This window comes from Oreochromis niloticus, linkage group LG6 (genome assembly GCF_001858045.2).
Source record: "Oreochromis niloticus isolate F11D_XX linkage group LG6, O_niloticus_UMD_NMBU, whole genome shotgun sequence".
Classification (NCBI taxonomy): Eukaryota; Metazoa; Chordata; class Actinopteri; order Cichliformes; family Cichlidae; genus Oreochromis; species Oreochromis niloticus.
The window spans coordinates 33,059,177-33,131,265 of NC_031971.2; the positions used below are offsets into that span (position 1 = coordinate 33,059,177).

At 39.8% G+C, this 72,089-nt stretch overlaps 3 protein-coding genes and 1 long non-coding RNA gene across 6 annotated transcripts in view; 3 read left to right on the forward strand and 1 right to left on the reverse strand.

The window, feature by feature from the left end:
- Positions 1-26,823: 26,823 nt before the first annotated feature.
- Positions 26,824-43,115, forward strand: slc2a15b (solute carrier family 2 member 15b). Of its 2 annotated transcripts, XR_266968.4 has the most exons (13): positions 26,824-27,007; positions 28,451-28,549; positions 31,685-31,845; positions 31,957-32,081; positions 32,329-32,474; positions 32,823-32,955; positions 33,281-33,468; positions 35,718-35,828; positions 36,606-36,707; positions 37,350-37,425; positions 38,636-38,763; positions 39,924-40,295; positions 41,458-43,115. XR_266968.4 is itself a non-coding variant. In XM_005458530.4 (12 exons), the coding sequence occupies exons 1-12, from the start codon at positions 26,963-26,965 to the stop codon at positions 40,149-40,151; spliced, it is 1,542 nt and encodes a 513-aa protein (XP_005458587.1). In that variant the 5' UTR covers positions 26,824-26,962; the 3' UTR covers positions 40,152-43,115. The 2 variants fall into 2 exon arrangements, 1 of the variants encoding a protein (XP_005458587.1); XM_005458530.4 differs by having other exon boundaries at positions 39,924-43,115.
- A 938-nt stretch (positions 43,116-44,053) lies between these two features.
- On the forward strand, positions 44,054-48,041 carry LOC109202583 (uncharacterized). Its single transcript, XR_002062521.2, has 3 exons — positions 44,054-45,828; positions 45,924-46,016; positions 46,092-48,041. It is a non-coding gene; the product is annotated as an uncharacterized LOC109202583 (long non-coding RNA).
- Positions 48,042-66,031: 17,990 nt separating this feature from the next.
- On the forward strand, positions 66,032-70,559 carry fgf8b (fibroblast growth factor 8b). The gene is made up of 5 exons (XM_003453825.5): positions 66,032-67,028; positions 67,124-67,160; positions 67,710-67,890; positions 69,355-69,461; positions 69,700-70,559. The coding sequence occupies exons 1-5, from the start codon at positions 66,970-66,972 to the stop codon at positions 69,994-69,996; spliced, it is 681 nt and encodes a 226-aa protein (XP_003453873.2). The 5' UTR covers positions 66,032-66,969; the 3' UTR covers positions 69,997-70,559.
- A 1,239-nt stretch (positions 70,560-71,798) lies between these two features.
- The window catches only part of dpcd (deleted in primary ciliary dyskinesia homolog (mouse)), a 3,935-nt gene continuing 3,644 nt past the window's right edge, over positions 71,799-72,089 (reverse strand). For both annotated transcript variants that reach the window (XR_266969.4, XM_003453826.5), the window contains one exon: positions 71,799-72,089. This exon is cut by the window's right edge. The gene's annotated coding sequence lies outside the window, so the exon portion shown is untranslated.

The following is a 72,089-nucleotide window of genomic DNA, read 5'->3' on the forward strand; positions in this document are numbered from 1 at the left end:
GCAATTGCTTTCTCCATAGTTTTTTTTCTCCTCCTGTAAAAAAAAAAGTGGTGGTGGTGGGAACAGGGTGGGGGCTTAGATGAGAAGTCGGTGGCGTTGAGCCGAGGAGGACACACTCCACTTAGATAAATATCCCCATCGCTCTGAGCAGAGCCAGGGAGATTTATTCATCCGCCGAGCTGGCAGAAAATTGACTTGTTTCATGGGGGCAGGCTAGTGACGCATCGCCATGAGAGGCAAAGAGACAGGATGGAGGGAGGGGAAGGAGAGATGAAGAATGATAAAGAGAGGAGGCACATGGAGAGGGAGAGAAAGAAAGGAGGGAAAGAAAAGAGGGGTAAAAGGGGAGAAAGAGGAAAGCGATTTAGGGAGATGGGAGGGAGAAAAAGCGATAAAGAGAGATGAGAGAGAGCGATGTCCCTCCCCTTGTACCAGAGGATAAAGCCAGTGGGGTGGTGAAACAGTGATGAGGGAATGGTACAGCTGACATTTATATAAGAGGATATTGATGAAGCAGAGACAATAGCAGACTCAATTCACTCCTCCTCTTCCTCTTTTGCCTCCTTTATCTTGTTTACTACTTTTCACTCTTCCTCTGCTTGTCTTTTCTCCTCTGTCTCCTTCAGCTCTCTCTCTGACAAAGTGCTGTTATTGGGCACTACATCCTCATTGAGGAAGAAGGGCCACAACCTTGGGTGACTTAAGACTACAGCCACCAATGAATCACACTGATAATCTCTTATTTTCTGCCTCCCACCTCCACATACAAACTGCAGCCAGCATGCTGCAGAAAAACTACAGTGATCCTGTGCTTCATATCGCGTCCATGCTAACACAGCAAATAGAGAGGAGACGAATGCTGCCTCCCCTCGGCTTTTCTGAGGAGGTGTAGGGAATGGAGGTGTGTGTGTGTGTGTGTGTGTGTGTGTGCAGGGTGGGGGTGTATTTGTATGTGCTTACTTTGTATGTGTGTTTGTGTGTGTCTGTAAGTGCGTATGTGTTCTGGGAGTGATGGGGCGTGGAGGATTTCTGCTTGTATCAGCACCTGGGCTGCACTGAGAGAGAGGTATACAGGGGAGAAAGATGGGGGAACTGGGAGTCTGAGCGTGTGAGTGTGTATGTGTGTATGGGAAAGAGAGAGGTGGGGGTAGCTAACAGGGAGTGGAGCAGAGTATAATTTAGTCGCACCGAAGCTCAAGGCTCATGTCAACCTTGGATAGGGACCCAGGATGATAATTTGAATTGGGAATTAAGTCACCAATCAATGGTTATACTTATGCTGAATCAGTGGTTTATTAAGAGGAGAGAACTCAATCATCTGATTGTGTGTGTGAGTGTGTGTGTGCATGTGTGCATGTGTGCAGGTACATCTAAAGAATTAGCACACTCCTTTTCTGTGTGATGTTTTGTTCAAGTGGATGCATGCATTGTTTGCAGATGGTGTTTGACATGTATTTACTCACATGTGGTCCTCAAACTAGACAGCTGTATATGGTTTTCTTTGCTTGAAAGACGTTTTGTGATCACAGGTAAACAAGAACTGGTTAATTTAGCTTAGTGATAGAGTGCTCTGTTCAGTTGGTGCATCCCATAGACACAAGGGCATAACCGCCGTGACTTCATTCTTTGACTTAGGACTTCAGTGTTGGTATTTTTGCTATGCCCATGTTGATGTTTTTGGAGCTAGACATGATCATATTAGGATGAAAGGGTGAAGTGCTAAGTTAGCAAGCCATCTAGCTTGTTAGCAAGCTCCATTCATAAACTGTAGGAGTGCAAATACACAAATCTGCTCATTAGTGCCAGTAACAGTGTATTAAAACATTGAATTTTACTCAACAAAACTTGAGAACAAAGTACTAGATGGTACCACACATATTTCTGCAACAAAACAAGCAATGACATTAATCAGATAATCCATTAAAAATGCTCCAAAAGGCACCAGCAGCACAAACACAGTGAACAGGTCCAATTCAATAACAATTTAATAACTTGAGGTGATACAGGAGACCTGGCAGACTCCAATTGGCTCAACCTGCTTCTGTTGAGACACTTAACCAAAATAGCCACATCCCTAACTCCAGTATCCAAGTGGATGAGTTAAAAAATTCAGTCAAAGGAAATGGTCCATAGAGACCAAAAGCATTCATTGTGCTGTAAATGCTTTTAAAGTTGGGCATTTTCACACTGGAGTCTATGGGGATTGAGCACCTTTTGGAACCAGTCTCAAGTGGCACCAAGAGGAACTGCTGCGTTTGTTTTTTCCATGTTAGATTATTTTTCAGCTCTAGAGCCTGCCCTTTGGCGTATCCACCTCATTTGTGGAAAAAAGTCAAATAAGTTTATTTCGGCTTTTTTTCCTGACACAAAACATGTCACTAGTGGATGTCTCAGGCTCTGGTTCAGTGGGGAACCCACATGTATAGTAGATATGTCAGTCAACAGTATCTTTGATTCCCCCTCATACTTCAATTATGTTGCCTCAAAGCTGAGATTGACACTGGTGCACTCTATTTGGGAGTTGCTGAATTGATATTTTATGGTAATATACATATATATATGTATATATGTATATATATACATATATATATATATATATATATATATATGAATGTACATGCTTTTAGGACTATGACAGTCTTGACTTTATTGACTTTCTTTCATGGTAAAAAGGATAATCAACAAATGTCAAAACCATTGCTGCAGCATTATCTGCACATTCTCAGTTTCTATGCTTACTTTATGTAAGAGGTTACATAAACCTTCTGTCTTGTGTTAAATTTGATAACTGCACACAAGGAACATTAGTAAAGGCCAAAAGCTTTACCTGCTATAAACTGAAGTTTCACATTTTAGTATAGTTGCAGTGTTGGCAAAATGGGAAAGCTCCCACTGGGAGTGTTCACATCTTACTTTAAATGTGAAGCCATAAATACTCTAAATCACATGAGTACAGTGGGTATCTGGTAGAAATCAAACTAGATTAATACAAGCTAATAACATTTTAATTGATTTTACTCAGCTGTAACTGAAATTTTGCCAAGAGTTTGCTGACACGTTCAAAACCTTTTTGCCAAAAGGGAGAAATCAAAGACTCATCCAAGACTTGAAACCAGCGTGAATGGTTTCTCCCACTCCGCTGCTTGTTATTAGTTTGCCATGATGTGAACATAACACTAGAGATAATTCTAAGAATGAGAATTGAGCGCACTGTTTGTGAGGAGAAACACAGTTCAAGGAGGTTCTGTGTTAAATCAGTTTATTTTTCCACTTTGGTTTGCAATCATGAATTTTGTGAATCCAGGCTCACTGCAGCTACTGTTCATCAAGCAGAACCAAACTTATTAGAGCTATCCTTCATGTCCGCAGATTTCAGCGTTTCATCATCCAAACATAGGTTTGACAGACTTTGCGTCAGATGCATTAAAACGCATTGAGGGTTGATACCTAGCTGTACTAAACTCCAATCTTAATAAAACATGGCACCATTGGAAAACACCCTGGAACAAACAACTTGTGCACTCGCTAGTTTCAAATGACCCGAGGTTTTCTTCAGGGACTGTAACTTGTGTGTAATTTCGTCATGTGAGGGTTTTCATACCTCTGGAGTCTGAGTAAAATGTGAGTGGCAGACGTGTTGGAGGGGTACCGTGACCTTCTCTCTCTGGACTGTAACTCAATCAGAGCTCAAGGCGTGACACCGTAACCCCGTGTGGCAGGAAACGGCCTGGCCGCACCACTCTGCTAATGCCTTCACTAATGGGCGTGACCGCACCGTGCTCATATCCCTCCGGAAAACAAAGCCCTCCACTGCCAGTTCCTTACGAATGAGAGATAAGCCTGTTTTTTGTGATTCACTCCAAAATGTGTGTCCAGGATGACAAGTTCACAGGTTACCAGCTCTCAGGTTACAGATTCATTAAGGGAATTAATGATGCTTCAGTGGCAGTTGGATTAAGAGAGTATCTGCTTTCCTTCCAGGCATGCTCTCGAAAAAGCCCTTTGGAAACAATGTGTATTAACCACGATTATTTGAAATGGCCTGTAACTCTGACAATGGCCACTTTAAAGAACATGAAACTGGGTGCTGATTTTTTCTCAGGCTATAAGGTGGCATTAGGTTAGGTTAGTAACACTTGTAGATGTTTAGATAAGAGAAACTAGCTAATCTGATTATGTGGAGTTCATTGCTGACTAAATGGTGGAGGCTGGCTGTGTTTCATCAGCTGCTGCGAGGAACCGCACAGCTTGTGTTGCTGTGCTTACAAACACCTGCATACCCACTGGTGTGGCCATTTGGGAGTATGAGTGTGTGTTGCAGTATTGCCAGAGTATCTCGTACCTCTTTCTGCTCTCCGTCTGCTGCTGTTGGGTTAGGAGCGTTTTATATTTTCAAGTTTAAATGAACGTCCGTTTTTAAGGAACTTTTAAACTGCCTGGTAATGAAAACATCCTTCACCTGTGAACAATGAATTTTCACATTAAAAAAAATCTTTTTATTTGGTCTTTAAATTAATCAGCAAGCTCAAAGACCACAAGAAGAAGTGACCACTTTTGTGCCTCAATAATTTCATTGATTTTTCACACCTCCAAGTATATTACCTATAGCAATAACCAAACAGTTGAACAAACACTACATTATTTAATAAAACAGGTGGGTACTGGATTTCTTTTTATTAATTTCAAAACACAGCAAATCAATTGTTACTTTACACAAAAAGGCAGATCCATGAAACAGTCCTAACACCTAACAGGTTTCGTTAAATCGTTTCAGACAGCAATTTGTTGCATTATCTCCTTTAACCACTGTATGTGTGTTGATCAACCTCCAAAGCTAAAGAGACAAATTTGGTTATTTTAAGCTTAGTTTAAAAAAAAAAAATCTGTTGAATAATCTGAATCATCATTTCAAAAATGTCTGACAGCATTTTAAAGTTTGAACTCTGATACAATAATACATTAGGGCATTGCCAGTAAGAGCTTGCAGCCAATCTGCATGTGTCACATGTTGGATCTGTGACTTTAGACATTATAGAAAGTTTAACTATGGAAAAATGAACATGATACAACAGCTACACGTGGCCTTACACTGAATAAGGCCATGTGTAGCACAAACTGAGGCAGCAAGTACCTCTTTCAGTGCTTCCATCCAGTGCTCTGCATTTCCAAATCTCCTTCCAGTGCAGATTTCAGAGACTCTATTGCTCGATATTGAGATGTCCTGTATCTTTTAACGCACGTTACTCGCTCCAAAATATAGAGTGCATTTGTTCAGGATCTATTTACAGCTGCAGATTAATACACCTCTGCAGAACTGTGGGACTGACTCAAACTACAGTGTGGCTGTTTATTGGATTGTTTATTTATGGGAGCATGTGGCCATGTTCATGTAGCTACATGTTCATGTAGCTACACAAAAGTGTAGTTCTATGGTATGTTATGACAAATAAGATAATAAGATATAAGATCAGGTTTTAGTAACATGCTTTGGATTAAACATATTATTAGGATCATGTTGATGTTATTCTTTGGCATTTGTTAACAATTAGAAAAAAGCAAAATATCACAATTTTGAAGATTAATAGTTTACTAAAGTCAAAGCCAAAGTTGTTTTTGTTAAAAGCTTCTCCAAAAACCAGCAGTTTGTGGAGATATGTTCTGATATTTCTGGAATGTATCCAGAAATATAATAAACAATCTTTGTAATAAATTTGTTAACCATTAATAAAGCAGGGAGAAACAGCCATAACCATGAAGCTGGTTCTATGAAACCACTTACACTACATGAGGATTTTAGCTCACCAAATGATGAGTGAATAAATGACTAAAACAGAGTGATCAAAGAGGTTATTATCAACAAGCAGTTACCAGCCAATCAACAGAATCTCCTATTGCATGTTTTACAGCAGCACCTCTATTCTACTAATGTGGGAGTTGCATGTAAAAATAGATAACCAGGCCTTTATGTTCATCCATGTGGTGGAACAGGTGCAGCTTTTCAAATGAGTGCAGCACGTTATAAGTGCTTCTCCTTCTGACTCCGAAATCGTGAGAGGGGACGAGGTTGTTCCTATGAGACCAACAGTCTTGACCCAGCTCATAAACTCTAAAGTGCTGTGGATTAAAAAAAATGGCAAACATCCACGTTTGGAAGTGATGGAGAAGTCTGGCGTGCTATGTGCCGGTATGTGCGATTGGCCTACATGTGCCATTTCAGTCTGTTGTCAGTTTTTGGTGGATGCACATGCAAAGTTTTGACTCAGATTACATGCAGCAGAACAGAGAAAATCCACACAAAGAAATGTGAAGTTGTGCAGGCATGCACACATATCAGCACACGTGAACTCCACAGTGATTTGCTCCCTGATACTCATGTTTATTATCAGGGCTGGTGTTGGAGAAAGGGTTTAGTTGTAGGGCAGAGGTCGCGGCACTGGGATTTGATGGCTAAGGCAGAGATCGGGTCGCTTGTGAGAGAGCACAGCCTCGCAGAGGTGCAAAAACAAAGAGAATCCCAAATGGAAACCCTGGACAAACACAGAGGAATAACCAGGAACGACATCACAGAGAAATGACAAAGTGTATGTTCCGTCTGTCCGTAAAGAAAAATCCTGAAATACAACAAACTAGGAACTAAGACAAAACAGAAAAGAACTGCATCTAGCATGAGGAAAAAAAGTAAAAATATTAACATTATTTACTGCCCTTATTTTCATATCCGGGCTCCCTCCCGGATTTGCATGTGTTTGAGTTCTCCATTTGTCTTTGCTCGCAAACACAATTTAATATTAGAATAAATTACAAATGGAAGACTGATGCCTGGCTTAGATTTTTCTTGCGGGAAGTTCAGACTCCACCAACATTAATGTCCCTTGCCACCGTTGGAGGCATAAATCTCTTTTTCCCTCTTTTTGCCTTGAATCATATAGGGATATTGAATTACTCCCCTGCTCCGCACACATAGAGGCATTGTGCATTACATTGACTGATAAGCTGTCACCAGCAGTTTAACTTAGAGACATTCAAAGAGTAATACACCAGTTGAGGATAAACTAACCCCAGTCCCCTTAGAGTAAGCTATGGTGCTGTCACTGTGAAAAATACGACGGGGGCATTTCATATAACATGCAGCATCTGGCATCTGAAAATAGAAGAAAATACCTCTGAACAATGCTTGGTTTATGGCTGTTTTCATACTGGGAGACAGTTTTACCCTTGAACATAAGAGAAAGCTTGGAGAACCACAGCGCTATAACAGGCTGATATATAAGCTTTACTGATTCTTGAGGTTATATTGAATCAAAAATCGTAACAATATAAAACAGTGGCTCTACTATGCACTGTGATTATTGTGTTCTTTCTAACATCATCACCACTGGTTGTATTCTGAGCTTTTTTGTGCAAGTGTCTTTCTCTCTCGTTCATTTTTTTTTTTTTTACCTCTTTACCATATTTATGAGAGCAGCTAAAGGGCCTTTTCTTGCTACAATCTGGGAACAACCATTAACGCTTGGAGTTGGACCAATGAGAGTGAACCATCTCGTAGCAAGTCGTAGTTGGCATTAGAGCGGGCCGATCCATCACGACAGGTTTGGCGGCAGTGAAGCTCACTGTATGCCCCAACGCTTCAGGGTGGTCTGTCCAATTCAACATCTGCATGAGACACTCCGGCAGAGCAGCTGTGTAGAGGGGGGGTGCTGCTCCTGTGTCTGTGTTTGTGTGTCCTGGTTGTATTGGTGGCCTGTAAATGGATACAAACTAAAGACAATATTACAACATTAATAAAGCATTGCTTGTATTAAGACAGGAGGAAGGGAGGCGCGCTTAGTGTAGAGGAACACAGTGTTGTGTTTTTCTCTAATATGTTGCGATTTATGATATTGGAAATCAATAACTACATATGAGCAAAGGCTGACTGACTGTAAGGGCTGTGTGATGATATTTCATGGTTTCTGGACAGACATGGCCACGAATACAGAGATCGCCTCGGAGAGGTGTCTCATTTTGTACGACTGAGAGGAAAAATGAAAACATGTTTTAAGACATGCAATTAAGTCAGCTGGAGATCCCTGATTTTTTTTTTTTTTTTGCCTTTGTATGTGATTTGCACAGGCATGTGACTCTTTCAAAGCACAAAACAAAAGTGAAACAGAGTCACCAGCAGTGATATGTAATGTGCACAGAAAGCTTACCTTTGAATCATTGCTCCAAAAGATTAATTCATTGTCTTTAAACCCAAGACTCAGCGTGACAAAGAAACGTTTAAAGGTATGGCCGTAAAAATGTGATATGGCATAGCACTGCCACTGACTGAGAGGCTGAAGGAGGACATAAACAAGACGGATGCCCGTCCCTTTTAATATAACATAAAGACTGAGCTGGAGAAAATAAAACACCTCATTGTAATGAAATGCATTTACTGCAGCACAGGCTTGAAATCAGGCAGAAGTGAGCACAAATGTCAAAAGAGCTCTCCTGTTGAGCAGAGCGGCAGAATTAAGAGGCCTGATATCTAATCCATTTCTTGTGAAACCGGCGGTGTAGGGGACATCAAAGAGAGTTAAAGGGGATTCAGTGAGAGCAGTTGGAGTGGCAAGACGGTGAAATATGGCACATTTGGTTTCTTCTATCCCCCGGCACTGGGCCTTTAGAATAATTAGAGCCTAATTCTGTCTAATTAACGGACTCAATTACTCCTGAAGAAAGCTCATCAAAAAGATGGCGGGAAAGCAGAGAAGAAAATGGTAGCGTTTTTTCTTTAATTAATGAACTGAGTTGAATAACGGCCATGGAATTAAACATTTCCCCCAATGTGTATGAATTGCAAATTGGAGCATAGTTTCTTTTCTTTTTTTTCAAGACGGGAGCCCAGGGGCTAACGCTGCTGTCAAGTAGCTCTCTAAAAAGTCAAAGCGCCGATGCAGCACTAACAAATTACTTAAGATTACCATCTTTAGCACATGCGGCGGTCCTAACGAATAGCGATGAATTAATATGCCGTCTGTGTTCCAGCTCTCCCATTGGCTATGAGTTTCACTGATCCTAAAAGAGCCAATAAACCAGGCACCAGCGTGAACTTTATGGAACACTTTTCTTCCTGTACAATTGGTTGTCTGTCGATTGCATATTTCACATCTTTGAGACGTTGATATAAGTCTTGTTAAATTACTCAGCTGAGATGGAGCGGTGCATACACGAGTGTTTTCAGGGGTTGAAAACTTTTTATGTGCTATCAGGGCTGAGAATGTGTGTGTGTGTGTGTGTGCATGTGTGCACAAAGTGCTGTGCTGTGCTCAGCAGCTTTAAAGGCCCAAGGGTCGGCTAAGCTAACTCACTGCCTCAGCACTCTTTAGCTCAGTTCCTCAACACATTCGCTGAGGCACTTGGAAACAAACTTAAAGGCCCAATATTATCACCCATATGTAGACAAGGAGTGCAACACAACAGCATAGGAGACATTTGTTGGTATCCTCAGTGTAACTGGTGTTTTTTGCAGACTAACAGATCTTTTGCTGTACCATTATTAGGTAATAATTATACCTAACGTAGTATTTCAGACAGGTTTTTTTTTTTTTTTGGTCTTTTTTCCATTTCAAGTTTATCTATTTTAAACGTTCAAGCCTGTTGTAAGTTATTTATCCAGTCACACTGGCTCACCTGTAATGCCTCCTATTTCAAGCTTCAAAATGAAAAGAACAGCTTGTAAAGCTGGATGATCGCGCCGATTTCAAATCTGACCTCTGAATTTCGCAAAGAGAAAACACTGCATTTACATCCTTGAACAACAACTAGATTCTGTTGTTCCAAGTTCATAATCTGCATGGTAAGAAATTGAACTCCTCAAAATGCGTATTAGTCTTGCGTGTAGTCTTGGCCATAAAACGGTCCCAAAGCACAAACATTTTTCTCTTTCGTGCTTGAGATATATTTCTGTGCAATTTGCTTTTAAATTGGAGAAGCTTTTATGGAAGGAAAAACTTGCATGAAAGCTTGAAACTCGAGTTAATACATATAAGATTTAGACTCGATGCAGAACACAGACGAAAATCATCAAGTGATTGTAGCCTTACAGTTTCACATGCATTTTATTAAGCTACTTCATGTTTATTTTACCTTTGGATCAAGACTCCAGAGTAAAAGATCATGACATCCATTGCTGATATCACATATTAACTACATATATGTATATAGAGAGAGAATTACAGATGTTAACAATTAATGTCATGATAACCATGGATGGATGTCATGATGTATTTATTTAAATAAGAAATCAAAAATGCCACAATATCAAAATATCATTCTTATCTAAATAAGAAATATCAATACCATTTGCTTAATGAACATAAAAGTTGTAGATGAGTATTTTTTCCACAGTTTGCTGTCATTATAATTTTTTTTAAACTGATAAACATGAAGTGGAACTGGAATTTTTAGCTGAGCATAAAGTACAAATTTTATTTTAATATTATTATTAATAATATCGTTGTTGTTGTTAATCAATAAAGGTTAAATGTGCATATTATGTCTAATTAGTATTGTCGTTAATGTTCATGTTGTCAATCAAAGTAATTTTTAGTTTTCACTTTGCTCCTTTTTATAAAACATGTTGGTTGTTCAGACAAAATAAGCACTCTTGGTCCATTAGCTGGGGATCTGGAGAGTTGCAGTTTTCCTTTCCCAGTAATTTTCAGTAATTCCAAAAAACCTACAAGTTATTTAATAACGATAATAATCCTTAATTTCTGTGCAGTTTTTCGTTTTCATCTACTTCACTGACTGGTTCATCCCCAAAAGATAATTACATCAACACAGTTAGATTACTTTAAGGCTGATTCGTTGTTATATTTGGCTCCGTGTAGAGCCCTGGGTGTTGCCTTGAGTCGCAGCCGTTCTGATTTACAGTTTGTTGCCTATATGCCATGAAAGAAAGTTTAAAAAAAGATGCAGAAAAACACACTAAACATGAAGAAAACTGTGAAACTTCTGAGAGGCATTTTCAGGAGGTTTCTTCATTTGGTGTTAGATGTGCCATGACATGCCTTGTTTACATTTGGAATTGGGAAAAAGGACTTTCAGATCATCCAATTAAAGTTGTACCCCTCCAGAGACCCGATGCCCTTCCTCTCCTCAGCTTATTGGGTAGCACCCACTGAGAAAAAGCATTTGACTGCATTAACAGTAAATGAGGCCAACTTCATTTGTTCATTAAAGCGCCATTCTGAAGATGATAAAATTGATAATAGTCAGCAGCATGTATTTCCAAATTTGCACTCTTAATTTGACATTCTTCATATTTTCTGAGATTGGTGGCGGTAATTGAATACATTTATAAAAACAAAAACAGATATTGTTACGGTTCGACTAGCAATATAAAAAAAGATGTATGATAGCCTGCTATTTCAGCACTGTCTCCAATGATCATCGTTTAGGAGCACCTACTGTGTTTTTAATATCCTGTAAATCTAATTAAGAAGCAATACTGTGGTTTTGGGGTTGTGTGCAAACAAGTATTGGCCCACAACACCGGCGTGGATGTAGAAATTCAAATTAGAAATGCACTAAAACAAACAAATCTGAACCCAGATAATTGTTTGTGTGAAGGCGTTAAAATCAATAACAAGGATCTTTATTAGTTGAATCGCTTTGTTTGAATTGTGGGGCTCATATCTCTCAACTCCCTGTGTTATTTTAAAGCTGCTGAAGAAGAGTTAGCAGGTAGACTGCTGGAGTTTGAGTATTTCTCAACCTTAAAACACATTTAAATCCCAAGGAAAAAAAAACAGAAGAAAACAATACAGATGGCTGAGGCTTCCCATCTGTTAAAGAAATGGTGCAATCTCAATCCTGAGGGTTGTTTCACTTTTAGACTGAATAGCATGTGGCACGGCATAAACAGTATCCTAGCTTATAAAAGGCTTCACTGGTTTTACCATTTGTAATTAGCAAAAAATAGACACCAGTAATTCGCCCTCTCGTAATAGCCTACAAGAAGTCATCAGTTCATCGCATTAGTTTGTAAAGTTCAAAGATAATTCTGGACGGTGGAGAGAGAGAGCAATACATAGCTCTGACTGATAATGAGGCTCCAGCTAAGCATGCGTTTGTGAGTGAGGAAATGTTGATGGAGATGAAATGTCATGACAAAACCCTGTTTGTTGGAAAAAGTACAAGAAGTTTTTCTTTTTCACTTCGCTTCTTCGTTCTGCGCGCCACAAAAGCAGGGGCTCACATAAACGAGCTCGCAGATGCACACACACACACACACACACACAAAGGGGCAGGTTCCACTGGGGGGCATCCATCTTATGGTAAGCACAGCTGAACCATTAACCTCATTAGTATAATGGTCACACATGAGTGGTATGCAGCCTCCATGCTTCATGATGGCAAATTGATGCTGATACACTCCTAATGTTGCTTTGATAAATATAGGCAGGAACAGGGAGCTCACACAAAACTGGTATACATCATTGTTAATGAAAAGAAGCAACTGTAGTCGTTAAAGTTTCCCTGGCTGTAGGTCTGCTTTTGCGGATGGAAAGCACGGTGAGACGACAAAGAGCGGCGTCCTGAGCTGCTGAGAAGATCAAAGTGTTCTTTTGTTGTGTATTCACTGAGTGTTTGACCTGCCTCTATGATTGAAGCATTTGCTTGACATTCATGCAATACTTTTACACGCTTACCCAAGTTTTCAACGCCAACAAAAATGCACCGGCACACGGAGTGACCTGTAAATGCTTTCCTCTCATAGAGATTCTTTGCAGCATTCGTAGCCTTTTGCAGCCAATCTCAGTTCAACATATTGAGTCAGGTAAAGAGCTCTGGAAAGACAGTGAGTGTGTCCACGCCACGGTGCGCAGGCCGTCTGCCATGACGGAGAGCGCGTGGCTCAGGCTGCGTCCCAGGGTCCTGCAGGCACCCTGTTAAAAATGTCACTGCAGGGAACGAAATGGCCGCCCCGGGGCATCACGACCCCCTTTTTTCCATGGAGAAAGAACACAAATTGCATTCTGGCAGTCACGATGGCTCTCCAAATGTTAGATTTCAGTATCATTTCCTCGGCACAGTGGCCTCAGAGAAAATAAATAAAGAATATGTTTATAAATATAAATACATTCAGAGGCGGCAAAATGTGTCCGATAGGGCAGTAAATGATAACGCAGTAGGGAGCCATGTGGAATGTGTGTTTATCCCTTTGGAAGGCAATGACCTCTATCCCTCCTGACATTTCCCCGCCGCCCATCCCCAGTCAACACCAATAGTGTTAGAGAGCATGTGTGTGTATGTGTCTTACCACTTTACAAGAAGCTAACACAACATGCCCCCGAGAGGTACCCTTTTCAGCCCGAGCCATAAAAACCACCAGCTTCAGCAGCCTTTGGAATCATTCAGGATGAAACATCGGCAGTTCGGTATTAAGTGTTTTTGATAAATCACTTTTATGAGAAATGCTTGGAAAACAAACCGGGGATAAACTGCAGTGGGCAACGGCGAGTGAATTGAAGGAGAAAAATGTTTCCACCACATTTGGATAGACATGTTCATCAGTCTTGTTTACTAACATATGGCACAGGGATGAAAAAGAGCTGCTCCTCCAATGAAAAGTGTAGCTTAAAGATGCTAAAGCACCCTGCATCTTAAAAGAATTCAGAGCAGACAAATAAGAAAAAAACAACAACACCGAAACAACAATGTGAGTTGATAATTTGAGAGAGAGGAGAAGAATAGGTACAGGAAATTGTTGCACCATTCCTCCTATTTGGCCCTTTGCCAAGGCTCCAGTTTGGGTTGGATCCCTGAAGCATTAGCATCACACATTCAAGCTGTTCCAACAGCCTGAGCGCTAACGGGCTAATGGGCTAATGGCTAATGGAAAGGCTGCATCATGGGCGTGGGCTCTGTCACGCCAAACCTCCACAATAACAGAAACACACGACAAAATGGTAACAAAAAACATGTTATCATTAATGAATCCCTGGGAATACCAGAGTTAGTCGTATAAACCTGTTTCGCTAACATCTGCCCGGCCAGTTTTAATTATGTAAGAAAAAATCAAAACAGCACTGAAATGTGGTTCATTTGATTCATTTACTTGCTTAAATCTGCAATTTAACTAATTATTTTTTTCATTAGCTGGAAAAAAAACCCATGCAAAAATACATCCATCTCACTTCTGCTATAAAGTTTGAATAATAAAGTTAATAGGTCATGTAGTCAAGACACTGGTAAGATAAGAAGCACTGATTCTTAATTGAAAAACTTATTTTATCCTTCAAACTTGGCTTTTGGCTTTGCAGCACTTGCAGTCTTGCAGAGCTTTGGCATTGGCGCTGTCATTTTGTTGAGGTAATCTGGAAAAACTTCACCCCATGCTTCCCGAAGCGCCATCCACAGGTTGGACTTGTTTGATGAGAACTTCTTACATACCATATGGTCAAGCTGTTACAACAACAGCTCAAATGGGTTGACTGCCACTTCAGACAGAATACCAGCTGACTGCTTCTTCTCTAAATAGTTCGTGCATAGATTGGGGCTGTGCTTTGGGTCATTGTCCTGTTGCAGGAAGTAATTGGCTCTATTCACGCAGCATCCACAGGGTACGGGTTGGTGCTAAGAAATGGAGCGATAGCCTCACTTGTTCCATTTTGTTCTCAACAAATTTCTCACTTTACTACCAAAGCAATGTTTGAATGCTCTGTCTCAGTATATTTTAATTTGTTGGGTGTTCCACAAATGTCCCTTTCCCCCCGTAAACACCACCTTTCTCCACATTATTTTTTGTCCGTTTTTCAATATCTGTGTTCTTTTGCTTTTTGGCCAGTTTCACATATATTCTGACTAAAACACCGTCGTCCAGCAGGCTTCTCTTTAATGGTGACAGAAGTTGGACTATTTTGTGGATTCCATTTAAAGAAGCTGCCAAAGTAGGAGCAATGATGTGTCCTTTTACTTTAACCAGAGATTCCGATGTCCTCTTGTAGTAATTCATAAACTAGTATGAAATGTTGAGCGTTTGAAAACTGGAATAGCTTTCATTTCAAGAATATTCAGATGAGTTGCTGAAGAAAGATTTACTTTAGCCATTTTGAAACCCACACAGCCTAACATGCGCCCAACACTTAGCTAGCCAAATTTATATCTTCTTTGCCAGATCAGCAGTAATCAGCTGTGCCAATATATTTGGAAAATGTTTATTTCTAATCATCATTTAGCCTTTTAACATCATAAACTTCAATCACGGCACACAGAGTGTACAATCGTTGCTGAAGATGTAGATACTCCACTGAAAAAAATTATTCCTGCAGTCCTGTAATTCACTGCCATTTACAACTTTATATAAAGATAAAAGCGTCTTTGATTTTATTTCTGAGATAAAAACATTTTGTATCTGTGATTGTACAAAGATGATAGCAGCTTATGTTTCATTGCTAAGACGTAAATGGAATAAGAGTTATTATTCTGCATGGTTAAAAAAGGCGTATTTAATGCAAATATTCAAAACTTTTATACCAGTCACAAAAAATTACAACTTTTTAAAGTTAGTTTAGAACAAGTCTGCAGACTGTCTGCGTGCTTATGTATTTATTTATATGTTTAATTGCAGGTTAAATCACATTCATTACAGGCGTGTAATTTGTTATTTAATTTTTTTGCAAATAAAAGTAAGCATAACAGAAACACCTTTTTGTAATCTATAAGGTTGATTGAGACTCTCAAATGATTGAGATGAAGAAAGTTTCCTCGTTTTCATACTTTCTAAATACATACATACAACAATTGTAATACACCAAATTACAAAAACTTTAATTTTATGTGGACTTCAGCAGCTGATGAGTAAGACAGGATTAGTCCCTTCACACATTCATCTTATCATTTATTCACTCCTTCACTTGTTCAGTGGCTCCATGAGTTTCTCTGCGGTAACTGAGTGGACTGGTTAAGTTGTCAGAAGTGTAAACTACTGCTATCTAGTGGTGTGAGGATCCATTACACTGCAGGCGCCAGTAGGTTCTTTTGCAGATGACCAGAGTTACCTGCACTAGTCTTATTTAAACAAAATATACTGCTTATTTTCTTAATGTGTGAAAGTTGTATCTGGATGTTACAAGTTCCAGGGACTTTTTTTCAAACAGTACATCCATTAAAAACTTGTATATTTCTCAAATATTAAATTCTTTGAAAGAAATATGCCCTGAGAAGTCCAGGAGGTTAAATATTTATATATCCCCGAATCTGTTTCTTATGTGGGTGTGGCCTATCAGCTTCACAAGCATCATCATATTGCCAAAGGTTTAAATTCTGCTTAACTTTTCTGATGAGTGTTCTCACTGTGGTTTCTGGTAAGAACCTGATTGACAAACTGCTTTTCAGGCTTGTATGAATGAAGATGTTTCTTTTCAAGATGTTGAATTGCACACCTAAGATGTTGACTTCATTGAACACTTGGGATAAATATTAGATTGAAATGTTGCACGTGCTGTCCACTACCATCATCAAAACACCAAATCGACGGCGTCTTTTGGAGGAAAGCTTGTTTTAACCCGTGCCTTACGGTTTCACTTTAAGTGGCACTTCTCCTGCAAATTGAATTACATACTGGTTAGTTTCCATCTATCTTCTTACATTTATAATATATCACACAAACATTCACCACTTCCACCATCTCTGATACCCTCACATACAACCACCAACACACCCCCACCCGCTGTGACATCTCCATTGTCCCCCACCCTTCCTGCACCCCCCTGCTCTCTAACTGAAGTGTGGCGGGAATGAGTGATGAGCCAGTGTTTGGGTTAACGACAGAGACGGGGTGTTAAACCTGAAGTGTTTAATTAACCTCACAATGGGCCTGCCTGTCAGCCCGTGCCCATTCCCTCTTGATGGAGACTTCAGCTCACACGCACACGCAATCACACACATATGCAAACACACGATCAGAAGCAAGCGTGCACGCTCATACAAATTCACATGAATGCACTTAGGCACACCGGTCTGTCGACACACACTTAATGGCAGGTGCACACACACACACATGCACACACAGCCATAAGCACACACACCAATCTGGAAGGGGAGAGGATGAGGGGAGGGGAGTAAAGTGATAATACTCCGCCACAAACGCAAGATTGCTTTTTTTTTTTCTCCCTCTCCTTCTCTAAAGTCCATTTTCTGGGTCACTGCATTGCATTCATTACTGTCTTTGAAGACATTGGGCTGAGAAGGAATAATGCTTCTCTTTCACTCGCACTGAGAGAGAGTAGAGAGTTGTGAGCACCGGAGTTGGGGCCAGAGGCCTGGGAGGGAGGAGAGGAGGGTGGAGACACGGTAATATGTGACATCTTTATCTGGTTTTAATTTCAGTCATAAATATTGAATGCTTTATTTGCTCATCTGCAGCTGCCTCCACTCAGTCAGGGTTTGTGTCTCTTGTCTTCTTTTCTTTTTTTCCTGCTCTGCCGGCACACTCCATGCTTCTTATGTTGTAGCTCAGGGCTAAAGCAATAGGATTAGGTAACGATTTTTCCATTTTCAAATGAACTCCAAAATGGACTTTAGCCGATTGAAACACTAAAAACCCAGCCCGCAGATCCCCTCTAGACTGAATGAATATGAATAAAGCATGATTTAAAATACTCTTCTCTCACATCTACATTAACAGACAGGGAGGAGAGAGGCTATCGGCCGCTCTCCGAGAGGGTGACACTGACATAGCGAGCTTTATGGGAATCATTTCATCCCCTGGGTGAATCAATAGGTGCCATATGACAGTGACTCACCCATCAAGTGGTGCGGCGACTGGGGGTGATGCTGGAAATTTGCTTAAAGCCTACACCAATTAACTTCAACATGACAGATTCAGGCAGCCAATGAGTGAGCGCTTTGCATTCTGCCGCCTGCCTGACTCTGTGGGTACAGAAGGGAAACCTCAGCTGTTAGACGGATGGTGTGCTGCTTTTTGTGTGTCTGTGTGTATTTTCCTGCATGCGCACAACCCTTTCGTGTGCATGCTAAAGCGAGGTGTGTACGTGTAGCAGAGGGGGTGGTGGCAGTGGTAAATCTGCTGTGATTCAGGCCCTGCTCTCGCTCCTTAATGATGATGTCAATCTGTGAAAATGCACGCACACATTGGAGCTGTCAGGGCCTCATCAATCAGAGAGAGGTTTGTCAAAGGAGCCCAGGCCCAGATTAACGAGGCGGGGACAATGATGGCGCCACATTTGCATAGAAAATTACCCTCATCTTTAGGAAAGTGATAGTGCCAAGGAACAGAGGCTGACAATGGGGATGTTAGCAGGCGTTGTTGCAGCGGTTACTGAGGAAAGAAAGCACTTTGATCTCTGTTTCTGTATTTAATGTGACAGTAGAAGCATAATTAGAGCATTTATTGTAATAGATATTTCATGACATTTGCTGCTAAATAGAAACAACAAAAATCTTCTTATGTTTAAGCTCTGATAAATGGATTTAATACCTTGTAAAAGCAAAGAAACTGAAGTGTTTTGCACTTTTAACTGCTGACTACATAATAAAACCTCCCCACAGAGGTACAGCAGAAGCACAGTGTATCTCCCCCCCCCCCTTCTGTCCATTTGCTTTCTTGCCCAAATGAGACAGTGATGAATAAAGTGGGTTTAGCGCCATTTTTATGAACTCCTTCAAGAATATACAGAGTCCATCTTTACCCGCAGCGCAAGCAAGTGCTCCTCCCTCCCAGCTCACCCCATTGTCAGACAGAGGAGACAATGGTTAAAGCTACATATTAACTCAGCCTGTTGTTCAGAGCCGTTTGCTTCTACTGCCATCTGGCTGAATTGGCTCTTCTCCCTCTGACAGACAGGACAGTAAGGGTCAGGTCACCTGCAGGGACAGGCCAGAGTACATTAAGGCATAATGGTCGAGCTCCAGTGTGTGTATTCATGTGTGCGTGTGTGTGTGTGTGTGTGAAAGTGGGAATCAAAAGGAGAATTGTTTTGTTGGCCATGTAGCGAGAGTGTGGGGTGTGGGAACTGGGATTCAAAGAAAGTTTGTGAGAATGTCACTGTGTGAATATTTGTGTCGGGTGTACAAGTGCACACATTCACAACTGCACCTGTGTAAGAAAAGAAAGTGACTGGCTACAGTTTGTGTCATTGTGTTTGTCCTTTAACCACCACAAGAGAAAGTGTGTGTGTGTGGTGGCAGGGGGCCTTCCTCACTGAGCGAGAGCTGGACAGTTAAGGTGTCACCACCATGATGGAGAGGGTCCTCCTTCACAGGAGGCCAGCAGCTGCCAGGTTTTCAGCAGCTTGTACCGGGGACTCCACATAAGTTAGTGGTCAGAGGTTCGGGTGATGTGTGTAGAAAAGGCTGAAAACCACAAGAATTACAGCGGAGGTCGGAGGTGGAGGTCGGAGTGTGGAAGGTCACAAGGTGCACTTTCTCTTCTCTTTGCTTCTCTTCGCTTCCTCGGACACACACGACACACACTCATTGTGCTAATGTGAAAGAATCCTGCTTCACCGTTTCCGTGCTAATGCATTTTTATGTATTATTTAAGGTTCTGTTAGCTCAAACTATACTGAAATATATGTCTTACTTCCTCTTATTCCTGTAAATAACTTGGAGACTTTTGCAGGCATTTTAACACTTCTGACTTCAAAATATTTTTGTTAGGCGGTTAGCTCAGATAGGCTGTTCACCGTCAACAGACTTGGCATATGGATATTGTTTATGAAAAGCTGATATCTCGAAAGCTTGAAAGAGACCTCTTTTTTAAAATCTGAGATTCAGAGCCTTAAGATAAATTTTTCAGTTAATGAGATATTCTGGAAATCTATGTTTTCACTGTTATACACCAGTGTTAAAAAGAAAAATGATCTTGCTTTTCATGCATATTGCTACTGAGCTATTAAATATACTCAAAAATCTAAATCTAACCGGTAAGTTTAAATTAATACTATGTCGAGGAAACCGTTAAGCACCTCTTATTTTAGATGTCATTTTAGACTTAGCTGCTTTATCTTAAATGTATGTTTTATGAGTGCAATTAATGTAATTCTGAGCTCATGTACATTTGTACTTATCATACTGTGATAGGAAATTACCTTGACAAGTGTAAAAAAAATTCATTCGACTTACATTTTTTGGGAGCTTTAATAACTCACTCTTTATAAAATCAGAAAATGAATGTCAAAGATTTAATTCACCCCAGATGGACGATAACATATATGAGATGTCTTTCTGTCTTTCTGGCAAACAAATATATTGCTGCTTATTTAATACATAAAATGTAAAAATAAATACATATATATATATATATATATTTACATACCTACAATGCTTTCCAGTTACTATTATTATTATTTTATCATTATTACATGAAAAGCAGAAAATTTTAAGCATAGAAATATGCTTAAAATTGAAAATCACTAAAACAATGATCTCAATACTTTGTCTCTAATATCAGGAACTATTGATACGGACCTCTATTTTATTATTTTTTGATCTAACTGTGGTGAGATGTGTGTTACAAATGTCCAAGTGTTTAAACTGTAGCATCAAAACTCCCCCAAAGTCCCAACAGCAGCATTAAACAGGATCCTCACAGTTTCAAATACCGGTAAAATTAAGTTGTTTTCAAACATAACATTTTTAATATAAAAAGCTATATTTTACATGCTTAAATCCTGTCTGGTAATTTCAAGAATGACCTTTAAGTCTACTTAGAGAAAAGAATCTCCACAAACTGTATTTAAGGCCAGTAAATAAATAAACAGCCTCATTAATCACCCCTAGATCAGAGTAGACACTTTAACACCCTGACAGTCGACTTGGCATAGCCCTTATTACACTGTCATGGACCAATAAACACCCGTGCCAGCACCACTCCACCAATCAAACATCTGGCATCTGCAGGTCGTTAGAGACGACGACGAATCAGATACCTTACTCACGCGGAGGAGGGGGAGTCGGCTCCGTGCCCGGACCCTTCTAATCTCACCAATGGGAATGCAGCACTCCTTGTAATCCAATTAAAGGAGCGTAAGCGGTTTGTTAGACACTGTGTGTTAATGTAAGCAGTATCCAATATACTCTGGGCTGATAACAGCATGGCTGGGGATACACTTTGGTCCATGCAACACAGGAGTCGTATACAGCTGGAGGGGCTGCTCTGGTAATATCATGATCAGCAGATTTCTCTGGTATTTGCTTTGGCCTTTTGGAGTCTCATTTGTACCATCTCAAATCAGGCTTGTGAATATAGCAGAGGGGGGAGAAGGCCTAAAGCACTCAAAATGATGATACTGCTGATCTTCGGTTGTTCAACTTCAAGCCTGATGAGAAAGACAGAAGCTGTTTAATGAGATGAAGAATGAGAAAGGTCATGCATAAGGTCATCATATAGTGTACACTTTATCTTTAAACAGAAATACTGTACATTTTTAGTATTTTTCTGAAATGGAGATTTTTCTGAAAGCTCCTAGATTGTGCACTCTCATTGTTATTCAGTACCATTCACATTGTAAATGTATAGTCCTGCATCTTAACTGCGTGTTCTGAGCAGCATTTAATAACTGTAGATTTGTACAATTTGCAGTCATTGCAGATGTAGAGACGGGTGTTTTCCTCACACTGGCACCTCCCATTTCCCCTGATCCGGCAGCTGCACGTGAACACGCTGCGTTTGACATGGAGGAACTTAATCATATCTTCTTTTTTTTCCTCTTTCCCAGATGCACTGAATTGAACTTAATTAGATGCTACATCACCTCAGCGAGGTGCTGCATGGCAAATCTTATTAAGAAAAACCAGTATGCTTCTCCAACGCTCGCTGATTCCTTTACATCTTGGCGTCTGTGGGAGAAAACCGCACTGAGGCGTATTCTCCAGCCTCTGTAACTAATGATGGCGTTGCCCAGATCTGACAGTGAGCTGTGTCTGTATATTGTGCTTAATATCATAATAATAATGAGAGCAAATTAGAACAATCAATTTCCATGGCTAGTTGTTGATTGGAGGAGGAGGTGGAAGTGACAGTAGGCAATCCATCATCCTCGGCCAGTCACATTAAGGAGAGCGCTGTGGAGCAGGTGGGCTGGGCTGGAGGCCAGCCACAGCCAATGGGAACGGTCGGGAGGGGAGGAGGGAGATCCATTACACCCAAATAAAGTGATAATGTAGCTGTGAAGGGGGTAAAACACAAAACAGAGGAGAAAGAGACTAGAGGAAGGATGACAGGGCTTCGCTTAAACTTATAACTGCTTTATTTGGGCTGCAAAGCGTGTGCTTGTGTGTGTATATTATAGTTTGTCTATCTAAATACCAGTGTGTTTGTGTGTTCTTTAGCTGGAAATACTTATATTTCCAGAAGAAAAATCCGTCTAACACAGAGTACACAGACTATAGTTTCTTTTTTCATAAAGATAATCACTCCATAATGAACTGGAGCTCACACCCCACAAGGGGTCACTAAAATCTCACTTCCGCTCTCATCTCTTAAAATTTCATCAACACATTAAAGCAGTTATATCACAGAGTCATGTGCCATTTGCCACTGCAGTGTACTGACCTTTCCACGAACACAAGGAGGCTTAATAGCTGTGATAACAATCGTGAAAATAATTATCATGACACGACTGATGACAGTCACTCTGCTTTATGGTTTTTAGATTTATAATCTGTGCCTCCTGACCTCACTCACACTCACACTTCATTTCACTAACTCAGTTTCATCACACACCCCACAACCCACAGCCATCAGTCAACAGTTAATGTCCCAGACTCCTCTTGGAGTTACTCGACCACTGCCAGAACTCTTCAATTTTAAAAATCTGAAAAAGCATTAAGTGCATTAAGTACATTTCCACCTTTTATCAGCTGGTGTAGGAGTCTTTTTCTCTAATCCTATTTCTGCTAAACGATGGCATGGGGCGAGTATATTAGATTTCATCAGCAGCCATCAATCATGGCCACACTTAACACGATCAGCTTCTCAGTTTATTCAGAGCGAACAATGGGGGACAGGCACGTCCCGCCTGCAACAGAGTAAATGAGGAATTTAAATACTGCACAAGAGACTACGGAGGCTCAGAGGGGGCTGACTGATTAAAGGCCACAATATCTGCTTTTCTAGGCAGATGATCTGTCAACTGGATGCAAGAGGAGGTTTATTGAAATAATGGGCTGCTAATGTGAGGTTATTCCGAGCTTCCTGCAACACACACACACACACACACTGAGCATCCTCATTGTGACAACATGGCTGTGCACGTTCACACAAAACTCACTCACAACCACACACAGAGGCACATACAGGCACATGCACATGCTGCATTTCCCAGCACAGCATCCCCTACTGTCTGCTATTGATGGGTAATTTATCAAATGACATCTTATTCACTGCTGGGAGGAAATTAAATCATGTAGTTCCACATCCTGATTATGATCATGAAATGTCCCTATTGTAAATTATGTAAGGGAGATGTTAATTTCTTTTCACTGCTTTTTATTTGTCAGCATCTGAGTGTCTATCTGGTTTTTCTCCTAATCATTGTGTTAATGAGCAGACACAATCAGATGTTGAGAATGGCATTAGATGAGAAAAAAATGTCTTTGCGATATGATGCTGTGGTGTGCACTTTTCATGGAAAAATAAGTGAAGTATTCCACTTGTTCTTATCCTAAGTAGAAAAATGACCAGCATAAACCTCCGAGTCACATGAGCCTAAACAACGTAAAAAGATGAACACGTGAACTCTGATTAGTGTCTCACATTTTATCTGTGTTCCTCAACGTGCACTCTTGACCTTGATCCAAGAAGCCTAATGAGCAACAAATGAGAACAGACCTGATACTGATCAAGACCCATCAAGAGACACAGACCTCAGTCTCCAAATTTACTTATTATAAAAGCAAAGATTTGTTCATTGTTTACTGTAATCAAGTGTTGCTCTTTATAACACAACAGACCAACTAATGTTGCTCTATAATATGTGTTTTGATGCATTTAGGACTTCATTTTGATGAATTACAGGCCAGAGGATCTTGTAAGTCAACTTAGAGAAAAAGAAATAAAAACACTGCAACTGTGACTTTCCTTACTCTGTAGCTCATTTGCTGCAGTCAGCTGACCAGGATCACCAGCAAACATTTAAAGCTGGGCTAATCAATATTTTAATTAACTATTAGGTCAGCTAATTACCTTTTACATGGCAGGGTTTGCCATGACTGACTACAACAAACTACAACAAACTTGTTCATAAGTGTCCAAAAACCCAAATTTTTGCCTTTATAGACCCTCAATTGTTTTTGCAATAGTTTTTTCTGTTCTCATAATGAAAAAAGGTATTACAAATTTATTTAATGATCTATTAATTTTGTGGAACTGGAGGCGAGCAGGAGCTGGTAAGTGACACTTGAAACGTGACTGAAAAAAGGAGGAGCTCTGCTACAGATTGGTGACCTGTACAGGGTGTCCCTGGCCTCTCACCGCTCTCAGCTGGGATAGGTTCCAGCCCCCTGTGACCTTGGATTGAATTAGTGGAAGAGGATGGATGGCTGGGTGGGTGGATGGATGGATGGATGGATGGATGGACGGGAAAAGACAAGAGCTCAGACACTTGCGTTTGTGTTCTAATCCCACAAATGTTTTACACGTGGCATAATTAAAAGTCAAACTGTACAAAAAGACCATAAAAAGCTAAAATTATGCTTCCCAGTCATTTTTAAGTTGGTGTATGTATATGTATATGTGTGAACATGTATGCCAAATATCAAGTTTGTGTTGCGTAGTAAACTTTTAAGTCTTACCGAGTGTTTTTTAGTGTCAGCACACACCTTCTCCTCATAATATTTCATTTCATTACACATTTGTTCTTTTCTTCTTTTATGGTGTCAGCCCAGTGAGTTATGTCCCTGTTCCCAGCATAATTGATTTTATACACAAAAACAGCATGATGCCGCATAAATTTCACAGCTCTAGAAGTCATATGACACAAGTCATTTGACCTGCATGATGGTCTCAACTTGGCTCGTTGGTTTAAAGTTAGGAGCATATGTTTAAAGGGTCATTGGTTGTGTACTGGAGGAATCTATGTAAGGAATATACTATATCATACCAGGAAATATCAGCAGGGAGAAATCTGATGGAGGTAGCAAAAGGGTGTAAGGGCGGTGAAGTCGCCATCACCCCCTCCCCAAGAAAAAATAAAATAAAATCTCGTGCCACTTTATGTAGGCCATTGCTGACTAAATTCTCCACTTCAACTCACATATCCCTGTATTATTATTATTTAATTAAAACTTCTCACAGTGCACAATATACTTCATGTGATTTAGCTGTATTTTACATATTTTGTAAAAGATTCAGATTTCTTCTCTTCAAATCTCAGCTTTTAGTTTCTAAACACAAACTGTTCTGTATTTACATGTTATATATGCCATATATATATTCAAGATCCAAGATTCAAGATTCATTATTTGTCACATGCATGGTTATACATACATACATATGTTTTTACTAAATTAGTAATAGAAAATATATTTAAAAAATGAGGGGTGGCTCAAGACTTTTGCATTTTTGCCATTATCTCATCGTGAAATCACCATAGACCAGGGGTGTCCAACTCCAGGCTTCAAGGGCCGGTGTCCTGCAGGTTTTAGATATCACCCTGTGTCAACACATTTGAATCAAATGATTAGTTCACAACCAGGCCTCTGGAGAAATTCAAGACATGTTGAGGAGGTAATTTAGCCACTTAAATCAGCTGCGTTGGATCAAGAACACATCTAAAACCTGCAGGACACCGGCCCTTGAGGCCTGGAGTTGGACACCTCTGTTAAAGACATTTAGTTCAAGAATCATATGTAAAGCAAATGGTACTGTGACTAAGGCAATTAAAAGGCAACCAAACAGGTCTTTATCCAAGACAGTCATGTGAAGATCTGATGCTGAGCGTATCACTTTGGTGAACATTAACTGACATTATTTATTTGCGTTTTGTGTGCAGAAGACAAAACTGTGAGTAGATGTAAAAAAAAAAAAAAAAGATGTCTACACCTGGAAATGTAGGCTTTGTGGTTGTCATTTCTCAGTAGAATAGTTATTCTTATAGAACATTTCAAATTAAAAGCCAAAAGGGAAGCACAAAAAATGCAAGTCTTACTTTTAATTAAACAGTAAGGGTAAAAGAAAAGTCCAAAATTAAACTTTAACTCTTTTCAAAGTATTTCCATTAAAGGAGGTTACAGAAAGCAACATTTATTCACAACTTTGTTAAACCTGTCAGCATGGAAAGCTTCTTACTTAACCAGAAGTGAAAAGCTGCACTTATAGATTTCTGTAAAATCGTGCAGCTACCACTTGACTACTAAGTGCTTTAGGCACCAATGACTGGATTTTTTAAAATCACTTCTAATTAGTTGGATTGTTTCATGTGAGTGTTGGGGAGATGAAACTTAAAAGATAAACGAATTTAAACAGGAAAAAATGCAAAGTTCAGTGCAACTTTAAAATCAGTTCAAGGTTAGATTTAAACAACAGACCTCCAGGTGCATAAGGAAAAATAAAATCTTAAAACTGTAGGTATCTGATGCATTATGTCATTAATAGTCTTTTCTTATACAATCAATTTCTTCACCAAATTCCACGAAATGTAACCGGGTAGGTTTTGTGTAATCCTGCTAACAGACAAATAATAACATTTTTTGTTTTTTAAAGTAGATTATTCTAATCACCCCAGGGTGCAGGATGACACTCGCGATCTTTGTTGAGGAAAGGAAAACGATTAAAATATGGGATGGGCCTGCTTTGCAGGCGGTTTAGCGACCGTGGAAATTCCGCCCATCAACACGACACGCCTCCTCTCCGGTACACGACCACGGCTCAAACTCTACAAATGGGGATGCAGTGAGAAGAGTTTTGAAAAGTTTTGCAGATGACGAAGAAATCACACAAGGGGAATAATCATTTATGACTTAAATGGCGGAGGAACTGTTACAGGGAAACAATGAAAAACTCACCTCGGTAAGTGTAAGCATTTTGACCAATTTAGATCTAATTCCTGGGCGGTGTGGTCGTTTCCAGTGATCGCTTTTTATTAGTCACATGATTTTGGAATTATGCCGCGAATGCCTCCTAATCTCATTGTACAACGTTGGTTCAAGGTCATGGTTCATATAAGATGCTTACTGGGTTCCATGGAAAACTCATCATGACACACTAAACTCGTACAATAGCACCAGTCACCACGTCATATGACATTCCAAGCATCGTTCAATTTACCACAAATCAGGTTAAAAAAGACTAAAGGAGACTTTAAAAGCAGAAGTAGCCTGTGTGTGTTTTTAAACGGCAAATGAGAAGTTACTCGTGTCTCATTTTAAAGTGGTGTGACATGTGAGCAGCTCCACATAAGATATTTAATCAGAATAAATTGTTGCTGAGTGGGGTTCAATGTCTCCTGTGAACTATATTTACAAGGACTGACAATGGCTCAGAGGAGCTGTTGACTAGCTTTAGTCAGACTATGAGTCTTATCTGTTGTGACTGATTGTTGTTGTACAGCTTTAAATTCTAAATGAAGTCAGGTACCTTTGATCATGGTGACTTTTTAAAACTAAACATCATTTAGCTGATTTTTCAATGCACATCATTAACTGTATAATTTAGTCAGCTGCTTTAACATATTCATTTAGGGTAATTGTTTACACTTCCAGTTTGTTTAGTTTTGGTGAAATCTACTAGATCAGGGGTGTCAAACATAAGGTCAGGGGGCCAGAATCGGTCAAGCAAAGACTCTGACACTCTGACACTGAATGGCTTTAGAAAATGTGAAAGAGCACATTAGTTTTTGACTTTTAATTGTGTTTAAATAGGTTTTACAGCTTAGGTAAAAATGGCCATATAAATATATATATATATATGGAGAGATTAATAATGATATTAATGTGATTTTACACCTTTATTCCTTGGAATTACAATTCCTTACAATTTTTCATTCACTACAGCATTTCTTCATCGTGTACAAAAACAGACAAGCTGTTGAAATTGAAATGGCTTCCCTCACTAACCCCCAACTTTGACCAGTTGGGATTTAGCCTGGTTCTGCTGGAGATTTCTTCCTGTTATAAAAGGCATAAAAGGAGTTTTTCCTTCCCACTGTCACCAAATACTTGTTGGAGGTTTCTCTAGTATGATTGTAGGATCTTTACCTTAGAATATAAAGGGCCTTGAGGCAAAGTTGTTGTGATTTGGTGCTGTATAAATAAAATTGAATTGAATGAATAGTTAAACTGCTTTGCACTGACAGAAAGGGGAGTTTCACTGGTCTGATCCACTTCACATCAAAGTGGACTGTATGTGTCCCACAATGTCAAATGAGTTAGACATCCCTGAACTAGACAGTAAACTCTGTTTGCAGTTTGCAGCTTGGTTTTCACCTCATGTGTTGCTTTGTCTTTTCCACAGCATCTTACAAAGCCTCTGCTGGCAGTGGCTTTCCTGGCCTCATTTGGCAGCTCTATGCTCTATGGCTATAACTTGGCCGTCGTCAACTCTCCTGCACAGGTATTATCATCGTCGTCTACATAATAAGACTCCTGGTTTTGTGATTTCATTTGCTTGCGTGCTTTTTGTGAGAACTCAAATATTCCCTTTATGGTTAAACACTGTATGAAATTTGATTTTCAATGGTTAAATAACCCATTTGAACATAACACTCCAACTGAATAAATAAATTGTCATGTGGGGTCATGTGGGCTTATGTAGCTACCTCACCATGTCATTGATACGCTGTAGCTCTTAATCCATTATGTTCCTTGGATGTTGAATTTGCCGCGGTGCAGTCATGTGTTCCAGCCCCACAGAAACATGTGAGCAGGCTCAGGGTATCGTCTCATGCTCGTAGCTCAGGACTTAGGATCAACTAAACCTTTCATCTCCAACTTTCATTTGCATTGTTTTTCTAGACCTTGGTATCTGTTGTTGAAACTTTATAAATGTTTTATAGTCTTAGATTAATGTAAAAAAAAAAAAAAATAGAAAAACCCTGCATTAGTTCCAGGTCAGAAATCAGCCAGGGTGTTTTTTTTAATGCTATTGTTTTTAGATACCCACAATGAAATGTAATTGGTTTAGAGGGAGTCTTAGACATGTTGAAATGCTTGCAGATGCACTGTCTAGATTGGAAGCTTGACATGAGTCTTATTTTTATAAAAATAGATCCACGAGATGATTAGCTTAGCTACTGGTCACGGGAGGATGGAATGAAGTCACAAGTCATCTCTCTAAAACACACACATTAATGTAATAACTATTTCCTGGCACGGCTAATTTCAAAAGACATGGAGCCAATTTAGTTGTTTCTGCTTGTCTCCTTTGGCTAAGCTAACAGTTTAGCTAGCGTAGGCTGACTGATATGGAAGTCAGATGTGAGAATAAAATCAGAAAGATACTGGGTATTTCCCCAAATCCTGAATGCTCTGCACAGAAGTAGGGACAGCTGGAGCAGTTCAGTTCATTTTGTTTGGGTCAGTTTCTTAGTCTCAAGTGATCTAAAATTTTCTGCTCAAATGATGAGGTCAAACATTTACCTGCTCTCAGTAACGTTAGCGTTCTTTTTGTGCTGTGTGTGGCACAATAGCCAGTCAGTGCAATAAGACAAAATAGTTCATTTTTTGTGCTTTGGATATTATGATATGGACAAATCTTGTCTGAAAAGAAATAATATAAAAACTTAGATTATTATTATTATTTCAGAATGATATCCAAAGCAGAGCCTGTAAGTCTCAGAGTATCAACATAACATCCTTTTTTTTTCAGACTTTAAACTCAATAAACTTCAGGTAAAATGTATTTTAGTTTTAACAGTTTACCATCAAATTTAAAGAACACTAGCGCTTCAGTAATCAGCCAGCAGAGTAGAAAGAAAGATAAGACCATTTAGCAGTTGGTTATGATTTAATGTAATTGGTATGACAATCATTTGATAATCTGTTGACGCTGTTGTTGACACTGATACAAATAAAATGTGATCTGTTGTTAACCTCTTTTTTCAATCACTCTTCTGTTGGAGGGATTGAGTTTTTTTGTGTGTTTGTTTTTTAAGAGAGAGGAGTCTTTTCCCTGGTAACCCTCCCAAACAAGCCTTACTTCTCAGTTTTTTGCCCTGTCGTGAATTTTAACATTAAAAGTTTTAACACTTCCTCAGAGCATTGGATCATCTGGCTTTGGGGCCAATGGGTTTGTACTTCCAAGATTTTTCCGTTGTGTTAACACACACCTGAACACTCCAGACCAGCATACTGCAAAAACAAACAAACAAATAAACAAAAAAAGCTTTTATTCATGTGGTCACACCTGCTGATGATCACTTAGTCAAGTGCTTTTGATTAGCAGCGCCTGGCTGCTACTAATCCTGTGGAACCAGTAAGGATGTACTTAGATTTTCACAAAACTATGAAGTTCTGTAAAAACATTCTTTTTTACATGACTGTAGATATAATAAAGATGCTGCACATATACGAGCTCAAGGTCAGTATATGTCAACGTTCAGAAAGTAATATTTTAGTAAGCAAGGTAATGTCTGTTCTATTCTATTTAGCTCTTTTAAAGAGGAGCAGATCAGCAGTTGAAACTTTTCTGACATCATATGACACTTTCTATTGTTTCAATAATTTTCATTACTTTGTATATGAAATCAATACAGAAACAAAGCAAAGGAGCAAATATAAATTTCCCTTCTTGTTGGTTATGGACACTTACTGTTTTTACTGTCGTGTGCTTCTTTATGAGATCTGTAGACTTTCACTGAGGCCTTTTTATGTGCGATAACATAGCACACAGTACAGGGTGAATTTTTGAATTGTGTCCTCTCCTGCGCCTTTTCTGTATTCTTTTGAATTCATATTAATTTATATATTTAATTAATATTTTTCTCAAAATTTTATTGCAATGGATCATCCTGGACACTTTATTGAGTGAAAGGCGTCACTGTCAGATTCATCAAGCATGCAGTCGATGAGTCCTTTTCAGCTTTGAATTTGACTTGACTTGATGAAATTATTGAAGTTACAACATCAAATTTTCATTTTTCAGGTCTTTTGGGGACAAATTGTGATGTATCATTTATATGTTTCATTTTTTGTGTCATGTCTGTAGTGTTATAGTTACGGATGCTCACATTAAACATGTTCAAGGTTTCAAAAAATTTGATCAGCGTAACTGATAATAACTTAGTATATGCACTATTTACAATCCCAGGCTTCCAACTGCACAATTTCAGGCTGTTTTTGCAACTCTTGGCTCTCGTTTATGTCGGTAAGATTGGATGTATTTATTATAGTCGTCTCATGGCTTTAAATGTGAGCACAGAAGCTCCACACTTCTCTTCTTCAAACTTTCTGTTTGCAAGGGGTAGTCGGTCTGAAGAAAGTTGCTTTAAAAGGAAGAGGAGCTAAAATAGCTGGTTTCAGAGAGCACATGGCTGCACGAAGCTCAGTGTAAGAAAAAAAACAATATTTTGAGCTCTGACTCCTATAAAACTGCTGTATTAGAATAATAAATAAAAGGCTAAATAAATAAGATATCTTTAAAAAAAAAAAGTAACATTATCTTTTGATTGCACACAATCTTTTTACACTGGGTTGGATTTATTTGGTGCTTTTTTTGCTTAGAAAATGAATTTACCTTGTTTTCCACCAGTACATCAAAGACTTCTACAATGAGACATTATTAGAAAGTCATGGCTTGACTCCAGATGGGCATCTTCTTACCGTCTTATACTCTCTTACTGTGTCAATCTTTGCCATTGGTGGAATGACGGGAGCACTGCTGGTGGGCAGACTAGTTACCAAATATGGAAGGTCAGTGTGACCATGTTTATGAATTTTGAGTGCATGTTTATAAATTATTATTAACCTGTGACAGACTCAAACTTAGAGTGCTGAGCAACGAGAATCACTGCGTCCAAACAGGAAAGGGACTCTGGTGAGATCCACCGCACTTGTTTTTATGGGTGGAGCTCTGATGGGCTTTAGCAGATGGTGCAGAATTCCTGAGATGGTCATCATTGGGCGTTTCATCACAGGAGTACACTCAGGTAGACGTGCCTACTGTCCCTGGTTGACTAAAATGTATTCCAATGTCAATAATCTCCTCTTAATATGTATTACTTTTATTATTGCTGCGTTGTTGGTGAAAAATAGCTGTATATGCATATCCTATAATCTGTAAACAGCTGAGTCATTTATGCTTTAAATTGCCTTTTCAGTTCATATTTGGTGTTTCGTTCATTTTTGCACCAGCACAGTCAGACTGTATTAATTGCAGTTTCTTCTTTTCTACAGGGATTTCTCTCAGTGTGGTGCCGATGTACCTCGGTGAGATCGCCCCTAAGAATCTGCGAGGCTTCCTGGGTCTCGTTCCCAGCATTCACATTTGTCTCGGAGTTTTCATCGCTCAGGTCCTGGGGCTCTCGGAGATACTGGGAAAGGTGCTTATACTGTTATGTTTGACTGGCTTTCATTTTGACTTTCAAGTAATGTTGACATAGTTCTAATATGTAATAAAAATAACATTTTGAATTTATGCATGCAAGCAGAGACTCTGTGATGTAGAATTGAGCAGATGCACAAAGGGTTGCAAACAATATACCTTAAGCCAGAAAAAGCTTCAAGACACCCTATGTTTACTTATGGAATAGCTAAATATAGGTATAAAGACAAAGATGGTAAAGATGGAATGAAGTTTTAGATGATGATATTATTATTTTCTAAAATCAAGGTTTAGGTGAGGTGTTTGGTTTTTATTTGGGTTTTTTTGTTGTTTTTTCCCCACACAGGAAGAGCACTGGCCTCTGCTTTTGTCTCTTGTGGCGGTTCCTACCATGGTCCAGCTGATACTGTTGCCATGGTTTCCAGAGAGTCCACGATATCTGCTAATAGAAAGAGGAGATGTGCATGCCACCATTGCAGGTTAAAAAGTGCATTTCCTGCTTTCCTTTTCTGAATGTAGAAATTACAAAGAAAGATCAAGACAAAGTCTTTTTTTTACTGTATCACATGGTCAAGTTGTGCGTCTCTACATTTAAATTAACCAGCTAACTGCTCAGGCCACACTTTATTTTAAACGCCTAGAACAGACTCTCAAACTTTACATAATCCTTTCACTGTGATACTTGACTGATGAATTAAAACTGGTTTTAAAAAAACACAGTTATCAGATGTTATAATAAAATAACTGTAGTGTGCTAGGATTTGGATTTAGTTGTCTAGACTCATGTTTCACTCTGTTCTGTAGCCCTAAAGTGGTTCCGTACTAAAGGAAACATTCAGGCTGAGGTTGAAGAGATGCAGGAAGAGCAACGCTCTTTGTCCTCCATGCAGACCCTCTCTGTCTGCAGCCTCCTCATGGACAGCTCTGTCCGCTGGCAGGTCCTCACGGTTGCGGTGGTCAACATCGGCATGCAGCTGTCTGGGATTGATGCCGTGAGTAGGAGAACTATTGTGTTGTCTTTTTCATCTTTTGTTTATATGTGTGTGTGTTGTCACATTTTGAATGTGCAACAACTGTGGAGTTATTATATGAGAGTGAGATCTTATAGTGCGAGAGTTCCCAGCTGGGCTCCTCCCGTCCATCCATACATCACAGTCTCACACCCACTGAATGACTAAGCAGGGGGCGATGTGACCATGCCTCATTATCTCCTGGTCCTCTCCCTCAGCGTTACCTCACATAACAAGGTCCACCCATCCGAACACAAAGTCAAACACATCTTTGTACTCATTGCTTCATATGGATGGAGGCTCCAGGCATGCAGGCTCATATGCTAGTGCCATTTCGCAGCAGGGGTGCACCCCACTGAGTCTCTCAGTCCCAGCTGTTCCAGCCAGGAACACTGGAAGGCTTCAAACCTCCAGAAGAAGTAGTGTCTCCAAATCTGAGACACGGAAAGTAAAACTAAGAGAGTTTGAAAAGTAAATGTGCATGTTTTTTCTTAAAATATTGGATACTTATAGTCATATCCATACAGACTGAGTTTTTGCACAAACAGATATTCTTCAACATGTTACAACATGGTGCTTTTACAGTATTTGTGGTGCTGATTTTGTAGAGTTATTACAGCCAGCTGGGGAGCCACTCAACCTAGGAAAAATGATGAAAGAGCTATTTCTTCTGCAAGTACTACTGTAACTGTCCTGTCATTCACATCATAAAGTGGCAGCCCCACATCGCTATTATTTTGTTGCTGCTCTTGCTTTGTTTTCATTCTTCCACTTCTACACGAAGCAAGAGAATACGACAAAGCACCGACTGCATATTCATAATCATAAACAAGTGAAATCATGGATAAATCGTGAAGAAGGAAAAGAAGGGACAAATAACTAAATTCATAAAGTTATTTTTCAGGTAACAAAATATTTTCCAGATGTATGTAATGAATGATATCCAGTCTTTGTACTGGTTGTAGTGGATAATTCAGCATGAGCGCAATCATTTCCAAATAAGAATGCTGTAATAAAACGGAGAATGAGGATTACGCTCTTTGGTTGTTTTTTTCTTAGGGTAGGGTAAGTTTAGACATGTGCTGAGGCTACCTGCATCTGTTTAGGATCAGCATACTCCACTAAAAAGTGAACCAGGTTTTATCCACTTTTTGTAATGTGGAGGTGTAAGGTGCTAGGACATTTGACACAAATGTGCTCAATGAGCGATTTCCTGAACTAGGTTGTATAAAGTAGAAGTTGCCATTAAACTATTAAGTTATCAGCATCTGTCTTCTCAAGGACAGTTTCTCAAGACAGATGCTTGTTTTGGTAATACTGAAGTAGTATAGTTGGCATTGTAGCTTTGAGTAAGCCCAGCGATTAAGTCATTTTAAGACTGTCATTCTCTCCTACTTAACTTTTCCTACTTTGCATACCTCATTGTGTAAATCTGGGTTAGGTTTACACACTGAGGCATGTCAGATTAGATGAGCTAAATAATACAAGAACACCTTTGAAATTCTGTGATTTTAAAGGGTTTATTTTAGATGAGGCTACTCCTGTTAAAAAAACAGCGTGGTCTGAAAAAGCTGAAAAAAGCTCCAGAGTGAAATGGGCCAAGGCTACTTTGCTTAGCACTCTGACACCACTGCAGTGTTACTGGCTTGCACTTTTGTGCTCATGTGCGTAAAACAAAATATATGAATCAACTCATATAACACAATTCCTATGTTAGAGGAGATTTTAGCTCAGTAAGGAGGCGTTTTAGCCTAGCAGCTTATATTCATCTTCATCAAATCTTATCCCAGTTGTTTAGGTTTCTGGAATTGTTTATGCTTGTGCAGGCCTTCTGCTTTGCTCGTCTGTTTGCATACTTCAAGCCTCCAATGGTGATGAAATGTTATATGTATGGTTACTAAATCAACAAGACAGCATTTAACTGCACTGATCACGATCTTGTCCGCACATCATCAATGATGGATGTTGTATCAGCAAAGTGTGATTAATGAGAATGCGCAAATTAATTTCAAGGGGAGTACTTGTCAGGAGTCCATACTGATGAAAAGCTGTATCTCAAATGCATGAGTGATGGTCGGCCTTGTGATAATGATCACTATGATGAATCGTGTGCATTACCAGATAAGCAGAGTGACTTTTTGGCTTCTTAAGAAAACAAGGCAAACTTTGATTTTTACTGTATCGATAATCCAAAGCATTCAACATATCAATAAACCTTGTGTCAATTTCAGATCTGGTTCTATACAAATGACATTTTTAGGAATGCAGGAATTCCAGACCCTTATATTCAGTATACAACAGTGGGAACTGGGGCCATTGAGGTCATCTCAGGGATGCTGGGGGTGAGTAGACACACACACATTAAGATGAAATTAATGTATTTCTATTATACAAGGATATGTTATATTTTGGACTTGTAACACTGGAACACAATACAATACAATTAACTACACAGCATTACAGATGTGATAATGTGCTGCTGTTTTCCTGGTCTGAGCTCTATTTGACCAGTGTTAAAGCAAAAATATACAACAGAATTAAGTATATTGGGAACTTGACTTAAAAATTGCATTTTTTGTTTTGTTATGGATTTAATGGCTGCTAAACTGAAAATAGAATTAGCAGATTAATTAACCATGAAGCACTTGGGGTAGCAATAAATCTGTGCCTTGTATGACTGATGGTAACTTCAGTCTTGATCCACAAGAAAAAGAGAAACTGGGAAAAACAAATACCTTCCCTTCTGATAAACATGTAACTTTTTACCTAAAATACTTTAAAGAAATAATGACTTTGGTTATTTTGGTTATGACATGTCGTCATGCACAGTCTGTTTTGTTTGATTTGATTGTTTCAGTTTGTTTTTTCTGTTGTCTTGGTCATGCTTGCATAAAATCCCATTAGGGGAAGGTGAGCTGAAACCTAATGAAGGTCATTTATGCTGTAGCGTGCACAGGGTCATGTTATACACTATAAAAAATAGATATATAGATATAGATATATATATATAGGTATAGGTAGCATGGCAAATGAAAGACTCACATAATTGCAACTAACTTTCTGAAAATCTATTTTATGGGTTATTCACATGTAGTCCTGCTTATTTGTCCATTATTTAGTGTTTCACTATTGAGCGTCTGGGCAGAAGACCACTGATGATTGGTGGTTTCCTTTTTATGGGACTGTGCTGTGCCGGAATCACTGTGTCTGTCCTCTTCCAGGTACATGTCATCCGATATCCTGCTGGTTTAGGAATATTTTGCATGACATTATAGTACATTACATGGAGCTTAGGACATAACCAAATTTACATAATTTACATAAATTATTGTATGTCTTCAGATGCAAAAGCCTCTGAATGACACCCTCTGTGAAAAATGAGAAAATGATATCAGGTGAAAGCTTCACTTCAAACCCATGCTAAGCCTCTTTCCAAACGTGGTTTGTTAGCAGAAACCTCTAAATGCCACTAAAAGCTACCATGTCCACAGGAACACCAATCAAAACACACTTATTTGTACGCTTGTTTTCAGTTGCATGTTTAGCAACTATTCCCTGTGTCTCATCCAAAGAGGTGGACTGCACAAAGGATGATGCACAAATGCAAAGCAGGTTTTGCTGCAAAAGACTATCGAGTTTGTTAAAAACCAGTGTAAGACATTTCATTCAGTGACCATTTCACTGCTGTTAAAGTAAACTCACTGAAGCTGAACATAGGACACTGACGAAATATTTAAAACAAAATAAAATGTAAGACAGGCTTAGAGATTTTTACATCTGAAGTCATCATATAAATTTATAATAATAAAAAAAAACTGTGTGTGACCATCTGCAACTCATGACTTGTGTTTGACCAATCACAGCCGCAGTTGTCCTACATGCGCTACATCAGTGTGGGCTGTGTTATTGGGATTATTGCTGGCTTCTGCATAGGTCCAGGTAAGAAAAAACACACAAAAAAAACAATCTTGTATCTGTATCTGGCATGAAAACTTTCCAACACTTTCAAACCTACATGTGATTGCATTAGCTGTAAGTAATCCTGTGTATGAGGAAACACTGCACCCTGCTGGAAACTTGCGCAATAGCAGGCATTAAAGCTTTAAAACATCAGCACCCCTTCCTCCACACTCCTCCTCTGGCTGTGAGGAGATATTGTATTTCATTAGTCTTGTAAATTAGGAAATCCTAACTGCCACACTGCTTCCATTCTCACAGCCATTTGTACACTGGATGAGATGAGTGAAGTGAATTAAGAGGCAATAGTTTACAACGATGAGAGCCACGTCGAGCGAACCTGCGAGGATGATGGATTAGAACAAATCTGGTTTACATAACGTCATTCGTCAAACAGGCAAAATCTATACCTCAGCAAACAAGGATTTCTCTTGCTGCAATTAGACTTCTAATGGCTCATTGTTCATAAGCTAGCTGTGATGAATATGGTTTCCTTCAAATGAAACCTTGCTTGCACATTGATGCCCTCCCATATATACCGCAGATGTTGACAAATTATGGTGTAGTTATTGGTTTGACAATATTAAACTTTTCTCTCTGCAGTTATCATGCACAGAATAATGAGCACATTATTCGGAAAGCTAATCATTAGAGCTTATACTAATGCATATTTCTCCTTCATAGCCTTCACTTCTAACAATGAAGAATCACATGTTTAAAGCTAAGGCACATCTTAAACTAATGAATTGCATGAGCTAAGCTATTCTGTGTCTTGCGGTTCAGAAGTGGAGTTTTGCCATCTTGACAAACACCTTCCTCTCTTGTCAGTCTATGATTAGTGAGTAATAATGAACACATAATGAAGTACATGTAGAAAAAGGAGTGTAATATAATAGCACTTGGGCTTGTGAAATGTTTATCATTAATCATCTTCTGTTAATTTTGAGTAACTGCCAAGGAAGAGTCCTGAGTGGGAGTATTGATAAAGTAATTGATGAACTAAGATGCCGATGTTAATTTCACATCACCCAATAGATTCATATAGCCATACTAAGTAATTAAATGTGATTTGTGTTATAACAGGATGCTTAGTTAGATTAAACTGTCTTCATGTGGTGTTGTTGGGAATATTTTTGGAATCCAAATGTGACCTATGAAATAAGACAAATATGTTTTTGTGTGTTCTTTACAGCGGGTGTGCCTTTCCTGATCACTGCGGAGCTGTTTAAGCAGTCTCATCGACCGGCTGCGTACACCGTGGCTGGTTGCCTCAACTGGATGTCCAACTTCACCATTGGTTTTGTCTTTCCCTTCTTAGAGGTCAGCACTGACTTGTATCCCACAGAGCTAAATTCAAATGTACATAAAAGCCATCTAAAAATACAGTCCAGTTTATAGTGAAAAAACATGTAAAAAGGCTTTATTTCGATTTTTTTTTTTTAGCCTTGATGGCGTGTAGTCTTGACATTTGATGCAGATCTGCTGTGTGTATGCGACTGGCTGTGCACTTTTGTCTGAATAGAAGTGACTCCACAAATACCAATAAAATTGCCAATTAAAAATCCCGACCTTGCTGTCTGTCATTGTCCTCGGCTTCGTTCCAAGTGAACAGCTACAAAGTAAAGAGGACAATTAATTGTTAAGTTGACGGTGACCGAGGCAGTCAGTAATTACTCTGGCCACAGATCTTAAAATATGAGATTGCATGTTCCTTAATCTTTCTGTTTTTATTCCACATGAAGCAGAATAACTTCATTGCTCTCAGAAAGTTATTTTGGTCTTTGGTCTGCCTCTAGTCTCTGGGATAAGCTAGGCTAAACACCCTGTCCTGTGTTTTTTCTGTTTTATAGCCTACCTTTAGGAAAGCTAATCATAAGAGCTTATACCAATGCATTCCTCCTTCTGCAAAACGTCACTGTTTTGCTACAGATCTTACTGTCTTTTCCAGCAAGAATAATGACAATAAGGGCAATAAAAGAGCCCCTGGCTAGTTTGGAAACCTAGTAGATCATTTTCAGTTAAAAAATGGAGGTACTTCCCTTAAAAGTTTGCTATGTTAATATTAATGCTAATGCTATTAATGCTAACGTTAACCTTTAAGCCAGGGATGTCCAACTCCAGGCCTCAAGGGCCGGTGTCCTGCAGGTTTTAGATCTCACGCTGGGTCAACACACTTGAATCAAATGATAAGTTCATTACCAGGCCTCTGGAGGACTTCAAGATATGTGAAGAGGTAATTTATCCATTTCAATCAGCTGTGTTGGATCAAGGACACATCTAAAACCTGCAGGACACCGGCCCTTGAGGCCTGGAGTTGGACACCCCAGCTTTAAGCCAACAAAACCGATAATCTGCCTTTCATGTTCTCTTGTCGTGGTTTGCATTGTGTTCATGTTAATCTGCTGTAATGATCTTCCAATAACAGACTGTTTTGTTTCTTTAACTGTGCATTTTTATTCTTTTGTGTCCTTCCACCCCAGATTGCTACAGGTCCTTTCTGTTACCTGATCTTCTGTGCGGTCTGCATGGGAGTGGCTGTCTACACCTTCTTCATCATTCCAGAGACCAAGAACAAAACTTTCTTGGAGATCAGCCAGATGTTTGCCACCAAGAATGAGATCTGTGAAGAAGAGCTGTATCCAAATAGTGAACTAAAAATGGCTCTGATGAACGGCTATGGAACCCTTGACTTCCATGACAAAAAATAAGAATCCAGCCAGTTGAATAGGAGCTCAACCAACACTGTCAGTGATACAGACGAGGAACTGTGAGATCAGCTGCTTCGTGCAAATTGTCACTGCATACAGTTATGGTCAGAAGTTTACATACTCATCATGGGCATGAATGTCATGGTAATTTTGGACTTTTAATGACTCCTTTGAATTGTTCTTTTTTAAGGTTGGAATGATTATATGGCAAACATTTGTAATGCTTTTAGAAAATATGAACTGGGGACACAGCTGTGAGTTCATGTTGTATTTTCTCAAATCCACTCAGAATTAAAAGTATGAATACAGACTCAAAAATATACATATATCCCCACTAATATTTGATTAAATGTCCTTTAGTGGGTTGGACCTTTTGTAGATGCCTTTGGTAACCAGAATTATGCTTCTGTCATAACTCCTACTGGATATTTGATCTTTCTTCTTGATAGAACTGGTAGATTTAATTTAAACTGGTTTCTTGACGTCGTCCTGGCTATTAACCATAGTCTATGGAGGAGGTGGGGGCTTTGGGAAGGCCATTCCAGAAGCTTAATGTTAGCGTCCTGTATCCATTCCAAAACCAGTTTTAATGTGTGTTTGGGATCATTGTCCTGTTGAAACAACCAACTGTGTCAAAGTTTTAACTGAAGAATTTGACAGTAGTTCTTCTTCTTCATTATCCCATCCACTTTGTGCAAGGTACCAGTACTACTGACAGCAAAACAGCTTCTGAGCATGATGCTACCACCACCACACTTACAGTTGGTGAAGTGTTCTTAGGCTTTGAAAGCCTCACCTTTGCTCCTCCAAGCACACCTCTTTTGGCCAAATTGCTCAGTCTTTGTCTAATCTAGCCATAAAACTTTTCTCCAGAAGGCATTCGGCTTGTCAGTGTAGGCAGCTACATATTTTAGTCGAGCTTGAAGGTGTCAGTTTTGGATCATCCCCAAATTCCTTCGACTTTGCCATTGTTCTGAATATCGGTCAATCCAATGAATGCTGTCAAACAAATCCTTTTTATACTGGCGAAGAGAAACTCCCAGCTATAGTCGATCATGATCACTAACAAGAAGTTAACGGGCCCTGGCCTTGTCAAGTTCAGAGATCACAGCACAAACACATCCTCTTCCAAATACACATGCATGCAAACTTTATATAGAGTAATTAGTTAGTATACCGCTGAAGAATCTTGTATAGTAGCTGCACAAGATTGCTCAGTCCATTTTTAATGCTTTATCATTTACAAGACACAAAAATATATCTGACCCTGAATTTCTTTTGTCTGTTTGTTCTTTGTTTTTTGCAGATTGACGCCTATAATAACAAGCAAACATACAAAACATTAATATGAAAAAATTCCATTCATAAACTCGAAACTGCATTTCTACTTTAACATCAAGCCCTAAGCAGCACCTCTGAGTTAGCACAATACTTTGACTTCTTTTGGGGGCTATATTTGCTTCACATTCATTGAGGTGATGTGATGCCGGAAAAGGACTCCCACACTTAGAAAATTAAAATCAAGAGAAATATTGTGTGGCATCATTGTGTCTCACCAAAACTACCATAAAGCTAACACAACAACACTTGCAATTACAGCACAAACAAAAATGAATTATGAAAGTAATACACAAATAAAACTGAGATTTTCAAACTGCAACCAAAATGATTCCCAACACTGACATAATGGAGAAAAGTTGCAAAAGGAGCTATTCACACCAAAGGGCAACAACAGAACTCAAACTTTGGCCTGAAAGGCAGGTAAATGCTGCCCAGTAAGTTAAAGCTTTAATAAAGGCAGGATTATTCTGATTCTTATTATTGGTTAATAACCATTCATTATCTCTAGAATTTAGTGGTTTACAGATTTGCCTAACAAGTAAAGACACCCTAGTTTTATCCCATGAGGAGACAAAAATCCCTTTGAGACTGCATCAGGAGAGGCCTCCGGTGCAACAATCTGCCAAATCAAAGAAATGCATAGCCACTTTGGCGACCGTGTGTTAATAAAGTAGCAGCTGAAAGCAGCTTTATTGGCAAATAAATCATTCAACAGTAAGGTTCACAGTTCATTCTTGGGTGTGTAATAGCAGTTTAGAAAACATTGTCACCACAAGGTCTATTTAGTTGCAGATCTAATTTCATCAAATAACATCATTTTTTATCAACAGGGAGACTGTCGTACACAGCAGGCATCTAACTGCTCAATATGGGCAACAAGTGCTCAGAAAAAAACATACTACAGTGCTGCATGCACTAGAGAAGATCTTTATAACTGAAGGGCAAATAAACAGACCTTACTTACTTTATAAGTGTTTTACAGATATAAGCTATTAAGAAGAATGTTAATAGCTGTCAGTTTTGGCTGGTGTTTCTCCTGCAGATGGTAGGTAGTTATTAAAATTAATGTTTTGGTAATGCTAGCAAGTTTTAGCGACGTGCATTCATAGGCTCTATGGGAAAATTACAGATAGTTGTTAATTAAGGATAATCGTTAAATACTTGAATTTTACAGACTAGAGTAAAATTACCTGCAAAGCAAGTGCTCTAAGAGGTCTGAAAGCACAAACATAACAAAGAGGTCCAGTCTAATGACTCGAATTAGATCATATGTCTGCAGACAGCTACAAGCTATTGCTGTTTTTTCTCAATGGGGAAATTAATAAGCAAGAACAAATATTTTATTTTGTTAGTGTTACTCTAATACTGCATGTGCTAACATAGGTGTCTGTGGTGACTGACTCTCTTTTGGAGTCAACCTCAGATTTAGTTATTAAAATAAAAAGTGATCTCTGGCTAATGACACGGAGGCTGCATGTATTAGTCAAAATGTTGTTATGACATTGTAAATCAAACAAAGTGTTTTATTGTCTACCTCTGGTTCCGTCATCCTGCGCAAAGTGTGTCAATTAAAATGTTACTAAAGTGTTACTAAGTTATGACCGTCTACTTTAGTCGTTCATCTCAAACTGTGTGATCATAGCGTGAAGAAGCTTTGGTAAAATGTTGCTCAGATGTACCTCTCAGTGTGTTAGTGCCATCACTGACTGTTTTTCTCTGCGAGGGTCGAAAATCTGCCATACCATATGACATGCTATGGCATATTTGGGAGTCATACAGTATGTTGAGAGATGGGGAGCATTGCTTTTCTCTCGCTCATCTCTTCCCTCTGCCTTGAGGCTGGCTGATCCATCTGTCAGCCCCTGCAGAAAGGCCCTGCAACCCCCAGCTGAGGCAGAATGGATACACAATGTCAAATGCCTGTTTTGATATCACAGATGAGAGAAGAGGGGTGGACCGTGCCAATGGTGGAAACATCATCATATCACTGTAGGATTGGTAGAATACTCAGAGCACTATAAAACACGTCTTCTTGACTCACAAAAGTGGAAGGAAAAGTGAGGCAAACTGTGATGGAAGGTCAGGCTTTGGCGTTGTTGATTTGCTGCTGAATGGACAGAAGCCTTTCGGTCCTGGCAGAGAGGCACAAGTAGGGGCAGCATGGCTGTTAATATGTAATGTCACTTTCAAACAAAGGGCTCCTTGTCACCGAGACTACAGTATATTTCTGTGGATAATGCCAAAGGATTGTGCACATGTGAAAACACACACTTACACGCAGGCTCGCTTCGCCTCGGGCTGGCAGAAGCTATAAATCAAACAAATAGCATCACAGCCTGGCGAAGAAAGCATTCCAACAGATAAAATGCTCTCCTACACAACAAAGCCACACTCACTGCGTAATTAATTGCAACAAATTACCTCTTCCTCTCCCTGTCGGCCCCCACCTCACTTTTTTTTACGGCACTGACAAGAGCGCACGCTCCTGCGCACGTGTGTGTGCAGATGTGTATGCGCACGCAGCGCACAATGCACTGCGCACTATGGCACCGGTACGTAGACTCGCACACAAGCGCACACACATACACACTCGGCCTGCACCCTTCATAAGTGCTTTAATGTGGCTTATTGCAGTGTGCGGTCCCCTTAGCCGTGGAAATATTCGCTTGACGGATGTGCTTTGTCGCCGGCGCTCCCCGGCGGAGGGCGGCTGTCAGGGAGGAGATGATAACATTAACAGGGAGGCAAGGCGATGACAAATGCCTGTTATCAGCGAACGAGGCCGGTGACAAATCGAACGGCAGCGCCCAAGCAGCCCCGGCGCGGCGTAATAAAAAAGAAGATGGATGGCACACCCAGGCAGGGCCCGCGTTAATGCGATTTCCACTGCTCTCCCTGACTCCCAATTAAGGCTGGGGGGGGGGGGGGTGGAGGTGGTAGAGCGCGGGAGAGAGGAGACGGAGACTGTGCGCCTCGTGAGTGTGAGGAAGGAGGGAAGCTAAAGATGGGAGGAGGGAAGGCTGCAATGGAGATGAGAAGAAGTTAAAAACGAGTGGGGATGGGTAGAACTGACAGGAAGGAGAAATTCTGTAGCATATAAAGAGGATAGCTGTCACTAAGGATGGGATGAGGGACAGGAACAAAGTGGAAGAATCACAACACAACATGCAGCTTTAATTGCCTGCAGACCCCATCTGCTCCCTCTCATCTTCTTCTCCTCGGTTTTACTCACATCTCAATCAGGGCCGTGTCTCACAGGTACAGCGTTGTTTTGTGTCTTTGCAGCCAGGTGGAACATCGTTAGAGTTTTTCTAACAGCGACAGTAATGAACATAACCCGACACAGCATTAGAATAAAAAATAACTGGATAAATTCTCGCTTTAACCTCCTATCAGGGGCACCGCATGCTCCCGTGGTTTCCTGTTGGCCCAGGATTCAAGGGCTGCACCCTAAATCAGTGCTTATAAAAACAGAACTGACAGACAGCCCATGGCGTATAAGCAGACAGAGCTATACAGATGAGCTACGACTCTGTCCAGGATGACTGTTCCAACTCATCCTGTCCAAGGACCCAGATGTTATCTCTTTACTAAAAGGATCAGCTCAGGATATTGAGAAATTGCTTCAGGATAAGGGGGCATCTGTGCCCGAATACCCAAGGGCTGCTGTTTTGTCACTCTGACAGTGTTTTATAAAAGGCTGAGGAAGCTCAGAAGGCTGCAGAAACAAGCCTCATATATCTCCCGCTATTACACCCAGGCTAGAAAGAGAGGGCTGAAATGACAATGAAATATAGCCCTGGCTCAAAGGGAGAAAAAGAACAGGGTCTAAAGAGGGACAGCTGAGTCTCCCCAGGAGCCTGAAAGGGGCTGTGCTCCAAATCAGAGACAGATGCACAGCAGTCAGACACCAACCCTGTGCTATACTGCAAGCGCACAGAGGTGAAAAGGAGACGATATGTGGTTCAGAGAGGGAAGTCCTCAGAGAGAGCAGCCTCTCGGTGCCTTTGCTGATATTAGTCTGAAAGAACAAGGAAGGAAATTAGAGCCCTGCAGGAGGAAGAGAGAGGGAGAGGTGTGCTGGGGAGCTAAAAGTCCAAACTCGGCAAGGACCCTTGCATCATTAAGTTGTCAAGTGGATGGGAGGCCCCGAAATATGACTTGGAGTTATTGCTGGGGCCGGGCCTGATGATATAAGAATTACAGTACATGGATCATGGCCGGATCGATAGGTAGACAAAGTCATTATAGAGGGGCTAGAGTTCAATGCCTCCCTGGGGCTGCAAGCTGGGACATATTTATCACTATGGCAATGTGTAGCACACACAACACACAGGTGGGTAGCTGTGTAGTTATATTTTGCTTGTTGCTCTTATTTCCAAGGCTATCTGTTCCAGCTGTATTGATTGTTTAAGTTTTATGTGGGTGCAGGCATCTCTGCATGAGTTTCTTGACCTGGTATCTGTCTACGTTTGTCAGCATATTTGCTTCCTGTGAGGAGTGTCGACGCACGTGTGTTTACAGGTAAGCTAGATGTCTTGGTGCTTGCACATCACTCAGCGGTGAGCATTTGTCCTTCCTCACTCTCTGTCTTTGCAGCCACAGGGTTGCAGAGGGATAGGGAGCACGGGCAGGCCAGCATCGATCCTCGCTTTGCCAAGAGAAATTAGGCATGAAATTAAAGCTCCCATCAAAGGCCAGAGCTGGCATTGTCACCTGATCCAGCACTATTTATACTCCCAGGAGATGATGATGATGTCTCTATCACACTGATGATAACAGGACAGAGAGTAGAGAGAGAGAGAGAGAGAGAAAGAGAGGTGGAGGCACAGATAGAGAGTTTCTCCCCTCCATCCACGGTGCCACTGACCCGCCATCATTTATACTGCCAGCGCTCAAGTGCAAGGTTAGCACCAACCTGAGCCTCCATAAATCACTGCTCTGCTGGACGGAGAGAGGCCGGGGTCAACGCCTCTCACAGCCAACCTCTGCAGATGACAGAGTATTTATAGATCAGGAAGGAGAAAGGCAGGGAGGAAAGAAGAGGCAGGATGTGTGTCTAAGTGGCATGTGAGGAAGTGTGTGCACACAAATTCAGATGTGATAGTAAATATACATCTGATATGAGTAAACTCTTGCTGTTCTCTTGAGAACAGAGGTGTTCTCCTGCAGCCGTGTAGTCATTGCATGCACAGCCGACACAGAGTTGTGACAAACGCAGGAGACTGTAGGGGGAGCCCATTAACCACAAATCAGACCCCATGTGTCGACTTTTCAGCTTCCTTTATAAAAACACATACTTCAACTTTAATTAAATAAAAACATAAAGCTTTTATTCTATCTACCATAAAAGACCAAAATGTGGGAGAAAAAGAGCCCATATACAAGTCACTGACACATAGATGACTCTATCTGTAATACACAATTTTAAAGTCACATATTTCCCAGTCAGACTCTGCTGAGCGGAGTCTCTGCCAAGTGCAGTGTTTTGACAACGGTACAGCAGGTCCAGCATGGTGCTCTAATGACCAGTGGCCAAAGGTTGTCCCGGCTAAACACTGGTTATGGTCAGCCACAAGATGACTGGGTGTCCCAGTGTCAAACTCATTTCTGCTGCTGCAGGGTTTCATGCATGGCGTCCATCTCTCCAGCAAAAATAAACCTTGGCACAATGCCAGATTTTGAAGAAAGAAAAACGGTTTTCAGCATCAACCAATCCTGCCGCTGCCCTGATGATTTAAGTGTTTACTTTTAATTCTGGAAACTACTGAATCCCTGAAAACCCATAATACAAAATTCAAATGTTGTGTGTGTGTGTGTGTGTGTGTGTGTGTGTGTGCGTGTGAACAGTCGTAGTCTGAAGGTCAAAGCAAAACGCATGTGATTGGTTCAACTCCAAACGGGCTGGAAAATTTGCAAAGACGTGCATGAGTAACTTTGCCTTTGGCTAGCATCTGCTGCTTTTCAGTCATTAACAATATGATGCTGTGTTTGTGCATACAAGTGGACAGCAAACACACGACGTTTTCAAACCATGAACCAACCCTGTATATGATGTCTTTGATGTTCGACTGTCACCTCCATGGTGTGACAAATAGTAATTAAAGCAATTAAAGTTGTCTCCTGATACAAAATTAATAATTTCCGTCTAAATTTCTGTTTGATAAACTTCGGTCCCAGTAACCGTACCCGGTTAGGTTCTAGTAAATGTTTGTACCTGAATTATTGATTTGATTAGTAGACAAGAATATCATTTAGCAAGTAATAATTTTAATATTAAAAAAGCTGGATATATTTTGTTTTAATTAGTTTTATGTTTTCCTTTCTTTTTTCTTTTTTGTGGAGCAAATGTATACAAGCACTGAGGGGAAGTGCGGGTGAAGAGGAATATTTTGAATCAATAAAGTTTCAAGCACGGGGTAGGGATCAATAAATATATACATACTTCTTCTTACCCCACATTCACATGTATGTGTACATGTATATGCAGGTATCTGTATATATGTGTGTATTATTGGTGTGTTTGCTTTATATGTCTGAAATAAAAGGTTATCATCATCATCAAAAAAGTTGAAGTTTCTTTTGTATATTAAAATTTTAGAGAGCGTTTTAGCGTTTTAGACAGTTGTCTAAAACAGCATTTACTTTTAACGATGTTTTGGACTCGTTAACTTAGCAACATATCTTCCTTAATGAATTAGGAGACTCAAGAAGCCCATAGTGTCCATTTACAACTAGAAGTCAAACTAGCAGTCAGAATAAGCTTTTAAAAATGGCAGTTGTTTTCTTTCTAATGTTCCACCGCTTGCCCTTGATAATTTTCTAGATGTTGTAATCTTAAATGTCAGAAACAGGACTCATGTCAATTGTATAGTTTGGATGATAAGGTAATTTCACTGAGAAAACTCGTGGCGAGGATAAGCGGTAAGTTCATCTATGGCAGGTTTTCTGTGAATTAGCTTTGTTATTGTACTGAATTGACTTTCACAATCACGAGACATCCCTCTACCCCCTCCCACCCATCTCCCATTACAGTCTCCCCACCAGAGCAGCCCCTCCTCGGGACATGAAGGTCAGCGTGGCAGATAGGAGGGGTGTTTGATCGATAAGCACCAACCTCCCCTCGGCTCACTGACAGCTCCTGTCAAGTATCCAGCAGGACTCCTATCAAATGGATCAACCCTTAAACCCCAACCCACCACCAAGACCTCCCCAGTCCTCACTTTAAAAGAGAACTGTCACTAACTGGAACTGTCACATACCAGTCAGGTGTTTTCAACGCACTGATAATGTGCCAGGGAATGTCACCAGGGCTGAAAGTGTTTGTGTGTCGGAAGGAGAGCTGTTGAAAGTTTGCTGGTATTGTGTGAGATGTGTGTTTGTGTGTGTTTGCCCTCTGTGACCCAGCTTGCTCCTTATAATTTCAGATCGAGCAACAAAAATATCGGATTCAGCTGCAAGCCTTGATTGATTTTACAGTCAACCAAATCACAACGGAATAAAATAATAACATGACTTATGAGGCTGGAAAACTATACTCCCTCCCCCTTTTTTTAAGGGACTGAAAGAGATCTGGTGCTCGCTGTGTGTCACCAAAGGAGAGGCGCTCCTCAGTGACCCACATCACAGATGTTAGTGGTGGAAGAGACCTTTGTGTGAAGTCTGAGAAAACTGTGTTTGTGTGTCCTACACCCACCATAAGGCCTGCATTCTTAGGTGCTTAACACATTGACGACTATGTCCCTAAACTGCGATGCAGTAAAGCGGGCTGTAGGTTCACAGTGTATGTGTGTTTGTGTGTCTTGGAGGTGGGGGTTGGGGGGGTCTAGGGTGACAAGGAGATAGTGTCGCTGATTGACACGTGAAGAGCAACTAAAAAAAATGCTCCCCTTTGGAATGCAACAATCTCCCAGCGTTCCATGTTGCTCTGTGTCCAACAGTGAATTGTTAAAAGAATTCCTGGCAGTTAAGGAGAGGGTGAAAAGAGTGTGAAAGGCAATGTTCTCGTGCTAAAAGAGGAGTTTGTTTACTCCTAAAGTGGATGAACCTTATCCTATCAGGCCCGCGACATAATAACATACAAAAGATAATGACAGAGAACAAGAAAGTGACACATTTGAGAAAGATTTTCCATTTTCTTTCACAGCGTCTTTGTGATCTTGCTGTGTCACTGACATTTCAAAGCAACTAAACCCTTAGGAGATACATTTAAAAGCAGCTTGGTGGTCTCCTAGTTCCTACCATCACAAACAGTCCCCCCTCCCACCTCCCAAATCATACTTAACCCACCCACTGAGGCTGACAAGGTGGTGGTCGCACTATGAGGAGAGATCCTTCTGGAGCAACAGGTTAAACCGACCACACGACAGGGGCAAAAGGCCCTGCTTACAAGGTCTAATTGTTTCCACAGGTTGCAGACTACAGAGGAAAGAGGGGGGCAGGGGGGAAAGGAGGGAGGAGAGGGATGCAAATGGTAAAGCGGGGTGTAGCAGACAGAAATAGAAAATGAGATGAAGGGATGGAAAAAACACAAAACAAAAAAAGGTGAAATAAGAAGAAAAGAAGAGGAGCAGAGGGGTCACTTTCCATGATGCAGTTTTACAGTGACTTTTACTGCTGTGCTGAGACAGCGAGAAATGGCAGATGCTGCTTCCAAGCCCAGGTGTGTCACTAAAATACTGGTCAGATCACAAAGTATTGAAGACTGATAGATACAAATCACATCTACCTGTCAGTAATCAGATTCCAGCTGGTATAATTATAGTAGTATGAATTGTAGTTAATTAGCTGTATGCATTATATTGTTACATATGTAATAAATATTGTGTTTTCACATTTTAAAGCCAGTTAGAAAAATGAAGCCTCTCAGGCTGCTATGTGCACACATAGCCCTGCTGACTGAAATGATCTCTTTAACATGGATGAACAGCACCAACATTAGATAATTAGCACTAAATACAACTCAGCACCAACATTAATGCATCTAGGCTCCAACATCAAGCTTCAGTCAGCAAATAGGGAGTTTTAAGAATGGTGAATTTATGCTCAGAGTCTACAGGTAGATGCCCAGTGGACAAGGAGCTGATGAAGTGCTTAGACAATGGGAGGAGCAGCAGTTCCAGTAGGTAGCAGACTAACTTTCAGACATGATCCTAATGCTTAACATTTATTAAAAGTGCAAGTGATTATGTCATGTGAGTGTGACAGTAGAATCAACGTGGGCTGCCTAAATGAGCTTGCAGGACTTTCATCACTGGATTTTGACATGATGGTAAAGCCACGCAGAAAGCTGCAGAATCACTTGTTATTACAGGTTGTTTCTAAAGATACAGTATAGAAAGGATCTCGTAGTACAACATAGTACAAAATTAAGACACAAAATCAGCTGGCAAAATGTCATGGCAACCCTTTGTTTAGACTGATAGATATATCAGTCTAAACAAAGTAGAAACAACTAGGATCTGTTTTGATCAAACTTTATTTAAATAGGAAGTAAAACACTTGGGGTTAAGAATATCTTTATGAAAGCGTCCAAGAAAGCCAGGGTTAGCTTTTCATGTTTTTCGACTGTGGGAGAAACCAGAGCTCTCAGAAATAACTCATGTAAGCACAGAAGAACATGCAAACTCCACATACTGGTCCAGGTTTAACCCAGTGTGTGCTTGTTGTTAGGTAGTACTGCTAACCACTGTGTTGCATACTCGTGCCAGCATTGAAGACTACAGCCATAACCACTTGAGACTGGCCTCAAAGGTGAGTCAGTCCCAAAGGTGTTAAACCCCATGGTATTGAAAAGGTCAACGTTACAACAGAAATAAACATGCCTAACATGGTTTGGTCAAACTACTTTTACCTCTTTTCAAAAATACACTAAGTGGTTTAAATAATGCCTTATTACAGGCATGACCACTTTGAGTGATCTTGTTCTCTTATTAAATTGTAGGTTATGTATAGGGGTTGGCAATTCAGTTTCAATGATAGGTGACGTTATTTCTGGACTTTTTTTTTAATTACTGTCAAAATTTAGGATCCCATTTAGTTTCACAGTGAAGTACAGATGAATCTCACTAAGCCTGCGTTGTCACTGACCGTTAACACCCCAGGACTAAACTCTCATCCAAAAATGTCAAAATTCTAATCTGAAGGCTTCAAAACAGCAGTCCTCTGTCAAATAGGTAACTGAACAATGCATCAATAACTCTTTCTTTAATATAATCTATGATCTAAATCAGATAGATGTGTAAAAGAGAAGCTGAACTCAGCTGAACTGGCATTTTGCTATAGTGGAGGCTAACTGTAATTGTACGACTGACATTAGTTATGACAGAGATGCATGCTGTCCAGTTACAGTTGGTGAAGGGATTAGATTTATCCTACTTTACGCCCTAATTAGGATGATTTTTTGCAAATGTATATTAGCTTGGTGAACATCTCTATGTTGGGCTTTCTGTGCATTTTTGTGATTTATCATATCAACGGTACAAAATGTTAAAAAAAAATATTATAACCTCCAGAAGTCATCATAATGGGATATATTTGTAGAATATGAAGGCCCCTAATGCGAGGCACATTTATGAGCTTTTCATTTCTTGTGTTGGTGTTTCTTTGTTAGGTTTATATTATCTGTTAATTTATAGTGCAGTCTGTCTAATGTAATGAACACATCATCTCTACAGCCACAAACCACATACAAAGCCCCAAACCGCTGCCATCGGGAAGTAAAATCTGGAACTGTTCAGCAGATGAAGGAGTGACTTTGTGAGTCCTCTGAGTATTTATTTCTTTTTATACCTCCACAAGCTTTAGTCTGTATTATTGGTAGTTATGGGGCAGAAAATGGTATTCCCAGAGAAATCACCTTGGGTGCTGTCACACTGCAGGAAATCTTACAAGTCATTTAATCTAGTTAGGACTCTTAAAATATTGTTTTTTTTTTAAAAAGAAAGTTTAAAAATGTTTTCCAGTGGGGAGAAGTAATGCGACATATTTTGTATGCAACAGAAAATACCTGCAGATTTCTCAGTGACTATGTTTAAGAATTTCCTTAAAAAATGTATTTCTTTGACACTATTGGACTAAACTGCCTTGTTTAAACTGAACTGACAAATAAGTGTCTTTGTAGTGAAATACATTTCCTCCATTGCACCTTGACACCTTTACCTTCTTTCATACTTTGTTCCTTTTATGGAGCAAGTCCAATTTTACATCTCCATGACATCTGTCCTAGACTGTCTAGACCATAGTAATAACACATATAAATTCCTAAAGTGAGTGGCATTCCCATTTGATGTAAAGTGATCTGCTGTGTGCTTGCCAGGACTGAGTGAACAAGATCACTGACACTATTCCTGTTATACAATTTATTTGAAGGAGTCACTAAGTTTTAATGTAAATCCCTGAGCTTTTGTGCACGATACTCCAGCTGTAAAAAAATAGAGTGAAAGGTATAACCAACAATGAAGGTCCTGAAAATCAGATCCACTTCCCATCGACTGGGAAGAAATGCAAGCTTCAGTGTGAAAGTTTGTTATCTCAAATGCTACACACGCACACACACACACACACACAGAGCCAGTTACAGTACAGCTGTCATGATTAAACTGTTATGGCCCAGATGTATCGAAGGGTATGATTTACAGATGTCCAATGACATGTTCATAGATGTGTTATGAATGTGTCAAATATCTAGTAAACTTGAGTCTTTACCACATCTTTTAAATTGAAAAGAACTTGAAATAATGTCAAATCTGGTTTCTCTACCATGTGGGAAAGCTTTAAATGGGTTATTGGAATCATCTGTTGGGAAAATTTGGTTAGCTTGGTCCAGCTTAGAGAAAAAACAAGGGGAGCAGCTTACCTGGTTCTCTGTGAAGGTTCAGTCACTGACAAAATGAGTGTTTTTAGTGATTTAATCACAATATGTTGTTTTCAAAGTCATTTATTTCTATAGGGATCTTAGAGGTGGCAGTGAGGGAATCTGGACAGGGCCAAACATGCAAACATCCCCCATTAACTGAAGCTAATTCGCTCTTGGTGGTGCCTTTAAATTTATCTTTTCATTTAATTAATTAAATTCAATTTTGACAACAGTAATGTTTATCCTATTAATGTCAAATTATTACTCTCATATTTAAATTGGTCTATCAAAAGTTGTATTTTTGTTTTTTTAGGTTTAATGTCTAAGCTGTTACTGAGCTGTTTTGAGATTAGATTTGTTGCACCCACTGGTGAAAAGCAAACTATTCTGCAGACAGCAAGCAACAGTCCAACCCTTAACTGGGATTCAAGTTTGTGAAGATGTTCTGTAACAGGACCTCCGTGCATTATCATCGCCAGCATTTGCTGAAGAAATGAGACATTTATATTTATTAATGTTAAGATGAAAAACATGTTGAATTAATGTTGGCCGTCATTTATTTAAACTTTTCCAAATGATCTTTGTTGCAGGCCGCTGAGTCTGATCTTCGCTTTGACTGGAATCTTTCAAGTGTTTTGTGGGAGCCAAAGGGTTAAGACCCCAGTTGCAAGAGATAGGGGCTGAGAGCAGGCCATGAATCCTGCAGTCTCTGCAGGCACAGCATGGTAAAATAATTAAGCTTGCCTTTGAAGGGGACTAAACAAACACAACAGCACTCAACACCAGCCATGTCCACTCTCTTTCCTTTCTGCCTCCTCGGTCTTCTCTTCTCTGCTTTCTCACTCTGCTACCTGCCATACACCATACGTAGCCCCTCATGATGACCAGTTACCCTTCCCGCCCATATTTCTAATCCTTTCATCTTCCTTGTCATTTTGTGGTCTCTCTCTCTTTATCTTTCTCCCGCTCTCTGTGGAGATTCTCCTGGGGAAGAAGGGTGGAAAGTAGGAAAGAGAGAGTAGGGCCAGGTAATTCACAGATCAGCTTTTTACATCTCCTAGAGTTGGCTTTACACTGTGAGGAAACAATGCTGCTGGAATAGTTAACTAGTAATTCATAAATGTTATAACATTTAAGTCCCTTGTATTATGTGGCCTTTATAACAATTGACAATAATGAACGGAAAGTGGCTTTTCTTGGCAACAACTTTATTTGGGCTGATATTGTTTGGGGTTTTTTCGCACAAGTTTCATGTAGATGCTGACTATTGCTACACAATAAAACATCTTCATGTGTAGCACATTCAAAAAGATGGCAATAATGGGGTGTTGAATTTTATGAATATTGCTCTAAAAACACCAAAACTGCTGAAACGGAGTAGATAATGAGGTGTATATGTACACTGAAACTATTTAAATTAATACTATTTAAATTGAGCAGTACAGGCTTTGGCTTTCTGGGCTTGAGTTAGATAATAGAAGTAATGCTGCAGTGGTGTTTGTATGGTAAATATGATGCTACAGTCATAGAAAACAGCAATCTTGGCTCTGACAGAACTGCTTACTGGCACCTCCACATCACTAATCAACACATGTGTTTAATCTAAACAAAAACCAAAGTGAAAAAGACTTCACTGGTTTCTTTTATACAGAACCAGCAACAAAAGTGAAACACAGGCTTCCAGTTGAGTCTTCAGTCCATGAAATACTGCCTGTGCCTGCTATAAGCAAAATCTATTGTACATCTATGGGTTATATGTGGTATTAACTGGAATGAATGTTAGTGATGTGACTGCAAAACCCCCACACAGCACATGGCTACTCAGTTACAAATTCACCGCCTCTGTGCCTCACCTCTCTTTTTCTCCCACACATCCTGCATGCACACATCCTAAAACTTTGAGATTACCATAACTGCACACTTATGGCAATCTAAAACAATTGAACCCAAGTCACAGCTCTGACCCTAGCAAGCATTGCTGCGTCCAGCACAAACAAATCAACTAATGCAGGTGGTGCATGGGGGGGGCTGGTATGTAGAGAAAACTATCAATTGGGATTGGAAAGGCTAAAACAGAACAGTTATAAAACAGAGAAGCTATTTGAACAGCACCCCCGAGAATGGTAGGGATTCTCACCAATTGCTCATTTTTTTATTATATCCCACCTCTTGGAGGAGTGCGAGGAATTTTAAAACCAGAATGGTGATCTCACCACAGAGTGGACTGATGGTGATGATGCATCAGGGACATTACGTTCAGCTCCAAAACTGCAGCTCTTGGTTTTTTGGTTTTCAGAAGCTGGGACAGAAAATCATTAATTATAGAGATGGAAAATTAATCCTTTTGTCTTTCTTTCAAACATCAAAACAATTCAATGTGTGTTATTGTTACCAGTATCACTGGTGATTTAAATAAACATCGATGAGCCGAATAAAACTCTGAATCCAAACTCTAAATGTAGAAACAATTCACTGACCTAAACAAGAATCCTAAACTGATGCATTTATATTTTGATTTACATTTTATGAAATCTCCAATCTGAAATGTGAAAGGGTATCTTATTCCAGTACCACCATCAGCACAATGTTAACACAAAACATTTAGGCTATTTCAGCTCATTGTTTTGATTCTCTGTTAATGTTTTGTTGAGGCAGACATGTCTATAGGTCACTTTAGGTGTTCAAACCATTAACCAACCCTAAAATGTATTACTAGGACCTAAGCAGCTGGTTGCAATAAATAGTGGAATCATGATATTGTTTATTGTGTAATATGTCAAACTCAAATATCTTAACGACCTAATTTTACTAATGGAAATCTTGCATCTTGCTTTTTTTATGTTAACTGTTTTAATACAATACAGATGATTTAATGACATAAATATAAATACACATTCACATGCTATAGTTAGGTAAACAGCTGAAGAGAAAATCCTCCCTCCTGTGGAAACCGTCCTGTCATGTGAGCGCCGAGGCGATACCCCCGCCTGTCCTGAATCAAGGAGCAAGGAGGGGAAGACTGAGCAAGATGCTGCAGATATCACTGCAGTCAGGAAAAAGGATGATCAGGCCGTCAGGCAAAAGGATGTTTGGAGAAAGTCTCTTTCAGAAGCTGTTAAATCTTGTAGTTAATATAAAGACCAAGGAGATAACCAGCTGTTGAAAGCCAACTTACTTCAAGAATGTAAGGACTGGTTTGGCCCTCCAAGATTCCAGCTTGTTGTGATTTGGTGTTTTCAGCCTTTGACATTTAATCCAGTGGTGCAAGATAGATGTGTTTGAAAACTAAATACTCTGAAAATATACTATGTTCCATGGATAATCCTGTGTACACCTAGGATGCTGAAAAGGATTGGGTGCGTTGACGTCCTGGGCAAGAGCGAAGCTGAAGAACACAAGAGTGACAGTTTATTATGGCTGGTGATACAATTCTGCTGAACATCCCATGAAAATATTTGTTAAACAACATCCAGTAGTCTTCTTGAACTGCTGCTGAGAAACTTTGCCTCTCTAAGATGCTCTTTTCATATCCAATCATGTTACTGACCTGGTGCCAAATAAAAATATTAGTTGTGCAATATTCCTCCAGCTGTTTCTTTTTAGTACAACTTACTTTTCCAGACTTTTGTTGACCCTGTCCCATCTTTTTTGAGAGACATCACTGCTATCAGTATCTCTATGAACTAATATTTTTCACAAAATGGTAAAATGTCTCTGTTTAAGCATAAAATAAGGGTTCATGAAATTTGCAAATCATAGCATTGTTTTTTTAATTATTACTATTATTGGAATTGGGTTTGTATATGACAGCAGGAAGGAAGAGCATTGTTGGATCAAGAACAAGAGTAACAGGGCGAGCCTCGTTAGTAGAAACATCAGCATGGTGGACCATGGAAGAGCCCATGGGCAAGGCTTATTTTCTTTTGTTTTTATCAAGGTAGCATACAACACATTGTTCAATCAAGTGAACCTGTAGAGGTGGATTGGAAGGGAGGAATACTGGCTTCTCTGCAACAGTCAGGGCACATAGTGGCAAATCCAGGGCTTAGGATGCTACCGGTCACATGAAAAGATCCTAAAATTGGTCAGATGGTGAAGTTCATCCTCAACTAACAATTCAGTATATTCATTGTGTCAGACATGACGAGGGCAACACAAGTGAATGTCAGTAGTTTCACAGATGACAGAATCAAACTAGAGCTGAAAGTCAGTCTCAGCAGGAAGCTCCAATTCCTACAAAACTTCCATCCTAACATACGGGTCTGGTCCAGCAGTCTTAAAACCATTCTCTTCATCATTTAAGGTAAATGTCCCATTGAAGAGGCAGTAGACATTTTCTTCAAGAGGAAGATTTTGAGGTGTGCAGATATTTTTTTAATACAAAGAAGCTGATTGAAGAACCCAGCACATGTAGGATGCTGCAGCTTTATGCATGAGCTGTTCAGCTCCTAAAAGACATGGGAGCAACAGAAGTAAACAGATGAAAGGGCTTGAAAGATTTGCCTGAAGAGTCTGAAGAGAGTAGCATTTGCCTTTGAAAAGAAAGAAGTGTGAGAAGTAACTGGAAATCCAGAGACAGGGAGACCTGTCCTCCATTTCTTTGGCACCCAGAGATGATGCAAGGTTTAAAGGATTCTTGAACCTGCATTGGACTCATGGGTACCAGAGCAGCCGGAGCTGGAGGTAATACCCAAACAGGTTGACACCCATCTTTATAATTAGTCATTCATTTCTTACTGTTCAGTTTGATGTTCAAGATTTCTTCCTGTAACTATCGTTCTTGTAATGCAATTCAACAATTTAGTGGTAAAGCTGAGCGTATCAAATCTGTGACAGAAGATAAATATAATTAAGACTTTGTTCAGCTGTGGCAAAGACAATTTATAGCTGAAAAAATGTTGTACAATAAGACAGAGACAGAGAAAAAACAAGGAGGAGAAAGGGATAGAGAAAGAGGGATAGAGAAAAAGAGCAAGAGAAAGGCATTGGGAGGTATGACTCCCGGAGGACCATTGAATTTCTTTTCTTTCTTCTGTGCCTTTTTCATGGTCCTCTCACTCCCAGGTCTGCACAGCTGTTTCAGGGCTGGGGGCTTCTTTCTCCAGAGCCCAGATAAAAGAGCCGCCCTAAGCAGCCCTGCAGGTAGGTCTGTTAAAGCAATTGCTCTGGCTGTCCACTGCCCAGCGCATGAAATTTAAAAAAAAAAAAAAAAAGGCAGAAAGAGCGAAAGAGAGAAAGAGAAAGAGGAGGGAGTTTAAAGGAGGGTGGGGAGGGGGTAAAAAAAATGCGTAAAACAGGGGGATTTTTAAAAAGTTAGAGCAAAGGAGGAAAAAAGAAACATAGATGACAGATAAGGAGTAAAGATGCAGATAGAGAGATGAATGAATGCGAAGGAAACCAGAGAGGCAGAGGAGGATACCTGCCTGTAGCTACCACAGACCTCCTCCACCACCCCCCTCGATAGGAGCCATGTCTGCTTTTATTGACTTTGTTAAACCGTTTTCAATGCTACTTCCTATGTGTTTACAAGACAGTAAATCACGCTCCATTCCGGGTGGGGGGTTATGGGGTGAAATACGGCAGAAACATCCAACTTGCACTGGAAGGAAGAGTGCTTTGACTGATCCAGAGACAACTTTCCAGCTTTCTGCCTTACTGCCAGCACTTCACACTACACACACACACACAAACACATCTTCCTGCACAGTGAACGGATGGGGATGACACCGTGGGGGCCATTGTTTTCACTGACAAGAGCAAAAAGTGTAATTTAAGACTTACTGGATGATAAAATTGTTGTTGAGACACTGACTACGTTTACAGAGCGAAATAGCAAAACAGAGCTGCTGTACGTAACAGTTGTTAAAATCTTCAGCAGAGAGCTTTATTTAATAGTACTAGGAGCACCACTCAAAGTCGTTAAGCAAACACATTTCGGTTATGGCAAAACTGGGTCCTTTAATCACTTCTACACACTGGGGTCATTCCCAGACAGTCGTTTCATCCAGTTAAAAAGTCATTCAAGCTCACCACTTCACTAAAACACGAGTAAGTACTTTGAACGTCATTGGATGGCTTGATTTTCCAAATTTTCTTGCTGTAACAATTTTCTCAGGCTTTGGCGTTTTGACACCCCCGCATGCACAGTCGCACACACACTCACCAAATCATGGCTGTGTAACTGAGCTGCTCTTTGTGACTGAAAGGTAGACTGACACCCCCACCCCACCTTCACCCCACCCACATTACCTCATTTTAATGGTGCGGTACAGCAGACGAGGGACAGTTAATGTCCCTCACACGCCGTCTTTCCATCACTAATAATTAATTTCTAAGATGATGATTTAAAAAATAAGACATGCTCCTGAAGAAACTCTACAGGATTTTCAGTGCAGTAAGGTGACTAAAGGCGTTTAACCTCAAACCCTGAAGCAAAACTTATGGGCTTCCTAGAAATGTGTTGCAGACGAGATTGCCTGCATATGGAAGTTTTTGTGCAAAATAAACCGAATTATCAAATCAGTTGATTCCAGAAAAAAGAAAAAAAGACCTCTTTAATTAAAATTCATTTGGTGGATTACTTTAATGAGGCTAAATAATAGTAAATAAATGCTTCAAGGAGTTTATAGAGGTCACTAATAAGTGGTGTAGAAAACACTGATGATCCACCATAATGTAAGCGCTCATTAAAAGTAATAAAAACTAAACATTTGAATTTAAAAAATTGTAATAATCATTATGTTGGCTGTTATAAATGTAATTATTAATTATAATAAACCATCAAGTCTGTTTAATAAACCACAAACAAGCAAGCATGAACAAAAGTCTGCATTTCCCCCGGCGGCTCACATCTCTGCATGTTAATTCCTCCATTAAGACAGAAGAAGGTGGAGGTGCATATCCAGATCCTTTTCTTTAACATACAAGGCACTAGTATTGAGGAAAGATAGCGCTCTTCTAGTCAGTCATAGGTATTTAAAATACTGCAACAATTTTGTGCACTTTACCCAATTAAAACTGAACTAAGGTAGCTCCTTGATTACTATGCAAAGCAGGGCCTTATGAAATATTTTATTGCTTTATACACAAGTGAGCTGCTTTACCAGTAGCACACGCTAACACAAATTAAATAGTATTTAAGCCCTGAATTACTGGTTCCACTGGTGGGTGTTTTAGAGCAAATTTTAGCAGCACTAAAATGCACTAAAGAAAAAAACATGAAGTTTGGTAGCAGTAGTAGTAGGTCTCCCCGTTATTCTATTACATCAGCAGCAATATTTCAAAAGCTTACTTACTTTTTCCACCCTGAGCTACGAATGATTACTTGCTGTTTTTATTAAAGACTGTTTATGTGTTACGACTTTATTAAGATTGTGTTAGTTTATATTGTGACTTCAATATAAAAAAAACCACATTTTTTTTAGCATTAAATACAGAAATTTTCTTATTTCTGAAAGATTGACAGACACGACAGAGATTTGCTTAAAACAAAAAGGAACTTATTCAGCTGTCATATTCAATTAAATGTTCATCCAAAGTTAAACATCAGTAGACAAGTCAAATGCTTTAATTCAATTTATGGCATTAATCCTTCTTGTCCTGCAGTGCCAGGAACAAATTGTAGCTTTCAGTGATGCGGTTGATGCGAGCCAGCACGCTCTCAAGCCAGTTCAAGGTAAGTTGCCGGGGCGGTGATGTGGTCACAGGCACATTATGTGGTCCAGGTTGTTGCAACAAAGCAGCAGTGCATAATTACAACAGGTGGTTGAAGAGTTTTTCTTCTAAAAAACCGCTGAGGTTTGGGGAGTGAGCAACACTGCGAGCAGATGACACTAAGTGAATCACAACATCTCACATTTTCTTTCCACCCAAACACACTCATACATACTCATTGGCTCTGCTTTTTCTCTTCATCTATGGTGTCTACCTTTCCATTGGCTGGCCTTATGCAAGAGTGTGTATTTTTATGTCTTGCATTAGCTAGTGGGAATAATGCCTCTCACTGAATGGTAGTCTGCTCTGGGGCCTTTTCAGACATTCAGTCACTTCTCTTCTAAGAATAACCAATGTGCAGCTTTGCCAAAAGGTTCCTCTCCCTGACTTTTTTTCACAGCGTCCTGTGATTGGTGTCTTTGTACCTCACTCTCTGATACCAAGGCTTTGGATTAGCAAACTGTGATCCAAATGAGAAAAGCAGCATTGGGAGAAAAGGCAAAGGAGCAGGGATCTGGGGCAAAACTTGGACCTGTGTCAACTCTTCTCAAAATTATTAAGAGGCCAGAAAAGCTGCTCACTAGAGAATTTCAGGAGTGAGGCAGCAGACAGTTAGGTATGTAACAAAGCAGAATAAAAAATATAGCTTTTGATCAGGTTTCACGAGGAACCTTTCATGTTCAGTCTGGAGAATTTTAGCCAAAACTGCCTGACAGGTCACCTTAACCAAATGTCGTTTATAATTGCAGAGACGGAATTGTTTCTAAATTGTAAGTGGCTGCTGTAGACTTCTGTGAAATGTAAGAGATGTATGGACTTTAAAGCACCAGACTGAGCACTGTGTTGCTGTAGGGGCAGATACTACACTAAGGACAAAGGTGTTGTGGTTGTTTAAAGGAGTAGTTAGCACAAAAGTTTGATGTTTTTGAAAACATATTAACTTTTGTGTGAGTTAAATAAGAAAATTTATATTCAGATTGCAGTTGGATTGGCTTAGCATAAAAACCTGAAACTGAGGGAATCTGACAGCCTGGATGTGTCTACATCATGGGATATATTGATTATGACTTAGAAGTGTTGAAAATCAAAAAAAATAAGATCAATAAAAAAAAAGGTTTTAAAATGCAGAAATGTCCGACTTCTGCACTCAGTCCTTGGTTGGGACATTTTTGCCAAGAATTACTGCATCAGTGCAGCGTGGCGAGGAGGCGATCAGCTTGTGGCACTGCTGAGGTGTTAGCAGCCTGGATTTTTGACTCTGGTGTTTTTGATCTTCCCCTTGACAATTTAGCCCAAAGATTCTCTTTGTTGTTCAGGTCAGAAGAGTTAGCTAGCCAATCAAACACTGTAATAACATGGTCAGCAAGCCATGTGGTAGTAGTTTTGGCACCATGGGCAGGTGCTTAGTCCTGCTAGAAATCAGCGCCTCCATGAAGCTAGTTAGCAGATGGAAGCATAAAATCTCCTGGTACATGACTGTACTGCCCTCTGACTTGATAAAACACACCAGCAGATAACATGGCACCCCAAACCATCACATACTCCAGGAACGTCACACTGGACTTCAAACACCATGCCTTTCTCCAGACTGTAGGATCTTTATTTCCAAATGAAATGCAAAAAAATGAATCCGATTTTCATCTGAAAATGAGACGTTGGACCACTGGGCAGCAGTTTAGTGCTTTTTCTCCCTAGCCCAGGTAAGATGCTTCTGACATTGTCTCTGGTTCAGGAGTAGCTTGTTATTAGGAATTAAACAGTTGTGGCGACTTTTCTTGCATTAAAAACTTTGCTGCACTCATCCTTTTTGTTTTCACATCTTTACATGCCACAATTTTCCTTTCCAGTCAACTTTCCATTAAAATGCTTTAATACTGCACTCTGCAAACAACCAGCCTTTTTAGCAATGACTTTATGTGGCTCAGCTTTCATCATCTGGACAACTGTCAAGTCAACAGTCTTTACCTGCACTGATACAATATTTATACTGCTTTATGTGTAATTTACTCAAATTTGAAATGAAATATTCTAATGATTTAAAATACTGGCTCAAAACTCAGACATTAAAGTCCTGGAATATACATTCTTTTCTTTTTTCCAGATGGAGATAAGAGATTATATAGCCAATGAGAAGTCAAGCATTGGTTTTTGATGTCCTGAATGGCAGCCTGAGACACCAGGAAATAGTAGCAAGCTGGGTTAATATGTTGCATCCATAGACTGTATGCATTAGCTAATTCTTGATTGGTGGTAAGTAACCAATGCTATTTATAGGTTACTTACCACCAAACTACAGATTAGAGTTCATAGATGTCCTTTTGCTACTGTTAACTATGCAGAAAGGTATAATATCTATTAAATATTTGCATTCAAACAGTTCCAGTTTTTTGACTCATATTATCTGGACTGAAGTCTGGCAGACAGCTCATGGCTTAGGCTTTGTCACTGGCCTATCAGAGCAGTATAACTTTTAGTCTTTATCTTTATCTTTAATGATTTTTAAAGATAAAAAAGTACTTCCTATACAGCTGACACAAAAGCAGGAGATTAACTGCAGAAAACAAAATATTTCTATTGATTTGTTTGTTTTATACCAGACAGTCAACACTTTTGGAGACAGCCTTAAGAGGCCATTATGCAGGGGTGGGCAAACAATTTTCCCAAGAGTCCCCAGGAGAAACTGAGACCATTGTGGTGGGTTTTATCTCTTTATAAGCTTGTTGGTGAATCCCTGCACAACAGTTTCTCATGTGGCCCCTTGGGAAAATTAATTACCCACTCTTGCATTAGATGAGCTGTAGTTTTTGGTACATGGGTTTCATTTTTCAGAGATAGCTGCTAGGTAGAAATCTTAAAAGCACCCCAGAAGCCATGTTAAAAACTCATCCTAAATGTTTTTTCTTTAATTTATCATTCATATTCACAGTTATTACAATTATAAGGTGTCGAGGATGTCAAAATTAATTAAACATGCACAACTTTCCTCACAAATAAAGCACTGACCTTCTCTTGTTGGTTTTGGCTCAGATAAGTTGACTATAAGTTAACAAAGACAGAAGCTAAGATTTTGGGAGACAATCAGCATGAGCTATAACCCTAAGACATTCAAAAAAGTAAATAATAAACTATACTTTGGTGTCATCCCCCAAACCTAGAAGAGAAACTTTGACTGTGAGTGATGTACAGTGGCTTTAAAATAAAAAGAAACTCTCGATATGGGACTCAAGGTTTCCTTTGCCTCTTAATCAAATTTTCTTTAAATGACTCGTGGGTGAACTAATCTGGGGTCACACAGTCACGTGCACTATACTGATAAGTCATTGTGTGGTCTACAAAAAAACCACTTGCTTTAATTGACATGCATGTGGATTTCATATTAGGATGTGCAATCGCTGCTTCATATGGGGTCAAAATATGAAAGAACAAAGTGCTGAATTGGCCCAGGTGGCAAAATCACTTGTTGCAGTGTCCCGCTGGAACTAATAAGGCAGTCCATTTTCACCCTCTAAATCCCCTGCATTGGCTAAAATGACTGATTTACAACTAAGACGTTGACCAAACTCACATAATTATATATGTATTATATTTTACTCTTGTACAGCTGTTCTGTGTGAAGGGTGCAATAGTTTCCCATCCTGTTCGCACAAAGAACATGGGCCTGCTTGTATAAAGTCTCACAGGTAAGAGTCAAAGCCAGAACTCTGCTTTGGCTCATTAGGACGATAATCAGATTTGAGGCCTGGAGTCTGTAAAACTATACTGTTAACAATATTATTCTGATTTAAAGTGTAGTTATCAAGGCTGAAATTTACTTTCACTTGCAGCATTGTGAGGGCTCAGATATACAGCAGAGATTTAGAAGGCAGTTTATGATTGTATGTTTAGTCGGTCATTTCTCCATTTATGATTAATGCTTTATCTGCACACACATGAGCAATAAAAAGTCAAGAAGAGGGGTTTGAAGTAACATTTGTTTCACATTTCTATGTATTTCTCCTCACATCTACAAATGACATTGGGCTGACTTTTTTAAGTCTGCTTAAAAATATTACTTATACTATACACTGAAACCTTTTTTCACTGTATTTGTTTCTCCTTTATTCTCTAACGTGTTAGCTAAAAATAGGAGTCACCTTCCTAATGTGCTTGTGATGTAAAAAAGCTGGCGACAAAGTCTCCAGAAATTATTCAACTCAAATATATACCAAAGTTCATATGAAGCAAACATGAAGATTTAACAGTCCAAGTGACAAAGAAATGAGCATCTTTTTGATATAAAATCCTCCTGAAATTTTGAAGGCAGGGAAAAGTTACATGACAGCACAAGAATGACATATAAAAATATATCTGATTTTTAAAAAAAATAAATGAGTCCTAATTTTATTATATATATTAGATTGCAAGGGGTCATTCGTTCAATTGTAGATTTTATACTTGAAAAGCTGTGTTTGAAGTTTCCCATTTTACCCATGAGAGAATTATGCAACAGTGATCTTCCCTTGAAGAAAACCCTGCTGCTTTGCTGTCACAAAGAATAATTACAATATAAGTGCATGATGTAGTGTATGAAACTATCCTCTGCAAGTAGCACACATGGGCCAGGACACACTCTTCGAAATCAAACCATGATTGTGAAAAGTTGTGGAAGAGTGATTTTGAGTGAGAGAGCATTTGTATCCATGGCAAAGGCTTTAGATGTTATGTGAAAACCATTCTGTGTCATGCGTTCACATGGAATACATATTACTTACATATGTAGGATGAAAAAGTACATCGAGGTGTGTCCTGAGGGACCACCAAACAACCTCTAACCTGCAGTCAGGGAATAGGTTAATGTAACTGTAGCTTTTCTTAAGTACATGCCAAGGATTTTTTTCAAGGGGACATTTCTGCTTTTAGAAAACAAAGTGCACTGACTGCAAGATCAAAACACGTGCGTGAATAAGATTAATGTGTAAGACTGTGATTAAACGCTTGGTTTAAAAGATTTTGAAGGGCCTGTTTTTATTAGATTTCTGTAGATCAAGTCTACCAATTTACCCGCAACTAAGCCGATTTCTTTGTGACAGGATCTAGTTTATATTTCATCTCATAAGGTGTTTAATTATAAAGTCAACTCATTGATGAATGCGGTGTTTATGGATTTGCAACCAAATAGTTGCAGGCTAAGTAACTTAACAAGTATTCGGTTTCAACTTGGCTCCAGGCTGAACGCTCCGCCTGCTCTCACCGAGGATATTGACTTTCCCGCAAGTTAAAGTATTTAAATGTAGAGGGAGACAGATGCTGTATGCGGACTGGAGGCAACCACAAGAAATACACGTGTGGGAGGAAGGTTGAAGCAGGAGCTTTACTATCTGCGCATCTTATAGAAAGACAGTTGTGGTGACATTCCTTGAAAACTTTAAGCAAACTGTGCGGCGCTAGCATTCGTGATATTCATTCACTAGTTTTCTTTCATATCGAGTCACCTTTCTATTTAGGAAACCCACGGTAGGCTACGCATCTTATCACTGGTGCGTAAAGATCTGTGCGTAAAACTAAAACTCTTCACTGCGGTGTCAAAGCAAGTCAAGTGGGATTCATTCTACTTTAAATCTTCATTGTTGAATAACTGCGTGTCACAAAGAGGATTTAATGGAGGTGGTTTGGTGAAAGCGACGCTTTCTCGGGACTTTAAAGTTTGGATTAACGCTTTTAAATCGTCCATTTTTTTCCCCCTCTATCCTATAAGTAGAATGGAGCGTAGATGCCGTACCTGTATGGGACCCTGACAGTTTTGGATCTCTTAATTGCCACGGGTATCACTTTCTATGCGTAACAAGAGGGGGATAAAACTGAGCTGAAATCCCCTTCAGGAGCAACTTTATTTCCGAGAGCTTCCAGCAGCGAATCAGTGGAGTATTCATGAAGCAATATTTGAACTATTACAAGATGAGGCTGAGAACTTCGAGGTTAGGTTATCTGTAAGTAAAACATCTTTTTTCATGTAGCTCTCTGTGTAACTCATATATTCTGAGCAACAAGTTAAAGCTTTTAATTGATTTTGTCTTTGCCGCAGGTTACTTCAGTTCACGGCGCTTTGCTTTTACGCACAGGTAACGCACACTTTCACTTCAATAAAAAAAAATACACTAACGCTGCATAAAGTTCTATAGGCTAATTAATTTGAACAAAACTTAACAGGTACCAAAGGCGCAGTGCTTAGCAGCTTATAGCCCACCCCCTCCACCTCTCCAATAGGCTGCAATAACAATGAAAACATTTTATTATGAGTGCTATGGCAATTGGCAACAATTCAAACATCTTGAAAAGAGGTAAGCTCCAGCCTAAAAGGTAATTGTTAAAACACATGTGGACGGCGAACGGCTGAAAAGAGGGGAAAAGAGAAAGTCATGAAGGGGTGAAAGATCAACGGTGGTAAAAACAACCTACAGAGTGAAATGTCATCCACGAGGTTTCTTGAAAGCATCTCCGAAAAGACTCAAAATAACCCAATTTTATTTGGGGTTTATTTAAAAATGATTAATGCCATGATGAACTGTTGGCAGGGGCCTTGGCTCTGTGAATTGACGGGCTTATTATTTCCAGGCAGGTGAAATGAATATTTTGCCTTAACGTGTTTGGGGGTTTTTTTCTCTCGACAGAACACCGTGCAGTCCCCTCCGAATTTCAAGCACCATGTTACCGAGCAGAGCCGGCTATCGGACCGGATGAGCCGCAGGCTGACCCGAACCTACCAGCTGTACAGTCGCACCAGCGGGAAACACGTCCAGGTCCTGGCCAACAAGAGGGTGAACGCCAACGGAGAAGACGGAGCGGCACACGGTTAGATACAAGTGATCGCTAAATAAGACCAGCAGGGAGGACTAAATGTTATAGTTAAAAAAACAAAAATATATTTATATATTTTTTGGATTTTTATTTTTAAATAGTTGGTGAATAGTCTCACTTAACCATTAACCTTTCCAAACCTTTCCATGCGATAATGTATTTAGGCTCACTGTAGTTTATGTAATAAATAGGCAGTTAAACAACGATGCACATATGTTAATCCGTTCAGGGGAATCACTTTTTATTGTCTCTAAAATGATCGAGCGACTTTACTTCTTCGAGCCCGTGTGTTATGGCCAGATCAATCAAACCCCATGACAGTTAAAGGCCATCGTTTCTTACATTTCAGTGCCTTTAAACCTCAGGAAAACAGTAAAATACGAAACATGTTCACCTTACAAACATCGGAATTGTTTAAATTCAATGGCGCGCAGGACGGTGTTGAAAAGCAGCATAAATTATGTCATTTTTGGCCGCCTGTGGAAAACCGTTTGAGCCAGTAGAAACAGAAGCCACAGTTGCAAACATTGTTAGTGGCATCAGTGTTGCCATCTTTTATGTCTCGTGCAGATGATTTTATTTCTTAGTGTGTTGGTGATGTAGAAAGTCTGTGACACCTGTTATGATGGACTTCAGCAGGGACATTTTTCTTAACATTTAACTGGGGGGGGAAAGATCTTAAACTTAAAAGGAAACATAATTTCTGTCACCAAAATTTTGGTGCGTCTAGCCATCTTTCCACCACAGCCACCACCATCCATCCACCTCTCAACGCATGATGCCTGCTACTTGGAGGCTGGTTTTATGAGGAATTTTCATTGCTTTACACTCAATGTATGACTCAGTTTACAAGGAGCGGTGAAGTCAGCATCTTCACTTTATACCTTTTCCTCTCCAGTCCTCTCCTGTGTGCACTTTTGTCTTTTAAATTTCTTTTGCCTAGACTCACATTCACAGAGAGAGCAAGAGTCAGCCATGCATACACTCTCCACACATCCTAAGTGGGTGTCACTGTTGTAACTGGCCCAAATCTGACCGTTGCTCTGTGCTCGGTGGTTGTGTCTCTGACCGCAGTATTCACTCTCTCCTTTATCCCCAGTCTGTGCTGCATCACAGCACAGCATTTACAGACATTCGAAAACAATCACGCCGTACAAAATCACTATCATTTGATGCTATTTTGGAAGGTTAGCATGCTTTGTTAAAGGTGGCTGCTGGATTACAAAAAAGGGCTTAGAGAGAATTTATGTCATCTTTAGACTCTAGTAGACTGGCCATGATTTTTTTTTTCAGAAGACTTTGATATTCTTTATTGATGATGTCAAATTTTCATATTCTTTCTGCCATGCATTAAAAAAAACCAGAAAAAAGAAATGCAGAGGTCGTTTGTCTGCATGCTTGCACCGTGTCCTGACTGTATCATCTCATTATACGCATTTGCTTTCTTTGTCTATGCAGCTAAACTGGAAGTGGAGACGGATTCTTTTGGAAGTCGCATTCGTATTAAAGGGGTGAAGACAGGATATTACATATGTATGAACAAGAAGGGGAAGTTGATCGGCAAGGTAATCTGGAAATAATAGTTCTGTGGCTGCATAAGACGACAGCGACATTGTGAAGTGTTCCTTGGAAATGTATTTTCCAGATTTCAAGCTTATGGCAATACATTGTTGAGACTCGTTCAAAGCCGGAACAAATTAGATTTTGAGAGATATTTCATTGTCTGGAAATAAAGATGGTGTTTCTGATTCCTGGAGATGGTCCAAATGTGTCTCAGGTTCTCGTGTCTTTTTCTTTTCTCAGCGGAAAGGCCGAGGCAAGGACTGCATCTTCACCGAGATTGTTCTGGAAAACAACTACACTGCACTCCAGAACGCCAAGTACGAGGGCTGGTACATGGCTTTTACACGCAAGGGCCGCCCCAGGAAGGCCTCCAAGACCAAGCAACACCAGAGGGAGGCCCACTTCATGAAGCGTCTACCCAGGGGGCACTTGCTGAGTGAGAAGAGACCGTTTGATGTTCTTCCTCTCCCTGTCCCCGCGCACCCTTTCAACAAGCGGACTAAACATTCCCACCACCAGCGCTCAGGGGGACGCTGAGGACTGAAACCACTGAGGGAGAACCGTGGATGAACCAGCACAGAAGAACCACTACAAGAGAAAACCATGTGCTTCATGCAAACTAACTTTTCCTGTCAAGTGCCAATACACTTTTTGCCTCATTTTTGGATTCAATATATAATTTGTTTTTTGTTTTTTGTACTGGCTTGTATGTAAACATTGACTATCTAATCTGTTAGTTTTTTTCCAATTCAGACAAACTGTAGAACGGATATTTTCTTATTAAATCAGGAGGCATTTAAAGTACAGGAGAGCTCAACAATAATTTCACGAATGAAAACCTTTGGTTAGAAGTTAGTCAGCTCAGCAACAAAGAATGTTTAAATGAGTATAATGAAGCTAGACACGGCAGCTATCTGTGGTTACAGCATCTGACTTTCAGCTGACATGCTATCTTGCCTTTATGAGGCCATTTTGGAGACTATGTAACCTGTTTTTTTTTTCTACATATATAAATATATTTTTACTGTAAAAATGTAAATTACATCAAATGATGGAAATATTTATTGTAGAGTGTATATTAAAACCACTAAAGAACGACATCACAGGCTGCTCCGGTTTTCTCTTGTGTGTTTATATTGGGATGGAAAGCTAGCGTGCGATGCTGGTATCCCCCCAAAACTGCAGTTCTCTCCACCTTCTTCTTCAAGCTGGAGACCCAGATAACTGAGAGGCAATATCTGTGACAGGCTACTGAATTCAATGTGCTCAGCAAGTGAGACTTGGGCCTGAATGGCCCGAGCTATGCATTAAAAGCGATGAGGTCAGCCCACCATTTTGGCCCAAACAAAGGTTACCACCATGTAGTTGCATTTCTCACGATCGCACACCGTAACCCTCTGATCAAATGGGCCCTTTGTGAAACCTCATATAAAAGGGCATGTTATACAATAGTGGGTTCGAATAATAACACGAGGAGGGGTCAGTTATCAAAAAGGAAGCCAGTCACACAGGGAGGGGTAAGGGGTTTTGAGGGGGGGGAGGTGGCGAGGCAGCGGAGAGGGAGTTGAGGGGTTGCAGAAAAAGCACCAGGGCTTGTGTGGCAAACTGTGGCATCAACTGAAAGAGGGGGAATGGCTGGGAAGAGGCATTCGGCAATGAAAGGGAGGCAGGAAAGAAACCCTCTTCCCAGAAGCAGCTGAGCATGACCATCAGAGGCCAAATGACAGGGGAGGAAGAAGACCCTGAACAGAGCTCCCACAATGTTGGAGCTGGATGTCCAATTTGTTAGCTGTGTGCTGCTGCAGGAATTTGTTTTGACAGTAGATGAAGCTCTGAGAACAGTTAATTATTAAAGAAAATTAAGACTTCTAAACGAACGCTACTCGGCAGCAGAAACCTTCGTTATGTTTAATATAATCAGAACCAACACTGGGCACCAAGACCAAGACCGAACTATCAAACGCTACGTACGAATTCATTTTTGTCATTTTGACAGTCAGGCCCCTCACAAGAATTTACAAAGCGACAGGGCCAGCTGGTTTTGAAACGTTTTCTTATATTCTTGTTCTTTCCATCTGGATGAAGACAAAGCACAATAGTGAGAGAGAGAGACCTGTGGTTTTGTCTCTGCTTTCTGCACTTGCTCTCTGGGTTTGGACAAGTGGTAAAAAAATGCAAGGAATCACAAGGTTCAAACAATCTATATTTAAATGCCATTGTCTCCTTTAAACACACTACTTCTTTTGTTGTCCACTGTCTAAGTATTCCTCACCAGCCAGTGTTTTTTTTTTTTTTTTTTTTTCCAATTTTTCTTTAATTGAACTCGGATTTAAAAAAAATAGAGAAATATCCAACTTTAATAAACCTTATTCAGCATACAGTATACAAACATTTCAGTTTCTCAAAGATATAAAATCTCAGCTTCACATTCCTTCACGTTAAACAAACAAACAAACAAAAACTTCATAGAAATTTGAAATAAAGCTCTGCAAAAACAGTTGCATCTAATTCTTACTTATGCCTACGGCACTTTGGACATAGACCACTAAGTCAGAATCGCCTTCTCTTGTAAAGGAAAATGGTAACGCAAGTTTCAGTAATGGCTTTCAGGGTGGCCCACTACATACAAG

What these genes read in the sequence shown, in the direction of transcription:
- fgf8b (XM_003453825.5), top strand. Translation starts at nt 66,970, where the DNA reads ATGAAGCAATATTTGAACTATTACAAGATGAGGCTGAGAACTTCGAGG. An exon ending in CGCTTTGCTTTTACGCACAG is followed by an intron (nt 67,161 to 67,709) that starts GTAACGCACACT and finishes TTCTCTCGACAG; the next exon opens with AACACCGTGCAGTCCCCTCC. An exon ending in AGAAGACGGAGCGGCACACG is followed by an intron (nt 67,891 to 69,354) that starts GTTAGATACAAG and finishes TTGTCTATGCAG; the next exon opens with CTAAACTGGAAGTGGAGACG.
- slc2a15b (XM_005458530.4), top strand. Translation starts at nt 26,963, where the DNA reads ATGGCGGAGGAACTGTTACAGGGAAACAATGAAAAACTCACCTCG. An exon ending in TGTGCATGCCACCATTGCAG is followed by an intron (nt 32,956 to 33,280) that starts GTTAAAAAGTGC and finishes TCTGTTCTGTAG; the next exon opens with CCCTAAAGTGGTTCCGTACT. An exon ending in AGCTGTCTGGGATTGATGCC is followed by an intron (nt 33,469 to 35,717) that starts GTGAGTAGGAGA and finishes TGTCAATTTCAG; the next exon opens with ATCTGGTTCTATACAAATGA.